The sequence below is a fragment of the Brassica rapa genome, chromosome A02, assembly GCF_000309985.2.
Source record: "Brassica rapa cultivar Chiifu-401-42 chromosome A02, CAAS_Brap_v3.01, whole genome shotgun sequence".
NCBI lineage: Eukaryota > Viridiplantae > Streptophyta > Magnoliopsida > Brassicales > Brassicaceae > Brassica > Brassica rapa.
The window spans coordinates 23,352,766-23,424,098 of NC_024796.2; the positions used below are offsets into that span (position 1 = coordinate 23,352,766).

At 31.0% G+C, this 71,333-nt stretch overlaps 7 protein-coding genes and 1 long non-coding RNA gene across 11 annotated transcripts; 6 read left to right on the forward strand and 2 right to left on the reverse strand.

Annotated features, from left to right (window-relative positions):
- The first annotated feature begins 7,336 nt into the window (after positions 1-7,336).
- Positions 7,337-21,265, forward strand: LOC103853780 (UPF0481 protein At3g47200). 2 transcript variants are annotated; one of them, XM_009130689.2, is made up of 4 exons: positions 7,337-8,831; positions 13,425-13,948; positions 14,402-14,674; positions 14,756-21,265. In XM_009130689.2, exons 1-4 carry the CDS (start codon positions 8,248-8,250, stop codon positions 14,830-14,832), a joined length of 1,458 nt encoding a protein of 485 aa, XP_009128937.1. In that variant the 5' UTR covers positions 7,337-8,247; the 3' UTR covers positions 14,833-21,265. The 2 variants fall into 2 exon arrangements, with proteins under 2 accessions (XP_009128937.1, XP_009128936.1); XM_009130688.2 differs by having other exon boundaries at positions 14,402-21,265.
- A 952-nt stretch (positions 21,266-22,217) lies between these two features.
- Positions 22,218-24,664, reverse strand: LOC103853782 (calcineurin B-like protein 9). The gene is made up of 9 exons (XM_009130690.3): positions 24,509-24,664; positions 24,070-24,279; positions 23,728-23,810; positions 23,328-23,387; positions 23,139-23,247; positions 23,009-23,061; positions 22,787-22,867; positions 22,591-22,703; positions 22,218-22,504 (listed from the first exon to the last, which is right to left on the reverse strand). The coding sequence occupies exons 2-9, from the start codon at positions 24,146-24,148 to the stop codon at positions 22,441-22,443; spliced, it is 642 nt and encodes a 213-aa protein (XP_009128938.1). The 5' UTR covers positions 24,149-24,279; positions 24,509-24,664; the 3' UTR covers positions 22,218-22,440.
- Positions 24,665-24,946: 282 nt separating this feature from the next.
- Positions 24,947-30,116, forward strand: LOC103853783. 2 transcript variants are annotated; one of them, XR_004455605.1, is made up of 3 exons: positions 24,947-26,001; positions 26,859-29,669; positions 29,768-30,116. It is a non-coding gene; the product is annotated as an uncharacterized LOC103853783 (long non-coding RNA). The 2 variants fall into 2 exon arrangements; XR_630359.2 differs by having other exon boundaries at positions 25,414-29,669.
- Positions 30,117-36,526: 6,410 nt separating this feature from the next.
- LOC103853784 (sulfite oxidase) lies at positions 36,527-38,829 on the forward strand. The gene is made up of 10 exons (XM_009130693.3): positions 36,527-36,760; positions 36,850-36,965; positions 37,051-37,232; positions 37,312-37,430; positions 37,517-37,612; positions 37,691-37,801; positions 37,885-37,986; positions 38,092-38,139; positions 38,211-38,429; positions 38,506-38,829. The coding sequence occupies exons 1-10, from the start codon at positions 36,686-36,688 to the stop codon at positions 38,620-38,622; spliced, it is 1,185 nt and encodes a 394-aa protein (XP_009128941.1). The 5' UTR covers positions 36,527-36,685; the 3' UTR covers positions 38,623-38,829.
- Positions 38,830-43,382: 4,553 nt separating this feature from the next.
- Positions 43,383-44,677, reverse strand: LOC103847919 (light-harvesting complex-like protein 3 isotype 2, chloroplastic). The gene is made up of 3 exons (XM_009124933.3): positions 44,189-44,677; positions 43,969-44,106; positions 43,383-43,875 (listed from the first exon to the last, which is right to left on the reverse strand). Exons 1-3 carry the CDS (start codon positions 44,565-44,567, stop codon positions 43,616-43,618), a joined length of 777 nt encoding a protein of 258 aa, XP_009123181.1. The 5' UTR covers positions 44,568-44,677; the 3' UTR covers positions 43,383-43,615.
- A 4,234-nt stretch (positions 44,678-48,911) lies between these two features.
- LOC103853785 (bax inhibitor 1) lies at positions 48,912-50,637 on the forward strand. Its single transcript, XM_009130694.3, has 6 exons — positions 48,912-49,147; positions 49,451-49,594; positions 49,668-49,759; positions 49,846-50,032; positions 50,116-50,271; positions 50,347-50,637. Exons 1-6 carry the CDS (start codon positions 49,034-49,036, stop codon positions 50,395-50,397), a joined length of 744 nt encoding a protein of 247 aa, XP_009128942.1. The 5' UTR covers positions 48,912-49,033; the 3' UTR covers positions 50,398-50,637.
- Positions 50,638-61,352: 10,715 nt separating this feature from the next.
- LOC103853786 (GATA transcription factor 27) lies at positions 61,353-66,883 on the forward strand. 2 transcript variants are annotated; one of them, XM_033284220.1, is made up of 7 exons: positions 61,353-64,676; positions 64,825-65,503; positions 65,565-65,622; positions 65,691-65,785; positions 65,872-66,070; positions 66,142-66,262; positions 66,356-66,883. In XM_033284220.1, the coding sequence occupies exons 1-7, from the start codon at positions 64,637-64,639 to the stop codon at positions 66,583-66,585; spliced, it is 1,422 nt and encodes a 473-aa protein (XP_033140111.1). In that variant the 5' UTR covers positions 61,353-64,636; the 3' UTR covers positions 66,586-66,883. The 2 variants fall into 2 exon arrangements, with proteins under 2 accessions (XP_033140111.1, XP_009128943.1); XM_009130695.3 differs by having other exon boundaries at positions 61,419-64,676; positions 65,872-66,064; positions 66,356-66,872.
- Positions 66,884-67,150: 267 nt separating this feature from the next.
- LOC103853787 (YDG domain-containing protein At5g47150) lies at positions 67,151-68,857 on the forward strand. Its single transcript, XM_009130696.3, has 2 exons — positions 67,151-67,515; positions 67,667-68,857. Exon 2 carries the CDS (start codon positions 67,672-67,674, stop codon positions 68,773-68,775), a length of 1,104 nt encoding a protein of 367 aa, XP_009128944.1. The 5' UTR covers positions 67,151-67,515; positions 67,667-67,671; the 3' UTR covers positions 68,776-68,857.
- The last annotated feature ends 2,476 nt before the right edge of the window (positions 68,858-71,333 follow it).

Sequence of the window (71,333 nt, forward strand, 5' to 3'; positions counted from 1 at the left end):
CTTTCTCAGCGCGTCGATGGCCACTTTGTCGCTTATCCCGCTGACCCTGGACATTATCAGTTTGAACCGACTGATAAACTCGCGGAGGGGTTCGTCTTCCCTCTGGGAGAGACTCCAGAGATCAACATCGGAGGTTTCCCTGTCTATGAATACAGAGTACTGTTTGAGGAATTCCGATGCGAGCTGTCGAAAACTCCCGATGGTGTTGCGACGAAGGCGTGCGAACCATTCGAGCGCTGCTCCTTCAAGATTTTCGACGAACAGGCGGCAATAGCCGGCATCCTTTTCGCCGTCCTTCAGTCTTGCTCTTCCCATCGCGATGTGGAAAGCCTGAAGGTGCGCTTTCGGATCGGCCGTACCATCGTACTTCGGTACTTTGATCTTTCCCGGATCGGACACCCTCATGTCCGAAACGCGACTGGTAAAGGGGGTCTTTCGAGCTCCTTCCAGCAGTCGATCGATCTCGGGGGCAGCACTAGTAGCATGATGGATTTGAAACTTTACGGCTCTCACTTCTGCCGCAGTCTTGGTGATGTAGTCGCGAATATCGCGGATATCCGATGTCTCGTCAGTGGATTTCCGAGCCTGTCGGCGCTTACTGCGAGTGAGCTCGGTTGGTTTTTCGAACGGGGAGCCTTCCCGAGCGGATCGGCTTCTGGTCCTTCTTGGATGTCTGTCGACATCCTCGTCGGTGTCGTTGGAGACATCGCTAGGATCCAGGTCAATGTGTTCGGCTTCGTTATCCTCCGAGTCCTTTGCAGGGAGCGGAAGACTTTCAGAGTTCCCCTTCTCGATGGGAGACTTCTCGCTGGGGTTTTGACCGAAAGGTCGTTCCCGCGCGACTCCTGCTCTATCGAGTGGGGTGGCGAAATCGAGCCTCTTCCCGCGGATTTTGGTGGTTCCGCGGGGACGGATAGCTTGGGTCCTTGCCGTTAAGGTTTCAACCTGTTTGGTCAAGGTATTCACGAGCTTATCCTGTTCTTCCGACCTTTTTTTCATAGGTGGCGAACATCTTTTTAAACTCCTCGAGAGTCGCGGCGTTGGCTTGCGCGTTGGCCGCAGATACGTCCGCTACCGGAGTGTGGAGATCGGTGCCGCTGCCTCCGTTAAGGGGAGTTTGCACGTTATCCGCGTCGTTGGTTGACATGTCTGACTGTGTGTGGCTTTTGCGAGTTAGATTGATCCGTAAGGCCCCCTCCTTCTAGCGCCAAACTGTGGGAACCGAAATTCGCACTGTCGATTTCCGTTTAAATAAGGAAACTAAGAAAACCCTAGTTTCCCAGAGGACCCGGATATCTGTTAATTACCACACGTCAAGCAATCAGAACACGAGAATAACAACGATAAAAATAAGAAATCGAAAAGGGAGCAAAGTAGATCTTATTCCGAATCTGCGTATGAGCGTTACAACAAGGTATAAGCCTGGGCTCGAGAGCTGTCGGCGAGATTCCTAGTTCTAGCAACCCTAAGACGGCTAAACCTAATTGAGTCGCAGCTCGAAATAACAAAAACGGAAAGTTGCCTAAATCGCTCTAAGTGCTAAGTTTGCTCTGAAAAAGTTCTCTCCTCTGCTCCTCGCCTAGGACTCCTTATATACTAGCTCCAAGGTCGGTTTACGCTTTTACTCTTCTGCCCTTAAGCCGTCATAGCATAAAAATGGAGATATTCCATTTTTCCCGATCTTCACAATTATCTTCAAAACTTCCGTATTTATCCGCGGAAACTTGACATTTATCCTTCCTCGTGGGCCAAGCGCGAACCATGCTGTGGTTCACGGGCTTTTGGTTAAGAAAAATCGTAGGATGGGCCTCGAGTCGTGTTTTAGGTCCCTTTGGGCCGTCTTCCGACTCGACACGTTTACTACGAGTTTTCCGCGGTTTCTAATCCGCGAAGTTTGATCGATGAATTAGAATAGCGGGAAACATGGACTGAGCTTGCTACGGTCTTCGGGAGATAGCATTCGAAGGTTTGACGAGAATGCAAGGACTGGTGTCGTATCGACGTTCGGAAAGGTTCAATCGCTACACAGCGACCGAACTTTGGCTCGAGCCCGGTCGCTACGTAGCGACCGACGATCGCTCGGTCGCTACGTAGCGACCGAGCTTTGGCTGAGCTCGGTCGCTACGTAGCGACCGAGCGGTACGATCGCTCGGTCGCTACGTAGCGACCGAGCTTTGGCTCGAGCTCGGTCGCTACGTAGCGACCGAGCGGGACGATCGCTCGGTCGCTACGTAGCGACCGAGCTTTGGCTCGAGCTCGGTCGCTACGTAGCGACCGAGCGGGACGATCGCTCGGTCGCTACGTAGCGACCGAGCTTGGCTGAGCTCGGTCGCTACGTAGCGACCGAGCGGGACGATCGCTCGGTCGCTACGTAGCGACCGAGCTTGGCTGAGCTCGGTCGCTACGTAGCGACCGAGCGGGACGATCGCTCGGTCGCTACGTAGCTACCGAGCTTGGCTGAGCTCGGTCGCTACGTAGCGACCGAGCGGGACGATCGCTCGGTTGCTACGTAGCGACCGAGCGGGACGATCGCTCGGTCGCTACGTAGCGACCGAGCTTTGGCTCGAGCTCGGTCGCTACGTAGCGACCGAGTGGGACGATCGCTCGGTCGCTACGTAGCGACCGAGCTTTGGCTCGAGCTCGGTCGCTACGTAGCGACCGAGCGGGACGATCGCTCGGTCGCTACGTAGCGACCGAGCTTGGCTGAGCTCGGTCGCTATGTAGCGACCGAGCGGGACGATCACTCGGTCGCTACGTAGCGACCGAGCTTTGGCCCGAGCTCGGTCGCTACGTAGCGACCGAGCGGGACGATCGTTCGGTTTGAATCCCAAAGAATACTTCTTCGTAAAAATAACCTCGTATAGGTTATTTTTACGAAAATTACATCCCTTCTTTTACTAACTCTTTCGGAAATACGATCTCTGAGGATTTTCGGGTGGTAATTCCGTCGTAACCGTTTTTGACCCCAACAAGGAGCGTGGATGGAACCAATGCCTTATGCAAGGCATGAGCATGTTGGAGGTTCAAGGACATGTGACAAAGGCATTATATGTTTAAAACATGTTCGTAGAGTTTTTTCACTCAAGCAGGGGGAGACTAAAGAATTGATTAATGGGGAGTTGAAACAATGTGTGTGTTGTTGTATGTGGAATGTGAATCTAGTAAGCTTGAGTTGTAAAACTAAGTGAAAAGGGGGAGATTGTTAGGACCATATTTGAGGTTGAACACAAACATAAGTGATGTGACATTAATCTTTGGTTGGAGGTGATTATGATTTGGAAGAGATAACGATGAATTTGGAGATTTAAACTTACCAATATTTAACGAAGAATTGTTGGATACTATAGAGAGGGTCGAGGTAGAGATTTATTGCAGACGTTGTGAAAGAGGGCTGTCAAATACAAGGTTGTGCTGTGTTGAACTGATTCTTTTTGTTCGACTAGTTTATATGCTCTTTGTTTCTCCAACATTGAGTTTGCCTTGATTCTATGTAACTTTCTCTGCTGCTTCCCAACCTTTTCGCACTGGCTCCGGTGACTGGCTCTCCTCTCCGGCTCTGGAGAGGCTCTCCTCCCTAGTTTGTTTTTTTGTTATTCATTCTCGAATCTTGTCGTTTTGGAGTAGTTTCATCGACATCCATTTGTTAGTAGTTGAGCCATGTGTTATCTTTGTTGTCTCTGGTTTCTTACCACTGTCACCGTCTTTGCTTCTCTTTTCGTATGGTGGTGTGATGGGTTCGCCTTCTTTCGGTGCGGCTTTCTCATGTCGTTGTCGTACATGGATCCAAGGCGTCTCTAAGGAGTTGGTTTTGTTGGTTTTTTATTTGTATGGTTTGATTAATGGTTTTGGTCTCTTCGTAGCAGTGATGTTGATGTGTTTTTCTTTTAGCAACAGATATGCTTATGACTAGCTCATTTGCACCGGCTCTACGTTATGTTTTGATTTTTGTCCTTCTGATAAGTTATCGCTACATGTTGCTCTTTCTTAAGGCAGTTTGGTTATCTATAGTTATTAGTGTTGCAGTGGTTTAGTCTTTCTTTTTCTTTCGAGGAGTTGGATCTAGCTTCAGTTTAGGATTTTTTGAATTCCATTGTCTGCCTGTGTTTTTGCAGTGGTGATAGTGGATCTGAACCATCAGTGCCAACTATCTATCTGATTTTAATTTGCATTTCAAACTTGTTCAACAATAAAGCTGATTTGGAAAATTTGATAAAGTTAACAGAAGAAGAACTATCTAAACAATAAGACTCATTATTATGTTTTTACTAAAGATATTAGAAGTCTGTCTGTCATTATGGAACGGAAACACCTATTTTACCTTATTATGAACAAGATCCGTTTGGTATCGTTAATATGCCATTGATGATGTTTATCCTTGATAGTTTTCAGCGTGGAAATACCATTAGTTTTTTTATCGTTTTGTCATTATTTTATGATGTAGTATGTTATAAATCAGTTTCAATAAAATCCATATACGTTATTTGAGAAGTGATTTGGCACATGTCCTCTCTACAATCATTTTCACAAAAGAAATGTGAAATGACTGCTAGAATTGATGACATGGATTTTGGCTAAATATGACATGGACAATCATATTTAATGTTGATTTATATTTTTCATAAAAGTTTTAGAATATGGTAATAATTCATGCATTACATTTAATGTTGATTTATTTTTTGCTAAACTTTTTAAAATCCCCTATATATTAAAGGAGAAGCATTACAACATATTTTTGTAGCCACATGTCATCACCACAATCATTCTTAGAATCCTTAGAAAAATATGTTGGTCCATATAAATATATAATAAGCTTCTTATTAAACTAACCATAAATTAATCATAAATGTTCTTCATTGTTTCCTTAAATAAAAATCACGGAATTACCTATGACAATTAATGATTTTCAATAATAAAGATTTGATAAAAATTAGTCTATTCTCTATCATTTTTTAAAATTTAACTTATTAAAATAAATTAAACAACCACATTAACTATATAATAAAAATTTAGATTTTTTCCAATATGTTATATTTTGAAATTTTAAAAACGAATATAAATGACTAAAGTTGTTAAAAGTCTCACATTGAAATTTTTGTGAGACTTGGTTTAAAATTTATGTTATAATAAGATACAAATGATTACATAAGTAGAAAATCTCATTTAATAAATATTATATATATATATGTATATTAATATTTTAAAAAAAATTATATACCATATAAAATAGATAAGTATTTTAATTTCGAATTTTCTTTGAATTTGTTTGATAAAGATTTTGAACAATTATTAACAACTTAATATTTAGATTTTAAACTTTGCATTCAATGTTTTTAAAATTATCAATTACTAAAACTATTAAACATCCCACAAATTTTTTATTGTTATCATTGATTTAAAAAAATTGTTATAAAGAAATAAAAATGATCAAAAATAATATGAGTATAAAATATTTTTTAACAGAAGTTAATATTAAAAATGTACTATATATCTATGTTAATATCATTTAAACTTAATTTTATACCTTATAAAATAGAAAAAGTGATGTCTGAATTAATAAAATTTATTTAAGTATTTGTACCAATTTAATTATATATATAATAGTTACTAAATATTTAATTATTCAATATATATTTATTATTTCATAATATTTAAAAAAATATAATACTTAAAATAATTTATATATAATATACATCCCGCGCAAGGCGCGGATCTTAACTTAGTATTGTAATAAATCATACATCATCATTAAAATAAACCAGAGTTTAGAGTTTGACATGCACGTTCGTGCAGATTTTTTTCATTTGATAAATATATATTTTTATATTATCATAAAGTTTTTAAATATATGATTTACATTTAGTTTGGATGATTATACAATTTTTGAATTTTTCTTTCTAAATTGATTCAATATTTTATAAATATATATATATATATATTTGATTTTTTGGTAAAATGTTTTATATTTTTTCAACAGATTTTGTTATAATTAAAATAAAAATTAAATTTAAAAAAAATTTATTTATAATTAATATTTTAATTAATTATAAAACTTTCAAATTTTCTAGTAACTTATTTTGTAAAATAATCTAAAGGTTAGTTATATACTAATATAATCTTATATTTTATATATAATTATTTATAGATAATATATTACTGTGACTTTCAAAATAAATAAAATGATAATATATACTTGTAGATATAAATGTTTAAGATTGGTTAGTAATTTTAATTTTTGTATAAAATATTACATAGTTTACAAATTTTAATCCATTTTGATGATGAATGATAATTTATTTAAATGAAATCATTTAAAAAAATATGTTAATCTACCAATTTAATATAATTTCATATATAATTTATAGAACACATCTATTTTAATATAATATAGATTATAATTATATAATTTATTAAATAGCATAGAATTTTTATTTCCTTTTGTTTTATGATAATCTTTTAATTCTCTTTGTTTATCATAAGATTACATTACTAATTACAAAATTATAATTCAATGTTTTATTAAAAAATATTAAAAAAATTTAGTGGGATTTTGTTAGATGTTTTCTCAACAAATTTTATTCTAAATAAAAATAAAATTAAAATTTCTAATTAAATTGATTTATTATTAATATTTATTGATTATTAAGATTTAATGTAAATAATCAAATATTTCATATAAAGTAGTTAATGAAATAGTCCTATTATGACTTGTCAATAGCAGATAAAATATAGGACTCTAAATTAATAGAATAGATATATTCAAATATGGTAATGCAAATTTTGAAATTTTATTTAATTCATAGCTTTGATATGGGCTATGGAGTGCATGAAGACCCTTGATTTTTCAGACGTAGTTTTTGCAACAAACTGTTCTCAACTGGTGAAAATGGTGTCCTCACCTGACGAATGGCCAGCTTTTGCTACAGACTTGGAGGAGTTTCGAGGCAGTAAGAGTTTCTTTCCTTCATTCAAGATTCAACATATACTAAGAGCAACTAATCTAGTAGTGGACAAGCTTGCACGAGGTACTCGAAGTTCCCCTTCAGCTGTGTTCTATGTTGATTCCACCCCACCGGCTTGGCTTTCCGAGTCGGTAGGACCTTTATCTTAGTTTCGTTATTATTGTTGTCAAAAAAAAAATTAATTCTAATTTTTATAATTATACAATTTTTATTCTACAATTTTCTTAAAAATATATAAAATTTTAATCGTAATATCATTAGTTTCTTTTATATATCTTCAATTTCTATAACTATTTTTTTACTTTTAATTTTTTGTAATTATATAATTTTTATATCAATTTTTTATTTATTTTAAATAAGTTAATTTAATATATGTAACAAAAACTGAATTTAATTTAAAATATAAAATTTATTTTAATTTTAATGTTATATTTAATTAAACTGAATTTTCTTATCTGTAAGAAAATAAGAAAATCTACAATATTAATAAAAATAAATTTTTAAATTTTTATAAAAATTATAGTGTAGGAAAACACCTAGTAAAATATTAAAAAAAGTCAGCCAAAATAAATCTTATAAAGTGTTTTTTTTTTTGAACTGATCTTATAAAGTGTTGAATGCACCCTTTCTCATCTATAAAAGAATACACGATATTTTTAGTACATTGGATAATAGTTATATACAAAAGTGGAGATTTTGTCAATCTCACTTGTTGGTGGTATCTTTTCTTTATAAAGATTATTACTACAATCATCTTTTGTTTTTAGTGGAAAATTGGTAATATATTAGTCTTTTTTATACGACTATAGTATTAGAGTGTCTCTTTGAGGGCAGTTTGGATGTATCTGTCTCACTTGTTGAAATATATTACATGCGTTTGCGACACAGACATGTGTACGTATTTCGTATTACGTACCCCTTTAATAGTAGTTGTCTAGAGTTGGTTGACAACAAAAAACAAAAAAAGAGCTAGTATTATGATATTATCCAACTAGTGAGACTGCAACATCCAAACTACCATTTAAAAAAAAGAAAGACAACACTCTTATACAAAGACTAATAACCAAAAAGATTACAACATTAAATCAGTTAGTCAGTTACATCGTTGCTTTGGCAGTTGACAACTGTTCTCTCTCTCTCTCTCTCTCTCTCTCTCTCTCTCTCTCTCTCTCTCTCTCTCTCTCTCTCTCTCTCTCTCTCTCTCTCTCTCTCTCTCTCTCTCTCTCTCTCTCTCTCTCTCTCTCTCTCTCTCTCTCTCTCTCTCTCTCCCCTTCAACCAAGAGAAATAATGGTTAATGTTTCTAATGGTCATGAGTCAACTTCCAGCAACAAAAGGTACAGACGGTCGCAGAGAGTCATAAACGTCCCTTGTTTCCCTGTATTTACCGGACGGGGTCAAAACCAAAACTTGGAAAATCACGAGGAAGCTTATTTGGAGCCCGGTGAAATCGAAGAGAACCGAGAAGAATGGGTGATCGCGATCAAAGACAAGATGAAGCAAACACTTAGAGAGGACGCTACAACAAGCTGGGATAAGCTCTGTATCTACAGAGTTCCACATTACCTACAAGAAAACGACAAGAAGTCCTACTTCCCTCAAACGGTCTCGCTTGGACCATACCATCATGGAAAAATACATCTCATGCCCATGGAGCATCACAAATGGCGTGCGGTGAATAAGGTCATGAAACGTAACAAGCAACAGATTGAAATGTACATTGACGCCATGAAACAGCTCGAGGAGAAGTCTCGTGCTTGTTACCAAGGTGCCATTTATATGAGTAGTAATAAGTTCACACAAATGCTTGTTCTCGATGGCTGTTTTGTTCTTGAGCTCTTCAGGGGAACCGTTGACGGATTCCCGGAAATCGGGTACGTGTTGTTACCTAAATTTTCTGGTTTATAGGCTATTTAGAGCATCAATAGTCTCTCATAACTCATAAGTCTATTTAGAGCAACAATAATCTTTAAGCAAAAAAAAAACAATAGTCTCATAAGAATTTCTTACAAAAAATAATAATAAACAGAAATATAAAATACTCCATAAAACCACTGAATTATATTTTTATTTTTAAACTAGTATCCAAAAGAGAAAAATTCAAAATAGCATTAAATAAAGATAAATACTCTTAAATAACCATAATAGTTTTTTCACAAATATAGTTCTAAGGATCAAAATGATCAAATGTTTCATTAAAGAGGTAAATATACATTTATACCCCTAGGCTTATAGACTTTATGGTTTAAAGTTAAGACATGACATTTTGGGTTGAAGTTTAAAATTTTTATAAATAAAAAATTAAAATTAAAGTTTTAAAAATAGTTTCAAAAATTATTTTCAAATTTCAAAAAAAAAAAGGATGAAAACATATAATTCAAAATTATAAAAAAAAAATTTTTTATAATTTAAAGCAAGGGATATAATAGTCTTTTGGCTCTTTAATGAAACTTATTTTGGTGATTTTTCTTCTTAATGGCTTTTTTTGTGAAAAAACATAAAAATGGTCTATTTGAGAGAATAGCCCTTACATAAATTAAAAATATTATATTTTATATCTAGGGGATGAAGTTAGAGTAATTTATTTAGTTTACACTTAAATTAATGTACTATCTTGAATATTTGTGCTATTTTAGGGATTTACCTTAACAAGTAAAAGAAATATAAATAATAAGTTCAGAATTACTTTTCAGTTGAAAAACTTTTAAAATAGTTAGAGAAGAACTAACTGTCAATTTTTATTGGTACCATTCTTGTAAAATATTGAGTTTTAGTCACATAATATTTAATGTTGAAAACAAGCACTTTGAACATACTGATAACTATGACTTTTACTGTGTGTAATGTGAAATAATAATTTTTTTAATATAATATTATTTTTGTCAAAATAAAATTTTATTTTACGATAGGAAAGTATTATTTTATATTTTGACTTTATCGGTATGGAAAAATAAAAACATATTTTTTCTGTGGTTATTATTTTTTATTTCGTTTAACAGTTTCATTTTGATTTTATTTAAATTTCAGTAGAGTAAAGATTACATTTTATAGAAATAAAGCATGAATTTATATTATATTACATTTAAAGATTATTTATTTTTAATATATCTCTTATTACCTAGTTTAATATATCTATTAATAAATTTAAATAATATAATATTCATGCATTATGCACATAAATAATAATTTTAAATACAATATATTTAATTTTATTTTAAAAAGTACTTTACATTTTTACTTTATTATTTTTATATTTTAACTTCATTGGTTTAGAAAAATAAAACCATAAATGTAATATTTTGTAATCTTATTTCTTTCGATTTGGCTTAACTATTCCCCTTCTATTTTATTTAAATTTAATAGAGCTTTGAATACATTTTTATAAAACTAAATTAAAATTTATATTATATTATATTGAATGGTTATTTATTTAATGTGTCTATATTTAAAAATATAAAATCTAATAAAATTTGAATTTCTAGTTGTTTTAGTTAAAATATGTTAAACTGGTAAAAATCAAAATTTTAATTAATATAATGAGCCAATAAATGTAAATAAAATTTTAATCATTTAACTGTGAGGAAAACAATTATAAGGAATTCTAACTTTACATTAAATTTGATAACACTTTTACAGTGTAGCTTTCAATGATAACCATTTTCATAAAAGCTTTAAATTTACTATGAAAAAATAAAAATAACTCTTCTAAATTATTTCTAAATGTTTAAGAATTATTTATAGAAGTTTATAACTCAACCCCACCCCTGAATACTAAACCTAAACATCAAACACTAAACATTAAACACAAATATTATATTTTTTGATTGAGTGTATTTTCGAAAATCGTATCCAACTTAATGTTATTCAAATAATATTGCAAAAATTTATTTGATTAGTGTTGCTTTAATTTTGTTTTTGTTGATGTACACTTACAGCTAATTTTAATAATATATATACAAAATATGATATATAAATTGATGTAAAAATATATCGTAATTATATTTAGTTTATCTTATTTTAATATGATATATATATATATATATATATATATTAATTTAATGATATATTAGTTTATAATTTTAATATTTATATAGTTTTGCCAAAATAAATATTTATACAAAAAGTGATATCCCCATATATATTAATTGAGAAATCACTTAAGTGACTTGTGCTGACGTGTGGCTCATATGAGAGATTTCCAATTTTTTTTTTTTTTGTCATCCACTTAACAGATTCATATTGACTCTGTCAACCAAACTGAGAGATTTCCAATTAATTGTTATAATTTAGTTTGTTGGTGGTTTTTAATTTTTTATTTATTTACTTAAAGGTTTTAAAAGGAAACTAACCCTAGAATTACCTAATCTAATATATGTTTTCAAACATAAAATTAAACATCTTAAATATAGATAAATTAATACAATTTATTTATCGAAATAATTAAATATCATAGATTACATTATATAAATTGTTAATATACATTTAAATACATATGATACTACAGAAACAATTATAAAAAACAGTTTTTAATCCCCTATATATTAATTGAGAAGTCACTTAAGTGATTTCTGCTGGTGTGTCGCTCATAGGAGATTTCCGATTAATTGTTATAATTTGATTGGTTAATGGTTTTTAATTTTTATTTATTTAATTAAATTTTTTTAAAGAAAACTAACCCTAAAATAACCTAATCTAAAACATGTTTCCAAACATACAATTAAACATCATAAATAGAGATGAATTAATACAATTTATTTATAGAAACATTTAAGTATCATAGATTACATTATATAAATTGATAATATACATTTAAATACATATGATACTACAAAAACAATTATAAAAATGGTTTTAATATATTTATATTAGAAGTGAATACAATAATTCATAGATCCAGAAAACGAATTAATGTAAACCTAATAATATTAATTAAACTCACTCATTCACTCTATATATATATACATATATATATATATATATATATATATATATATATATATATATATATATATATATATATATTCTATATATTCTAAAAAAATTCAGATGAATGCAAAACAGTCAAATATATAATTTTAAAAAACTCTCATCATTTTCTAATTACAGTGTGATATCATAGATAAGTTATCACTTTTAGGAATGATTAAAATATTTATATATTTTAAAACATAAAAATTATACGGCAAGTCATTTAAAATTATATTAATTAAGAAATGTTGTTTAATTCACCTATTAATATAAACAGATGAATTACAATTATTATATGGTAAGTCACTAAAAATTATATTAGAAGGTAATTCAATAAAAATTCTTAAATAGTAAGTAATTTAAAATTAAATTAATCAAAGTATTTTTCACATGCTTTTCCTAGAGTTAATACTCTATTAATATAATTCATATAGCTTTGATTATAATAAAATTAGCATGCTTGTTTTGAATAGTAAAAAAATAAAGGAAACATAAATAAAAAAACATGAGGGAAGAATAATAAAATATGTTTGTTGTGTTCTTGATTCTTTTATATTCTTATGTATTTGTCCAGATGCATGTATTTTTGTGTTACTATAAATGTGAATTAATTAGTTTTATGTATTTTTAAAACATTGTGATAAATTAAGTAAGAAAGATCAATAAAAATGACATGTTCTACAAATGTTAATGTTAAAGATAGAAAATATAAGATAAATTGCAAGTAGGATAAATTATTTAAAATAATGAGATTTATATTTTGTGGTATAATAAACTTTTAAAATTTACAATAATATAAGCGTTTACAAAAAATCTTCATGATAAAAGCCTTTGATCATTGTATTGGTTCTACACAAAAAAAAAACTCTCTTTTTTATTTCTTGAAAGTTAGAGTATTCCCGGTTTCTCACGTGTTAAAATAAAAAATAAAATAATTCTACAACTAATTATCTGAATTAATTATAATATTGCTTTTCTGTAAGAGAAATATTTGTAATGACTAATATTTGCGTTGAACTATTTTAAATCTCACAGATCTTCTAAAAATATATACTGAAATTTTTGATTATCTAACTATTTGAAATTAAAATTTAAAATTTTAATTATTATTCAAAAATTATAACAATGTAAATATAATATATATTTTTTATATAATATAATTACCCGCAAAATTGCGGACAAACACCTAGTATGAGTTAATAGTCATTACCATATTAAAAAAAAACTTGCCAAAATTATAAATTCTTACAAGAAAAATTTGTACATGTCATAATTAGGTATATGCCTTCTCGTCATTTTTCAAACGCCATGGTATCATTTTTTGTTGAAATTGAATAATACTGATGACATATATGAAAATTACTACACAAAAAATGTCTAAGGGATGATGAAATTATATGTTTTTCTTTTGATGATTTTATATGTTGTTAAACCTGATAGTCTCAGAGCCAGTTATTTAAACAACTGACTCTGTTTTTTTATTTCTTTTTGCCGAGTAGATATGAACTTAATGACCCGGTTTTTGCTATGCGAGGATTGATGCATTCTATTCAACGTGACATGATAATGTTGGAAAATCAACTTCCTTTGTTCGTTCTTAACCGGTTATTAGGGCTACAGTCGGATACACAGAACCAAACCGGTATAGTGGCTGAAGTAGCTGTTCGATTCTTCAAACCACTAATGCCGACGAGCAAGGCAGTGACTGAAAGGGACCAGTTAAAACTCATGAACTGGCGGAGAAAATTGGTTGACAATGGCGAGCTCCATTGTTTGGATGTTTTTCATGGAAGTATCTTCCGGACCTTCCAGTCTAGTACTCGGACACCGTATCAGACAACTAGACGGTATATGTCGTTTCGGAATATGAGCATGGTGGACAAACGACAACAACAACTGATACATTGTGTGACAGAACTGAGGGAAGCTGGTGTTAAATTCAGGAGGAAAAAGACCAACGAGCTTTGGGATATTGGATTCAAAAACGGTTATCTAGAGATACCCAAACTACTAATCCATGATGGTGAGTTAACCTCTCTTTTCTATTTTAACTTTTTATTCCTTCCCCACTAATGTTTTACTACATTTTCTTTTCTTTATTTATCAATATTAGTTTTAAGATTTTACATCTTGACACCCACTTTTCATTTATACGGATAGGCGAATATATTCGTTAAAAATTCAGATTTGATACCTACTCTAGAAAAATAGTATTTCAAAACAGTTTTATTCCACATACTTTTTTTGTAACAGTTTTATTCCACAAACAAATTTGACATTTTAAAACTCAAGATTAATTGACTGCCTTTGTATCCATTATATATTTGTCAGATACAACTCCATTTTCGATGTGAGACATATTCTACCATCTCATAATCTTTTTCTGTTTTCTAGCTTCAGTATAATATACTTAACTATAGAACACCAACCTCTTTAAAGTTACAAAACACACCATGGTATCTCGTGTTTCTTGTAGGTACCAAGTCTCTCTTCTCAAATCTTATAGCTTTTGAGCAATGTCATATCCAGTCGAGCCACAACATAACATCTTACATAATCTTCATGGATAATCTAATAAACTCTTCTGAAGATGTTAGCTACTTGCACCACTGTGGTATCATTGAGCATTGGCTAGGGAGTGATTCCGAAGTTGCAGATTTGTTCAACCGGTTATGTAAAGAAGTGGTTTTTGATCCACAAGATAGTTACCTATCTCAACTTTCCAGTGAAGTTAACCGTTATTATAGTCGTAAGTGGAATTCTCTAAAGGCTACCTTACGACACAAATACTTCAATAACCCTTGGGCATATTTCTCCTTTTTTGCTGCAGTTACTCTGCTAGTTTTCACATTTTCTCAGAGTTTTTATGCTATTTATGCATATTATAAACCACCACCAAAGAGCTAGCTACGGGCGTATTTCTCACATTTTCCTAAGAGTATTCTCAGACACCAGTATATATATATTCTGTTCGAACCTCCAAAGTGCAACGAAGGCGTGTGTGGATAGCATATTATAAATTGTTGTTACAGAACTCTGGCTCCTTAATTCGTATGTCGCTCGAGGTTATCCTCGCTGGCTATAGGATTAGGATCTCTTTGACAAGGAAAATGATTATCATATGTAATAAATAATATGTAGTGTTTGAATATTCAGTATCACACTATGGAAAAGAAAAGAAAATACATTTTTAACGTCTAATTAATTATTCTATTACAATACATAAACGATTCTACAGCCGGCAATTCTACCACCATATGATAATGCACGTCTGACTGCATCATTCCGAGCTACCCTGTGAGATCCATGTTCGATGATTTTGAAAACCTCTTATAATCTCTTTTCTCCATAATCTGCATAATTTGTGTTTTCTGGGGTTTGAACCCCATATCTCCTGGTGTACAAGCATTAATAAACCCTTAGTCAAACCATTGAACTAAAGGGGATTCCACAAAAAAAATATGTTTCATTGATCTTTTTCATTCAATTTTAGTATTACTAGTTCAGAGAATTTGTAAAATACGACTCAAAACTTGATTTTGATCTCAAAAGTATACCCAAACTTGAATCAAATGCAAAAATAACCCAAATGCCTAGTGAAATTACAATCAGCCCCTTATAACTAAACAAAAAACAATAATTTATTTTTATGAATATAATCTCGTAAAGTTTTATGAGGTCTTGTAAGTCTTCAGAGGTTCTATAAGTCTTCTGGAAAACTTTCAGAAAGTCTTCTCATATAGTAGATCTTAAAATAATTTATATATTTTATAAAAATATTTTGATGCAGAAAAATTGAAATCATGTAATTATATACATTTATAAATTATATAAATTAAGATCTAGTAAAATTGAATTGTCTTCAACATAGACGAGTGAATGTAGTGTGTTACATGATATTCTTTGGTTAAGAGTTTGGTAACATATGTTGTAGTATTGCATGTATTCTTAGGGTTAGATTTTGGAAGCTTAACTTTTTTTTGAAAAATTAAATTTAGACTTATATGTGTTTAGTTTTGTGTATATTAAACACTTTTAAAGTTGATTTTAAGTTTTATGAGGTGTTTGTTTCTAGTTAGTTGGTTATTTTGAGTTTAGGGTTTAAGTGACTTAAGTCTTCCAACAAATAGTAAACTAGAAGACTTCCGCAGAAGTCTTATGGGTGAATAATAAATTTAGGGTCTAGAATACTTTCAAGTAATTTTTTTTTAGGAATTCTTCTATTAGAAGACTTACTTGAAAGTCTTCAGAATCAAAAATATGTAATCTTATTGGAATTTTTGTTTCAATATATAAAGAAAATTTAAATATTTTTTCTCTTCCTCTCAAATGGCTGCAACAAAAATGTAATGTTTCTCATTCTAAAAATCTTCAATCTCTCTCTAATCTCCTTGAACTTAAAAAAAAAACTTTATAACAATTTATCATTTTTATCTCATGTCTTTCTCACTGATTTATTTTGTTTTTACGGGTTTTTCATTACATGGTTCTCATCTTCTGCTTATTTAAAGGTATAGCTCTTACCTTTTGAAATTTTTTTTTGTTGTTTTAAGTTATTATCTTATTTTTGAAAATTTTCAATATTTGAAGTCATTTGAATACTTTTTGATATGCAGGTTTTTCATATCTGAGACAGACTTGGGATACTTTACAAGGAAGTCTTCTCGGAAGTTTCCTAACATTTAATGCACTAGAAGACTTCTAATTCAGATGGACTCTTCTCCCATGTCAAGTGGAGTCCAAGTTTGTCTTTGTGGAGGAATGGTCTAAAATAGTTTTGTTTATTGTCTGCCTTGTGATTTATAGGTTTACTCTTTTAGTTGTAAATTTTTTTAATAAACTTGAAGAGATATAAATGAATTTATTTTGGTATTTATGTTCATGTCTACAATATTATCTTGCCAAAAGTACATTATTGAAGTTATTCATACAACTTCAATAGCAAAACACAATAACACAAAAATTAGTCAAATTTGCTACAATTAAGGAAGAGACTCTTCAAGCAAACATAGTCAAATTCACAAAACATCAAGCATTATTTAAGTTCAAACATATAACAGTTTCACTAGAAGTCTTCTGGGAAGTCTTGTCGGAAGACTTCTCGGAAGACTAAAATTTCAAGTGGGAGACTTAAATTTTAAGTGAAAATTGAAATTTCAACTTTCATAAAAGTTAAAAAGTATATCTTATGATCTAAGAAGACACATTAAATCATATGACTTGATATTCTTGAAGTTACTTAAAACTTTTGAAAGTTAAAAAAAACATATCTTAAAGTTACTTAACAAGTTTACAAAAACTAATGTAGAAGACTTACGTGTAGAAGACTTCCACGAAAGTCTTCTCTTATTAGCTAGAAACTTTAATAAACATGAATGTTATTAACCTCATAATTATCACCAAATAAGTTATCAGTTTCACTCAGTCGGCTCAATATTGACAAATATACATGAATTAACAAGAAAATGTTAAAAAGTCTTTATAGTTTTAGAGAAAATGAAAGTTTATTAAACATTGACATAGAAAACTTCCATAGAAGTGATCCATTTAGGTTCTTTTTGAAAATGAAAATTTATAAAGGAAGATTTCAAGGGAAGTCTACTCTACAGCAGACTTCTTTGAAGTCTTCCTTTGTAAATATTGGCTTACTTTTGTTTTTTAAAAAAATCTCGAAAATACCAGAGAAGATTTCCATGTAAGTCTACTTCTAAGATAAACATGTTAGATTTTCAATTGACCGAAATTTGTCATAAGTTTGACTTTTTCTAGAAGACGTACATGGAAGTCTTCTAGCAAAAATAAAATATTAAGTTTTATTTTTCAGGTGTAAAACTTCCATGTAAGTCTTCTCAGGTTACTTTTGCAATTGAAAAATAAAACTTTAACATTTAATTTTTACTAGAAGAATTCTATGTAATTCTTCTGCCGGAAGACTTACACAAAAGTCTTCTGTTATAACCAAAAGTTTGACCAGAATCTCGGAATAAAACTCTGGAAGACTTTTGTGTAAGTCTTATCTCGGAAAATTTACATGGAAGTCTTATAAATAAAATTAAATATTTAAGTGTTATTTTTTAATTGCAAAACTAACCTAAAACGACTTACACTGACAGTGATATGACTTCCACCAACAGTTCGGAAGACTTCTTCGGAAGTCTTCTAGAAAGAGTCAAATTTCTAACACAATTCGGTTAATTGCAAAACTAACATGCTTATCCGAGAAGATTTACATGCAAGTCTTATCTGGTATTTTCGAGATTTTTTGTTAACAAGGAAAATTTGGAAGACTTATAGGGAAGTCTTCTCTAAAAAACAGACATAAAGTCAATTGCAAAACTAACATTTGCATTGACCAAAAGACTTCTGTATAAGTCTTCTAGTTGTAGAAAACTTACACGAAAGTCTTATAATGAACAGATTTGGAAAAAAAATCAAAAATCATTGTTAGATCCAATGAGGTTCATGTTTAGCTTTTCCAAGCACACATCACTTCTTAATGAAAGTTACTCACTCGTATTTGACCAAGAATCATGAACTTTGGTAACTCTAGTAAGCTTATAAATTTTTGAAATAAAAGTTGGAATTTTAGGATGAAATAAAAGAGGAAGTGAAAGGAAATGGTTTGTGTGTGTAAGAAATAATAGTATGAAGATGTAGATGTTGATTTTAAGTGCATTTAGAGCTTGAAATTGTTTGTTCATGGTGAATGATGTATTGATGACAATGACAATGTTGTAAAAAAAAGTAAGATGAAGATGACTGAGTCAAACAAACATTTTCGGAATTTTTTTTAAAAAAGTAACGGTATTTTTGTGAATAATCTAAAATTTTGGGGTGAATATGGGAAATGAAAATTCTAAAATATCAGGAATGTTTTGTGTTTGACTTTGAGTTATGAGTCATTTTTGCAATAAAAACCCTTCTAGTTTTCATTTTTTCGTTACATTTTCTAATGTATTCTATTCAAAATAAAACTATTACTTCGTACCATTTAGAATTTCAGATTTTTATAATAGTTAATCTACTAAAAACATTTTTACAAAGTTGATTTGGTCGATATATAGTTGTTTGGAAGCCTGTCCAACTAATAAATACTACTATTAAATAACTGGAAGAAATAGCAAAAAATAGTGATGAAAATTCCACCGCTATGCATAATGGCAACTGTCTGATTGTATTATTAAATGTTTTATAGAAGTCTTTTGAGAACTCTTCTAAAGTCTGAATCAGATCTGAAAATACATGCATATTCAAAAATATTAAATAGCATAAAAAAGGAAAAAAATTCAAAATACTTTTTTATGCTTAAATAATAAATAAAATAGTCACATTAGGTCGAATATACAACTTTTAAAATTTAACATATAAAATACACCAAAATACATATTAAAAATTTATAGATCACCTTTAAAAGAAAAAAAGATGAGAACCTTGTAATGAAAATTCTGCAAAAACAAGATAAATTAGTTAGAAAACTAAGAAATTAATATAAAATTTGGTGTTTTCATGTTCAAATAGATTAGAAAGAAATTGTAGAGTTTTAAAGTGAAAAATATTAAATTTTGTTGGAGTCATCTGAGAGGAAAAAAAAGAATGTATAAATTTTTTATATATATATGAAGACAAAAATTCCAATTAGATTAAATATTATCGATGAGAGAAGACTTCCCAAGAAAAATTTTAGACCTTGAAATCAAATAACTAACTAAATAGCAAAAAAGAAAACACTTCATTAAACCTAAAATCAACTTTTAAACTGTTTAATACACAAAACTAAACTCATATATGTCAAATTTAATCGTTTTTCTTTAAGTTAAGATTTCAACATCTAACCCTATAAATACCAACAATACTATAGCATATATGTTACCAAACTCTACACCAATGACTATCATGAATCAGTCTACATTCATTCATCTGTGTTGAAAATAATCTAATTTTAGTAAAAGTAAATTTACATCGTTTAGAAATATTTAGATTTACATGATTTAGATATTTTCCCTATCAAATACATTTTATAAATTACATTTAAGATCTAATACACGAGAACACTTCTGGAATACTTCACTTTAGATGGAAAACCTAAATTTTACTAAAATTCAGACATAAAACCTAAATTCTAGCACAATTTAGGCATGACCATTTCAAAAGATTTTTTGGGAAGTCTTCCAAACCCTAAACTAATCAAATAATTAACTAAATAGAAAAAAAATTCATTAAACTTAATATCTACTTAAAAAGTGTTTAATATACACAAAACTAAATATATGCATGTCATTTTTTAAAATTATGATACCAAAATCTAACCCTAAATACAAACAATACTATAACATATGTTACCAAACCTAAACCAAAAACTATCATAACTTAATCTACATTCACTCATCTGTGTTGAAAACAATTCAATTAAATTAAATATAATTTACATCATTTTGAAATGTTTGTAATTACGTGATTTGAATTTTTTTACCTCAAATATTTTTTATAAAAATAATAAATTATTTTAAAGATCTAACGTACGAGAAGGCTTACAAAAAAGTCTTCTCAGAGATCTCCAGTGTAAGGTTACAGTGGTAAAACTAAATACATATTTTTTGTTCGGTCACAAAAGAGATGTGTAATTTCACTAGTCATTTGGGTTAATTTTGCATTTGATTGAATTTGGGGTACACTTTTGTATTTAAAATCAAGTTTTGAATCATTTTTGGCAAATTTCCCTAAATTGTACTGATGTAACTTTATAAAATATTTTTATTTACTATGAAATAAAGCTCTTTACAACTATTTTTTACTGTAAGATTTTTTTTTTAAAACAGAAAAATTAATTTAAATCCATTAAAACCAAATCTAGATCTAAATATCTTGATTTTAAATCTGGATATCCAAACATAGATCCGTATTTTTACAATGTATTAAATTTTTAATTATATTAATAATTATATTTGATATAGAAATATTTTTACATAAAATTAACCTTCTATGACTATATTTTAATTTTTATAATATTATATATATATATAAATCTTGTATAATATTTAATTTATGCATTACTTTTAGAATTTTAATATTTTAAATATATATATATATATAGATTTTTTTTTTAACTATCCCCTATACTATATTTGTGAAGTGAATTTGCCACATGTCCTTTTTACAATCAATTTCACAAAACAAATATGAGATGACTACTGAAATTGATGACATGTCTTATAACTTAATATGACATGGATAATTGCATTTAATGTTAATTTATATTTTTGGTAAACTTTTTAAAATATGGTAATAACTCATATATTACATTTAATGTCAATTTATATTTTTGATTTTTTTTTTAGAATATGGAAATAACTCATAAATCATCATTAAAATAAATATATTCAAATATAGCATTATAAATTTCGAAATATAATTTAATTATATATTTTTAAACTATACAATTCTATTACTAAAATTTTCAAAAATGTATATAATTTTTTTAGAAAACTCTAGACTATATTTGCGAAGTGAATTTGCCACATGTCTTTTCTACAATCAATTTCACAAAACAAATATGACATAGCTACTGAAATTGATGACATGTCTTATAACTTAATATGACATGGACAATTGCATTTAATGTTAATTATATTTTTGGTAAAGTTTTTAAAATAGGGTAATAACTCATATATTATATTTAATGTCAATTTATATTTTTGGAATTTTTTTAGAATATGGAAATAACTCAAAAATCATCACTAAAATAAATATATTCAAATAGGACATTATAAATTTTTAAATTTAATTTAATTATATATTTTTAAACTATACAATTTTATTACTAAAATTTTCAAAAATGTATATAATTTTTTTAGAAAATTATAGAAATTTAATCGTAAAATCATTTTTTTTATATATCTACGAAATTTATAAATATTATTTAATTTTGATTTTTGGTAATTATGCAACTTTTACAAATTTATTTAATTAAAATAAATAGATCAAAAATCTATCTAAGATTATAATTTCAAATATATACATGCATATTCTTAAATATAATTTTTATGTTTAACTAAATCAAATTTATATTAAAATATTAATACGAAAAGAAAATTTACAATATTAATAAAATTTTATTTTAAAATATAATTTATATTTATCTGTTAAAATTTTTTTTGAGATTTTTTTACTACACCTAGTGTTTACGGATATAAACCCAAATACTATGTCTAAATTTCTGAGATATCCGGACCCATCTACCCCTACCCCTAGTAGTCCCCTCCTACAATACTAGGCTTAAGTAAATAAATCCGGAAAACCAAATCTTTAATCAGTTATGAGATTTTGTACTAGTTTCTTTGCGTAGACTAACAACTTAATATATTAAAAACTTACCAAGAGGAATCCATTTCATTGAAATTGAACCCAATAAACGAAAAAAAAAAAATCAAGAAAGTAGTACTACATAGCACTGTTACAGTCGGTCGTGTTCTTGGTCCAGCCTACAACTTGGTCTCTCTATAAACCCAACTTGTTTCGTCAAGTCGCAATCTCATCCACCTCCGAGTTAAAGACAAAACTTGGAAACGTGGTCGTTATGTCTCTGCAATAGAAATTTTAATTCCTCAAACTTTAAAAAAGGCACCAAAACTAATCAAACAGAAAGGTTCATAGTAAGGTAAAACATACCTCAGATATGGAAGAGTCATGATTTTAAGCAAAGATGGGTTTTTGATTACGAAATCACTCCACTCTGTCTTACCAATCTTTCCATCTCGGTCCACATCTGCATCCTCAAATGTCTGTTCACGCAAAAGCAAAAGGCTTGAGTTTTATAAAAGACTCTTTGCTTTGGTATAAGTAGAAGTTGTAATAAACAACAAACCTGATCGAGTATCACTTCTATGGTATCATCAGCTAGTTTCATTTCAGATTCGCAGAGAAGGGCAATCAACATTTGCTTCACCTGCCACAATCAAAAACACGATCATGAACGACCGCAAGGGTTTATTCACTAAATGATGCAAAATCAAGAACCTTCATTCATGATCAGTAGTGAAATGATCTTCGAACACGTTCCAAAACGAAACATCTTAGAAATGTATACCTCTTGGCGTTCAATGAAGCCCGTGCAGTCCATGTCGTATAGCCTAAAGGTAACTGAGATAAAATAGAGACCAACGTGAATAAAAATCACGGGCAAGGCTCCATAGGAACAGCAATAGGTGAGGACTTACAGTCTGTTTTCTCCTCTAGAGAAGCATTAGGATGGAAAACATTGAGTGATCTCACAAAGTCTCCAAAGTCAATAACACCTTTTCGTTTAACATCAAACAAATCAAATATCTGCAAACGAGGGCATTAAGATCAGTCTTTAAGATTAACTAGAAAGTCCTAAAGGTCTGAGAAAGCTTAAGAACTTCTACCCTATTGGCAAACAAATTTTCCTTCTTTCTGTTCTTGAACAAAGCAAGTTGAAACTCTTCCTGCATTACAAGTTGGTCGAGAAATAAGTAACAAAAACCACAAGTGGGCCACCAAAACTTCAACTTTCAACTTTCAAAACCAAACAAAAGAAAAAGAATTATAATTCAAGTCAACTATCAACATTCAATACACAGACTTGTTGAGCAATAAGGAGCCCACAGATAAGCATGGGGGATCCAATTATCGCCTAATAATAAATTGGTTAAAGTCAACAAAGTTGACATATATATTACGGATATTAGTGCATTTAATATTACGTCACTATTCTATACATCAAACTTTCAAGATCCTGCCACGAGGTGCAAACGAATCAATCAACAGCTATCAATTAACAGTTACCTTGTTGATCAAGCCATCGTCAACAACTGAGCTGCTTATGCTCTTGAATAACTCGTACAATGCTTCAACCTCACTCACGCTAACTGAAAAGACAAAAAAAAAAAAAACAATAAGCCAAAGCCGCGAGATTAAACATAAAAATCAAGTAAGTTGCAGATGAAACATACTATTGAATAAGATATAGCTTTTCAAATTGTTTGGAGTACAATAAATAGCCAGGAAAAAAACAGAAAAAATGAGATAAATATAAGGCAAATGGATAAAAGAGTTATCTTTAATAAGCTCATGCTTGAGGGGACATTTAAGCTAAGATAAAGAAACGTGTAGTACAAGTAAACTTACAAGCTGTCTCAGAGGCAAGCTTCACAGGGTTCTCATGACCAGGAAACTCTCTGGCAGCCGTGGAATGTAAACAGCCCATTTACAGATGACAAGTAAAAACGAACAAGAAGAAGCTTATTCGATTAATAGAATCAGCTAATTCAACGAGTTCTGAGACAGTAAAGCTTGGTTGCTAACGTTACTGCCCATCATCATAATCATCTTTAGAATCTACACAACACACAGAACCCCAAAACATTTGAATTACACGACGAACGCTGTAATTGAACAAGTACAAACCCTTGACAAAAGTTTCTCAAGATTAACACGATTCGAAAATTAAATGGAAAATCAAACACGTGATGTATGCACGGCTCCAGAATCTCTCTGAACGCAGAGATTGAAATTGGAATAAACGAAAAAAAGATGGAAAAAAACGAAAATCGGATTTTGTACTTACCACCGAGAGAACGGCTCGGTGAGAGAGAGGTGATGGGATTTACGAGAACGCGAGAGAGAGAGACGACGAAGATCTGTGACGGTGGCAGATGAATGATCTGACGGCTGAGATTAACTGTATATATATTACTGGGCTTTTTTTTCTGGTTCGTCAGAGGCCGATTGAGAAGTTGCGAGGGTTTTATAAGATGACCGTCGTACGTGTGGATGCTTGAACGCGTGCGAAACACCACCCTTGTAATTTTTTTTCCTTAAACCAAAGTACCAAACCCTTGAATTTTTTTTTATTTTTTTACAGTGTTGAAAAATGAACCATTGACATTTATTTACTTTGGATGGTTTTTTTTGTCAGCACTTTGGAAGTTTTATAAAAAATCTTTATTTTGTTTCCTTTTACAAGTTTTCTTAAATGTTGTAATGATGTTGACTTTTTTTCTGTGGAATTACAGTAAATTTGTAAACTAGTAGTGATGAAAAAGAAAATCATAAATATTATACACTAATAACTTTTGAATATTTTTCGATGAATCTTGAATCTCAGCCGGCAGATCATTCATCGAAAAATATTCTAAAGTTATTTGTGTATAATATTTATGATTTTCATTTGGTTCTCTCGTTTTCAGAATCTATGCTGATGCCCGTTATAATTCAAGATCTCGTTATAGATATTGAAACGGGACTTGCTAATATATATATATATATATATATAGATACGAGTCGTGGGTCATATACCTTTTGGGATAAACGAAGGCTCTGATCGGTAACATTGCTTAATCACATACGCATACCATACAAAAATTCAATAGTATTAAATAATTTTCTAATTGATATGGAAATAGTGTAATTAAAAATCCAATAGTATCAAGGGGATACGACTGGTGTCAGGTATGCGAAAATGAAACATATCCACATGTTGGGTTCATATAGAATGTTAGATCTACTTATGAATTATGGTCTGCGTCTTATTAAAAACTAGTGTTCCACCCGTACTGCGTACGGGGAAAATGATTAGCTTATCATATTAATCAGTGTGTTTTGTAGCAAATGTATTGCCAGGTTCATACTAGAGATGGCAAAGGGGAGGCTTGCTCGCGGACCAGACCCGAAAAGGCCTATTGCGGGATGGGATTGGGCACAGATTTTATGGCCCGTTTGTTGGCGGGCCTCGCGGGCATGACCGCGACGTTATTGGGCCGAAGCGGGTTGGGCCTAAGCGGGATGCGGGATAATTGGGTGGCCCGGTTGACTTTTCTGGTTTCGTTTCTTCGGTGATATCAACAATGGCGGTTTCTCGTCTCTGCTTCTCATCTTCTCTGATCGGTGACCAGAACTCATTCACTTCGGTCGTGTCTCTTCTGGTTCTCTTTCGATCTCTTCATCTCTTATATTCACAGAAACTTCTTCACCACTTCTCTTCTTCTTCAACATTTCGACCACAGCACAGCTTCTTCTTGGCTTTTGAGTTTCCGTCAACGAGTCTTCATCTTCGCAAAGGTATATACTCTGTTCCTCTCTGTTGCATTTGCTGTAAGTTTTCACACTGTTGTACCTCCAATAATCCGATCACTGAATCATACCAATCATTAAAGATATTAAGCAAACACAAATAAAAAATATGATGAATAAGTGAATAACAATGTCTCTCGGGAAAGAAGTCTTGCATTGCAAAATCAGGTTTGTGATTAAAGAAAGAGAGAAGATGTGTTTATGTATCAAGATGCAATTACAAAGAAAAATCTCGTACAAATATAAGTAACAGAATTGGGTAGTTATTTTTAGATTGTTGATAATTGGTGATCGTGGTATTGAAAGAAAACGGTCGGCAAAGTGGCAAGAAGAAATATTTTTGATCGGTAACATTGCTTAATCACATACGCATACCATACAAAAATTCAATAGTATTAATTAATTTTCTAATTGATATGGAAATAGTGTAATTAAAAATCCAATAGTATCAAGGGGATCGATTGGTGTCAGGTATGCGAAAATGAAACATATCCACATGTTGGGTTCATATAGAATGTTAGATCTACTTATGAACTATGGTCTGCGTCTTATTAAAAATGTCGAGAGTATTATTACACAATTCTCAGCGATGGTCTAACAACATTGCCAAATACAGAATAGTCTTTTAGATAACCCTTGGTTGATGCTATTTTGTTACATAGATTGTATATATATTCTCTTATAGGATCGTCCAAGAAATATACGGGTCGGGTCGTGCATGGAATATATATATAAAAGATAAACATCAGCTTGATAGTGACATTGAGATACTGCCTAATGAAGAAAGTGAATGCTTTGGTTGGTTTACATAGATTTCAATTTCGTCTCTGTTTCATTTTTTGTAGGTAAAAGAGGAGTATTGATGGCGTAACGGAACGGCTGCATCAGAATTGGAATCACAGAGAAGTTGCAAAATGATCACAATGCAGAATTTTGTTTCGGAAGTTTTTACACTTAGGAAATCACTTGAAGCAGAAAGCGGTTGAATACTAATCCCAATCGAAAAACTTAAAGACATGTTGAACAAAATCATTTTTGTTACTGAAATATAAGAAATTGTCGGAAATACAACCTTCATCGTACCATTTTTCATGTTTACACTAACCAATATTACTCAACTTCTAAAAAGAGAAAAATACATTTATAACACTAGAGTCTTTGGCATGTGAAATTTAAGATTCTAATAAATATATAAATAAATACTTAAAATATAAAAAATTAGTTCTAAAAATAATTTTCATTTTTCAAAAAGCAATTATGAAAAAAATACAAAAAAATTCAAAAAAAATTATAAGAAAGCTAGAATTTGATAAAGTAGAATTTAAAAATATATTTATTTATTTTTAAAAAAATATTTATTTAAATAATAATTTATTATATATATATATATTGAACGAAAATATAAGAATCTTTTGTCTCTTAATGAAGAATGTATTTTTGAAAATGTCTCTTTATTGATAGTAAACCTAAATAATGGTATTAAAAAAATGGTAAACATGAAAATTCTCTTTGAAATATTTAAACTAGCTATAACCATTGGGAGACAAGTTAAAAGATGGATCACTCATTTTAATTTTCAATTTTTTCTTTAAAAAAAAACTAAACTTTATTTAAACACAATTTAACAGATAATTTAATTTTGATTTTCATATAATCATTCTTATATTAACTTGTGTTATTAAATACTATAAATAAAAAGTACATATTAATTATAATTATCAATTTAATAAAACTAAAATATTATAATATATATTTCAAATCATGATTTCGTGTTGTGGGTTATATCAACATATAATTTTGAATACATCTTTTAAAGGTTGTATTGATTTTTTTTTCGTGAATCCTAAACGATAGAATATATATACATTCCAAAATAAGCTTGGTTGTTGCAATGAATAATAATATTTTTATTAACATTTATGTATACATGATGTACACAATGAATAACTAGTTGGACATGTGGGAGAATTACAGAATATTTCCATATTTGAGTTTTGTAGATGGCACCGAAGTACGTATCTTTCCATGTTTGAATTTTGTAGCAATATCCAACTAGTTGGACATGTGGGAAAATTACAGAATCAGCCACAAGCAATGCATGACCACAGGGTTCCCCGTAGGTTCCCCGTCGGTATCATCTAGGTTGAGATCTGGTACATCATCAGCCTCATAAGAGAGGTAACCAAAGAGCGGGGGTATATCAAATTTTTATCACTAATCTTAGATAGTGGCCTAGTCTCCCGTGTGTGTGGGGTAGCAAGAGAAGGTTGGTGAGTAAAATCGTGCATTGGTGCCGGGGTTTACGGGGGTGGTGCGGTTCTTAGTGTACGCGTGGACGCTGATATTGGGTGTACACGTGAATAGGGTGTGGAGGGATCTTCTCTTGATGTACGTGTGTATGCCGATCCGGTTTGTACCTGTGGACTTTCCTCTTGGTGCACACCAAGGAAATATAGGTCTTTCTTCCAATATGTATCATCTTCGCCGGATAAGCGAACAGTATGGTCGAAGGCATTGCTGGTGGTGCACTGGTAGGTTTCGGGGGCTGTTTTAGGTACATGAATCCACACCATAACCTCAGCTCCATCAAACCCACCGAATGTTTCCTCGTCTTCTTATCTATTACAAAATTCCAGATAGAATCGACGGAGGTCCACTCTCCGGGAATAACAAGGCAGTGATCTGCCATGGGGGATCTGCAAGAAAAAAAACAGGTAGCAAATTAGATTATTGGATAAGCATGTCTGGTTATTGGATAAATAGGTTTGTTAGGAGGGGGTTAGACAACAAACTTTTTTTAGCAGCTTAATTTCGACGTGAGCAGAACCGTGAAAAAAAAAGCAGTGAAACCGTGAAAAAAGAAAGAAAAAAAGATGAAGACTGTGACTTTATGCAAACTAGTTAATCTGGCCGTCCATGTAAAAAGACAAAATAAGATCCAATGGTTGAGATATGAGACATATATAAATCTTGTCACAAATCTTAGAATTAATTTGGACCGTTGAGATGGTATATAGATGAGTGGTGGAGGTTTGTTCCCGCTAAAACAATAGTTTAGTTAGTCAGCAAGTTAGTTGCAAGATAACTAGTTTGTTAAAAAAAAAAATAACTAGTTTGTTTAGGTGAAAATGAAGCTGTTAGGATAAATTGACTTGATAGAAAAAAACTGTCTTATTATAAAAAAACTTAAAACTGAATAAAACTGTCTTTCGGTGTAATTCTTTATTAAATCATTATAAAGAGTATTGGACATACAAGCATAATTTTGTGACTGAATACAACATAAATGCGTTTAATTTTAATGTTAATATATAATAATGATAAAGGGATTTTGTATATTTAAATATTTTAGATGCATGCATATATTATATATATGGCATATATCTTAGTTTTTTGACTTTTTCATAAGATATGTACATAACGAGAAACATATATCAACTTAACCAATATGCATCTGAAGTTTATGCACGCATATATTATATCATCATATATGATATATATATTTCCTAAAAATATCAGCTTGATAATATATATAACTATGTGATACACATCCTAAACACATACACACACACACAGATATATATATTGAAAACTCCAATCATCATATAAAATGACTAAGTCCGTTTTTTGTGCTGTCCTTATCATATTTATTCTAGGTTTGTTTGATGTTTAACCATCTTTAAAGTAATCTATTGTTTCTGCTGCAAAAAAGAAAATCGGTACTTATATGTTCTTAAATGACATTTTTTTACAGGATTTATGGCGAATGAGATTCAAGGACAGTTAGGAAAGCTGTGTAAAGAGCCTTTACCACAAACAGATTGTGGTGCCGGCTCATGTGGTGCTCTGTGCCGTCAATTAAAGCATGGAACTGGCCACTGCCTTCGGGGATCCGAAGGAAAATATGTGTGCTTCTGTTATTTTAAATGTCCTTCTTGAATTTTTGTTTCACTCTGTAAAATGGTATCTCACTTTAATGATAAAATGAAAAAGAATGCCTGCTTCTGTTTTTTAAATCCTCTTCTTGAATTTTTTTTTAATTCTCTAAAATGGTATCTCACTTTCTTCTTTTTTTTTTGTCATCATGGTATCTCATTTTAAAGTTAAAAAAATATGAGAAAGAGAAAAAAGTATAATAAAAAGTATCTCATTCGAGAAATTACAAATGTTTTTGTTAAATTTTTTAATGCTGTAGGTTTTATTATAAATTAATTAAATTTAGTTTATATTATAAAATATTAATATTTGAGGGATAAAAATTATAATTGAAAAAAACAAGAGATGTGCTCTAAAATGTATTTTACCATGATTTAATAATTAATCAGTTACAAGGTGTTCCGCCCGCGCATGCAAAAATAAAAAAATTATAATTATATATTAATGCATTCATTCTCCTATATATTAATTGAGAAGTCACTTAAATGGATTTTGTTTATGTGTCATTCATAGGTGAACTTTTAAATTAATTCTCTTAATTTGATTGGTTGTTGGTATTTAATTTAAATTTTTAAAAGAAAACTAGTCCTAGAACTACCTATTCTAATCTATATTACCAAAAAAGATAATTAAACATTTTAAATATAGATGAATTAACATAATTTGTTTATAATAAAAACTAAATGCCATATATTACATTATAGAAATATGGAATATACATATAAATACATATGATATTATATTAACGATTTTAAGCATATTTCTATTAATAGTGGATACAATAAATCATAGATTACAGAGAAATAATTAACCTAAAACTGTGCGGGACAGAACCAATCTCTTGGAGTAGAACTGCGGGCAAACCGATTTGTACAAAGTGTGGTCTCATGTATCATCAAAGGTTCTTTCTCATGTGGCAATGCTTCTTTAGTCAAGGTTTTGCTTCCATATTCTAGCCAGACATGTTCTATTAGCATTTGAAGTTATTGGTTTCTTTCTTCTCGTTGTTGTTTTAGATTTCATTTCATTCTGCGACTAGTTACCTCTGTATTTCTGTCAAAAATTTAAAACTTTAACATCTACACCGGAAAAAAAAATCTTTTCCTTCTCAGCCAAGAATCAGAGACTTGTATACAGAGAGAGAACATAGTTCTTAGAGTTTTCACTTAAGAAATAACTCAGTGAAGCCACTTGTGAGTTTACCGGAAAGGTTAAGATCCGTGAAGGTCGATTCAGTATTTTCTTATAAAGGAAAGATTCTCACCACTGGTGATTCTGATTCTCCACTTCTCATCACCATTAAGAAACTCAATCGAAAGGATGAAGGATTACAGGTAATTATCTCTCTCTGTTTTTGCTAGACACTCAAGCTGAGAGATTGGTTGTTGTGTTTAAATGAAAGTCTGAAGATTTTCTACAAATTTTGATATTTTCTCTTCTGTGTATTCTAATAGTGTGTCAAAATCTGATACAATTCATCATAGAAGATTGTCACTAAGGTTAACTAATCAATTCACTTTACGTAATTATCATTTACACTAATCATTTTTACCATCACTTTAATAAAGATTTTCTAAAGATATACTTTATTGGGATATCATACCATCATATATGGTGTGTATTGATTTCATAATACATAACGTACTATACATAATTGTTATCTATACTATACTAAAAGGGGAATATAAGCCATGGAGAGGGTGTCCACATAGGATAGAAAAATCAACCAATCAGAGAACCCGAAATTGCCATGTCATATCATTTTTTTCGTAAAAAATAAAAAAAACAATGCGAAGGTGAAGATCGAACCCGGATTAGTATGATATATATATATGACAGTTACCACTAAGCCATTGAAACTTTCTTGGACACATATACAAGAACCACTAAGTATATAATCACAAATTCTTATGTACATTTACAATAATATGAATTCAACTTTCAAGACTCCGATACTTTATTTTGTAAAAAAAAAATAAGTAAGTGACTAAGCTAATATATTCTTAGAAAGTGTGAGAACGTTGACAAATATGAAAAAGCATAGATTTTTGTTTTCGTGACAAAGTTAAGAATTTTGTAAACGTAAGTTTAACATATAAATTTTCGTGACAAATATGAAAAAACATAGATTTTTGTAAAATTTTGACAAAACAACTCATAACATACTTCTCTAATGTCTTAATAAAATATTATTTAAGGGTGCAATAATTAAATATATTAATTCAATAAATTTTGTAATTTATAGACAAAACAATAACACAACAAATTTTGAAACATTTGTTTAACCTATCGATTTTTTTTCATGAGAATCCAACTAAACAAGATAAAAAAATAATTAGATTTACAAATATTTAATTACCATTTTATTCAATTTTGATTAATTTCAAATTATAATAATGTATCTTTTTGAAGTTACAAATATGAAAAAACATAGATTTTTGTACAATTTGACAAAACAACTCAAAACATATTTTTCTAATGTCTTAATAAAATATTATTTAAGAATGCAATAATTAAATATATTAATTCAATAAATTTTATAATTTATAGACAAAACAATACCACAACAAATTTTGAAACATTTGTTTAACCAATCGATTTTTTTTTCATGAGAATCCAACTAAACAATTAGATTTACAAATATTTAATTACCATTTTCTTCAATTTTGATTCATTTTAAATTGTAATAATGTATCTTTTTGAAGTTACAAAAAAATAATGTTCTTTCTTTATTACACTAGAATTATATATAGATTCTATATACACAAAATAAATATAATATAACAACATAAATTTACTTTCCCCGATTCATATGAAAACTTTTTCAGTTATCCACCAAAGCAAATTAATTAAATCAATGAAATTGTTAAAATACAGCAAATTAATATATAATTTTATTTTAAATTAAATTATTTAAAAAGTGTATTTTTGTTAAAACAAAATAATAAATAAGTAAAACTGATTTGATGGTAATTTTTATGATATATATATATATATATATATATCAATTCTGTGAAAGAAATAGAAGCTTAATATGGAAAAAAATCTTAAATACAAAAACCTCTAAAAATTAACAAAAAAACTAATAAATTAAACTATGATATCACTTAAAAGCTTCTTAGACCATATTAATAAAATATTTAAGCGATAATTAGACAAATTTGATTTTTTTTCCAGCAAAAAGTTTATTATTAATTAGCATCAGTTATTTCAAGATGTTTAAGAAATGGTGGACAAAAAAATAGGATGGACATTAATGATATATGAACTATGAATAGTATTTTGTGAAGCAGACTTAGATAACATATATGCACATACATTTTCAGTCCTTTTTGATGCCTAAATTCAATTTCTTCAGAGTAATTATTCCACAAATAGATCGTCTGAGATATTGTTTTGATATGTAGATTTGTTTTTTCAATGTTAAGAAGATTGATAACTGTAAAAATGTCTCATTCGTATATGATATGTCTATAACCGAGTCCCCAACATGAGACAAGTTTGTTTAAAAAGTAAATAATTTTATTTTTCTTATATTATATAATAAATATATATTATTTACTGATAATAAAAATATAGTTATTCATCTATCACAAATATCTATGCAAATATGTGAATCAAGTACAACAATCAAACAATATAAAGATTTCCACAAAGAAAATTTAAAAAATATATTTATGTTATGTAGTCATATTTTATATTTTTTAAATAATATAATACAATATTATACATTATTTTTTAGAATTGAGAAATACATATAATATCTTATCCGCGCGTAGCGCGGTTAAAAAATCTAGTTTACATTAACAACTGTTATTTAATAAAGATTTTCTAAAGATATACTTTATTGGGATATCATACCATCATATATGGTATGTATTGATTTCATAATACATAACGTACTATACATAATTGTTATTTACATTAACAATTTTTACCCTTACTTTTAATGAGAAGTAAAAGACATTTATAACCCTAAGGTTAACTAATCTAGACCTTGAGTTTATAGTTTAGAGAGTGAGATAGAGTTTTTGAATGTGAAATTTAGGATTATAATAAATATATAAATAAATATTTAAAACAGTAAAAAAATAAAAAAAATAGTTTAAAACATAATTTTCGATTTTCAAAAAGAAATAAAATAAAAATAATAATAAAAATTTTGAATTTGAAAAAATATAATTTGAAAACATTAATAAAACTAAAATATTATAATATATATTTCAAATCATGATTTTGTGTTGTGGGTTATATCAACATATAATTTTGAATACATCTTTTAAAGGTTGTATTGATTTTTTTTTTTGTGAATATATATACATTCCAAAATAAGATTGAGTTTCTAGTCAATTATTTCTTATTGAAAAACTGAACACCTGTAATCTAACAAAACTCTATAATAACACTTCTAATAAATTATTTATGACCTAAGTTTTAATATTTAAATTTTAAAAATCTATGTATAATGCAGATATAACTTTTTCAAAGCTCAAAAAGTTAGTTCACATAAAAACTCTATTGAAATAAATAGTATACATAAATTTAAAGGGAATTTGCCAAATATGATCCATAACTTGATTTTAAACACAAAGATATACCCCAAGTTGAATCAAATGCAAAACTAACCCAAAAATCTAGTAAAATTACAAGTAGCCTTTTATGACAAAAAAACAGAATATACTTTTACGAATATAACCCTGAAAGTCTTAGGGGAAATTACATGTATACCACTTTTATGCTACCACTTTTCATTTTTACCACTACTACAAGGACATTTTCAAAAATACATTTTTCATTAAGTGGCAAAAGACTATTATATCCTTTTTATTTATATATATAATAAATCATTATTTAAAAAAAATATAAAATAAAATAAAAATAATTTTTTTTTTATGTTTTCAAATTATACTTTTCCAAATTCGAACTTTTTTTTTTAATTTTTTTTTCAAATTTCTTTTTGAAATCGAAAATTACGTTTGAAACTATTTTAAATTTATATATTTATTAGAATTCTAAATTTCATATTCCAAAAACACTACCCCACCACTCAACTCTAAACCCCCCTGTTCGAAAACGCGGCCGCCTAAGCAGCCGTCTGGGCGCTCGGCGACGAAGGCCCGCTTCGACTTTAGCCAAATTGTTGTAACTAATCGGAAACACAATTAATCGCTTTTCTAAGCGATTAATCGGACATAAACCGATTTATTCAACTAAATTTTGGACTTTGGTGACAAATTATTGGGCCATGGAAGAGGCCCAGTTGTCTGGAAGGATTTGAGACTTTCTCCTTGTATTTATAGAAGACTCATAGAAGACTCAAGACTCCTCTTAAAGTAAAATTAGTCGATGTGGGACAAGTGTAGTTGGTTTCTAAATTTTTTTTTCTTGTCTCGTGCAATTAAAAACATCAGACAAGTTGAAACTCAGAAGAATCGAACCCTGGACCTCTTACCGCAAGACATGACTCCCGTACCACTGGCCTACATTGTTCCTTTGTCTAATATTTACATGTACTAATATATATACATACATTTATAATAAAATAATAATAAACACTAATCTCCGCATATATCCCGATTAATCTTCGATTTTTCGGTAACTCGCTAGGCCTGGAGTCACCGCCCGACTAGCGTCTAGCGTAGTTTCGAACAGGGCTAAACCCTAACACTACATTGACTTATGCAGTTAATGATAAACAAGGCGTCAAAACGGGCTCCACCACCCCATTACGAACCCAAAAAAGGTAATCTATTCTGTAGTATAATACTGAACTCTTACCCAGTATATAATTATCATCTTCACATAAATTTCTAGCAGACACTGTTTGATTCAGAGGACTGAACAGAACAACTCAAGTCAGCAACATACGCTGAAACTGATAAATTACGGTTTCCTAAGAAATGGGTTAATGGGCCTTATGTCAAACCGACCATTTCAAATTTTAAGAATACATTACCAGTTTGAAGTGAAACACCCAATAACAGTGGACCCTAAGAGCAGCATTAACGCAGACATAAAAAAATTCTTAGGTAAAAAGGTGTGTGTGGGCTCCACCAATTTTTTAAAAACCGGTGACAGAAGGCGTGAGTTGAAGACCGCTTGCGATGAGTTTTTTACATTTGCAGGTCCCACCAACACATGACAGTCTATGATTGATACGATCTTAATTTTAAAAAAAAAATCAGAAAAAAAAAAAATTTAGAAACCCAAAACTGGGTTCACCTGATAATCATGCTCTAAGAAACATGATTATATATTTTATTATTTATACTGCTCTGTGGGCAGACAGCTTAAGGTTTAGCAACTAAATCAAACTTCACAAAACAAACACACGTAAAGTGGATGTCTTTTACATTTCCTCGCGTTATTCAACGACACAACTTCTACCTCCCTACTAACGCCCCCACCTCCAACCCACTACACCAAGTCAAGTTTATGCACAACATTACTAACATAGTTATGGTTTTCACCTTCACAGATTGTGCAACAGCTAACATAGTTCCAGCCAGCCCCTGGTAAAAAGAAAAGAGAAAGTCAAGGAAACAAAATCATGGAGGGATTGACCTTGGCCCAATCGAAATTTGGGCCGAGTATATGGGCTGATACATTTCTTTTTCTGACCACAGAAGTCCTCCTTCTCTCTGACCACAAAGCAAAGGAAGCGTCTTGGTGGTGGACTGGAAAGGAAGCGTCTTCGTGTTGGTTTTCTGCAAAAAAAAAAAAAAAAAAAGAAGATATGCCTGGGATTCGCGGACCTTCAGATTACTCGCAAGAACCATCTCGTGACCCTTGTCTCAAAATCAACGCAAAGGCAAGCCCCTCCTTTCTTCTTTGCTTTGCTTCGTTTCTGATCCATCGATCTGCTATTGATTCCATTTTGGGGTTATGTGGTGATGACAGGAGCCGTTCAATGCTGAGCCACCTCGCTCCGCCTTAGTTCAATCTTACGTCACTCCCGTCCATCTTTTCTACAAGCGAAATCACGGCCCCATTCCCATTATCGATCACATCGACAAGTAACACATCTCTTTCTCCATCTTTCAGTTTCGTTTGCAACTTTGCCTTTTGTCTGAATCTGAGATCTTTGTTTCCACTTACCAGCTACTCCGTGTCTGTCACCGGACTGATCGATAACCCAACAAAGCTCTTCATCAAAGACATCAAGTCCCTGCCCAAGTACAATGTCACTGCCACTCTACAGTGTGCGGGTAACAGAAGAACTGCTATGAGCAAAGTCAGGAATGTTAGAGGGGTTGGTTGGGATGTTTCTGCCATTGGCAACGGTTCTTTCTTCCTTTCTCCAAAAATTTATCTTTTTTTTTTATAATACAAAGACTGTTTAATAATAGTGTTTCCTTTCAGCTGTGTGGGGTGGGGCCAAATTGGCCGATGTTCTTGAGCTTTTGGGCGTTCCGAAGCTCACTGGCTCCACCAGGTTAGGTGGCAGACATGTTGAGTTTGTCAGTGTTGATCGCTGCAAGGTATTTATATATATATTATACACCTTCCCTTTCATCTGTAGTTTATGCGTTTGGTTTTGATTTGATTTGATTCGTGCTCTATCTAGGAGGAGAATGGTGGGCCTTACAAGGCGTCAATCCCTCTTAACCAAGCAACAAACCCTGAAGCCGATGTTCTACTCGCTTACGAGATGAATGGAGAGGTTTTTTTATCTCTCTTTCTCTTTGTTCATTGCTCAGTTGTTTGTTGATTAAATGTTTTTTTTCTCCTTGGTTTGAAGATCCTGAACAGGGATCACGGGTATCCGTTAAGGCTGGTTGTCCCGGGTGTGATTGGTGCTCGTTCCGTCAAATGGCTTGATTCCATCAATGTAATCGCTGAAGAATGCCAGGTCTGTGCTCTCAGCATGCATGCTTTACTGTTTTTTCCAAATCAGAAACTGCTCTGGAGGATCACAATGTTGTTGTGTTGTAGGGCTTTTTCATGCAAAAAGATTACAAAATGTTCCCACCTTCTGTCAATTGGGACAATATTGACTGGTCCTCAAGGAGGCCCCAAATGGATTTCCCTGTTCAGGTAGAACAATATTGTTGAATTTGGTCTGATTGTAGAATTTTAAACCGAACATTATTTCTTTGGACCACCACCACCAAATATGTTTCCTGTTTATGGTGTGAACAGAGTGCAATCTGCTCTTTGGAGGACGTGCAAATGGTGAAGCCTGGAAAGGTGAGAACTCTGATGTCATTTCCCAACCAATGCAGTAGCAAATTGAGTTGTAATATTTGGGTTTTTTGCAGGTAAGCATCAAAGGATATGCGGTTTCTGGAGGTGGGCGAGGGATCGAGCGAGTGGATATATCAATGGATGGAGGCAAAAGCTGGGTGGAAGCTTCTAGAACACAGGAACCAGAAAAGGATTACATCTCTGAGCACAGCTCTAGTGACAAATGGGCGTGGGTGTTGTTTGAAGCCACTATTGATGTCTCCCAGAGTACCACCGAGGTCATCGCCAAAGCGGTAAAAAAGCTTCTCTCTCAGATAACAATAAAGTGAATTATTCTCTCGTATAATAATTATGGGAATTATGGGGTAGGTGGATTCGGCGGCCAATGTTCAGCCGGAAAATGTGGAGTCAGTGTGGAACTTAAGAGGGGTGCTCAATACATCGTGGCACCGTGTCCTGCTCCGTCTTGGCCACTCTAACTTGTAGATCATCAAGTTACCCACCGCTTTGTCTGCCCTCTCCTTTTACCTCTTTTTCGGTTTCAAAAACTATGTGTGTGCCTGTGGATATGTGAACAAAAGTTTGGGTTTTAGTTTAATAAGTGAGAAAACTCACCTGTGAATGTGATAACTCCGAGCTTTTGGTTGGTAAATTATAAGTTATACCTTTTACATCCAACCACGGTTTACATTATTGTTATTGTTATAATAAACTAGGGGATTTGTTACGCCCGGATTTATTCGAATAATGTTGTATTTAATATCTATATTACAACATATTATTTCTATGTTATAAAAATATATATAGTAAATTGAATTAGAAATGAGTAAAACTTACAATTTGTTTTTTACTATCTAAAATATGAATGGGATGGTGAACAATGTAAAACGTAATCTTAGTTATGATCCAAAATAATTTTCTTACATATTTAACATATTAAGAAAATATATTATTAATCTCCACATCCCATATTTCTTTGTTTTATGTATAATTTATATCATATTTATGTTTTATTTATATGTATAATATTTTATAATATATTTATTTACGATTATAATCTATTTTTACAATTATAATAAGTAACACTAATTTAAATAATCATTTCTTTAAATAGAACTATTTTTAAAAATGTTGTATGTGTTAAATACACTGAAAATGTTATGAAAATATTATTATTACTATATTTTTTGTCAGCAATTATTATTACTATATCATTAGTTTAGTTATAGACAAAAAACAAATATCTCAAAATCTAGCTATAGTAAAGCATTACTCTGGATTAAAATTCAGTGTAAAATAATAATTAAAATATTCTCAATAGATAGTCACAATTCATTTAAATTTTATTATTATATATTAGTTGGTTTTAAAATTACTATTTAAAAAAATACAATGAGGTTATTATGTTATGCTGTTATTTATTTTTTTGACATCATTACGCTGTTATTAAAAATGAATTTTTATATACCATTTAGGGGAATTTTGAATATATTTTCAGTCCAAAACATTATTTTCTTATTAATGATTCTATTTAGTTTTTTTTTAACGCCGAACGGCCATGTAGTTTTCTTTACTATATCGGTTTACTTTATTTAAATTAATGATTCTATTTAGTTTCATTTACTGTATCGGTTATATATAATGGAAACCATGATGATACCTGCACTACACTCTTTCTAAATAAGAATGTAAACTAGAGCTTGACCCGCGCACCCGCGCATGTGTTAGTTTTTTTTATAAATAAATATTTATTTGTATAAGTGATAATATATATTTTAAAAGTTACCCGTTTAATTTATTTTTAATATGACATTTCTAAACACAATAATTCTATAGTTTATATTGAGTAGTTTTATTTTATCATGTAAACCCTTAGTTATATCATCTATTTATTTAGAATATGACCTGTAAAGTCACACAAATGTATTTTTATTTTTTATGGATCAAAATTTTATGATTATATATAATAAAATTGTTGTATAAACTATTTTTATGGATCACAATTTTATGATTATGTATAATAAAAATTTTGTATACTATTTACTATGTATATGTGGAATTAGTAAAATAATTACCGTATAATGTATGTAATTATGAAATGTATATATGGAATTAATTATTTTCAAACACACATATGTATAATAAAAAAAAGAAAAGACAATTAATATTAAAATTTAGGTTTATTAATTATTGTTACCATGATTTTTTAGTTAGAATTTGATTTTGGAAATACATTAATTGAAGAGAAAAGACAAAAATCCTAAAAGATAGGTTAATTAATAACTTCAGTGGCATGCTATTGTAAATATAGTGGAAAACTAAGGGATAATCTAATTTTGTACTCCTCTTTTAATAGATTATAGATGAACATTTAGTAATATTCTTGCAATTAGAAAATGAGAATATTATGTGAGATAAATAGAATTTGTAAGATCCAACTTGTAACAGCATGGAAATCAATAGAAGATGGTCTTAATCGGGATGAAAGAAATGTCATCAAAAGGTTGATATTAGTGAAAGCATTATCTAACGACTGCATAAAAAAATTACAATTGAATGATGAATAACAGATCTTATTCCTTAGTCTCTCCGCCGTCTGCAACCTCTTTCTTCAAATCTTTGGTTTGATATCCTTCTTTGCTTTGCTAACTCTTGAGATTGAGGCCAGACCTTAATTTGCTGCGGGTGTGGAGCGGTTTCTACCCTTGCGTACTTATCATATTCTAATGACTCGCAAACCCGTGTGAGAAAACTCGATCCCGCAATGTGACATGAATGAACATCTTGGACTCTTGTCGGATCCGATTCGTTTCAAGTTTGGGGGCGACTAAGAGTATCGAGTTCTGATACTTTTTCTTCATTGTCTTTAGATTTTTATTCTCTTTAAGCCTGGAACACTTCTTAATCCTGTGTGGCAGCAACGATAATCTTTCTTCTGTTCATCTAACAGCAGAAGAAAATAATAAGATTATGCAAAGAGTTTGAAAACCTCTCAAGGGTATAAAAACCAAAGACACCAGAAAGAGGTTCTTCATAAAGGCATGATTCAGATTATTTATCACCGCAGTTAGGGACAATGTTCTTATTTGATCCTAAAATGCTGTAAATCAATAACAAAAGGATATGGGTTTCTAACTTTCTATTGTAAAATGTGTTGAGAAAGAAAGCTCTATATTTGTTTCCAAACCTGTACGCTCAACAAAGTCATCTATGAGGACAGGGCAAGCACTTGAGGTGAAACACAAACAATAAGATGAATGAAAACACAAACACATATATAAACACATTTGTTTTGGTGTGAAATCTAAGGAATACCTTTAGAGTCATATCCTTCTAGATTCCCATGCAGACAACGTATAAAAGCCAAAATTTGTTGCTTTACCTACAGCTGGACAAAAATAAATGGAGCTTTGGCATTATTTCTATTGTTGTAATGGAACATATTCTTGGGGGAGGATAACCAAAATAATTATTAAAAAGAACAAAAGATCTTACTGATATTCTTGTGTCCATTCTCACCGCACATAACGAAAACAAAATTGTAAAAACGGGTAAACTCGAAGAATTTCATTGGTCATCTAGCTAGTGCCTCTCAGTCTAATATAAGAGGAAATATCAAAGGTTAGATCGCAGTACATCTGGTGAAGAAAAAAAAATTAAGGAACTAATTGTGTAGGAGAAAAACTTGCCATTAAGTCCAGCCATGACATCAGCTTGAACTATTCATCAAAATTGAGCTTCTGCCATAGAATGAAAGGGGAAATAAGCTAAAGGATTAGAAAATCTGTTCATTTTACCCAAACAGTCTCCCCTGAAAAAGTTGCAATAGAAGACATGCGGAAACCCGTTAACATAACATCGTAGAGAGAGAGAGAGTGGAGAAGTATCCGTCATGATATTATTACCTGAGATTGAGAGGCTCGGTCATGATGCAAAATATTTGAATGGGGTGGTTGCTTTGATTTTCTTCTTTACCGGCTCAAACCAATCTTGGAGTTGAGTTCCAAAAATCAAGTTTTCCTAAAGTCTCTTGTTGCTTTTCTTTAAGCACTTGACCGGGTCAGGTTGCAAACTGATAGTTGGGTATAATAAACTTCACAAATAAATTTACCCACAGATCACAAACTTCACTACGTCACATTTTAAATCCATAAGCAAAGACAGAAACATATATACGGAGACTGAGAAAACGTTACGTGCAACCAAAGAACAAACACAATAGCATGGTTTCATATTAAAACTTAGTACCTGAGTTAGTGAAGTTTGTGATGATTCAACCGTCAATAACTAATGGAATTTCCATCGAGAAGATATATCATGTTCTTCGTGGACAGCTTCAAAACACTCCCTCGAAAAAATAGTATGAGAAGATATATATATATATATCATGATTCCAATATGCTTAAATATATCATCATCAAAGTGTCATCAATTTAATACAGAGAGACGATGACAATATCATACCTATTTCGTGGGTAGGCTCTTGCCAAATGTAGGATCCAAAACTCTATGGTTTTGTTATCTGCCAAATCTCTGCTAATGAAGATGTACAATAAATGATACGTCAGATCCAAGAATCAAATACAAATACAGACGAAACCCTTTAGTTGACAACATTCAACCTGTTTTCGTCCTCTTTCGTATTCTCAGATTCATAGTCTGATCTTCTTTCTCTGATTTCGTTTAGGGCTTCGTTTGCTCTCTGGAAAGTTTAGGGTGATAAAATAAATTAACTATGATAAAAAAGAGGGTGTAAGAAAATCTCCGAGACTTGCCAGAGTTTTGAACCGATTTCATCGCCATGGATTGATATCGTTGAATAGAGGCTGTTGATTATGGTTGAATGTGAACTTCAATGAATGAGTTTATATAAAAGGAGAACAAAGGGAGGTGAAAGGATAGGTTCCTCATCAAGATTGGAGAAAATATCGTAATTAAATGAGTGTGAGTGGACAGTGATAAATACAGAGAAACTGTGAATTGCAGAAATCAGAAACGATGATCATGAAGGGGAAGAGCAAGAGACGACTTAGATGCAGTGTTTGTAAGAGGCTTGGTCTGGTTAAAATGGGCCCATAGCTTTCTAATATAAGACACTCACGTGAATTGGCCCACAAAAATTCTGTTTCGAGTAACAACGGAATGACATGGCAATGTGCATGAAATCATATGTGTGCACTTAATGTATTCTCCTTGATTCACTGTCCACTCTCCTCCAAGTATAATATATGTTGAGATTCTCAGCATTCATGAAAAAAATTGTAAGGATCTTCATAGGAAGAGATCTGGTTTACAAAGTCAAGGATCTTCCTTAGTTTCTCTACACTTTCTTTGTGACTTTTTTCATAGAGATTTTATAAAGCCACGAAGATTACAATCTCACGATCAGTAATACAATAAATAAATAAATGATCTTGAGACTTTTCCACTGATCACAAACATCACATAACAAGAAGAAACAAAAGCAAGAAACTTTTTTTCACTTCTGTGAAGAAACCGTAGATGAAGATGATTCCGGCTCTTTCCACGTCGCTTGCCATTGCTTGTCATACAACGTTGTCTCTTCAAACAGACCCTTCAGTTTGTCTAAATCTTCATTCTTGCGGATGAAAAGAACTCCAGCTACCGCCACAAACAAGAGTGTCTTGCAGAAGAAGTTTCCCATTTGATCAACAAGTCCTACTCCGGTAAGGCTATCAACAAAGTAAGACATGAAGAACCCTATCATCGCAGCACGACCTATAAGACAATACCCACCAATCAAGAAAAAAAACAAACTTGAGATCATGTTTAGTTGCAAAGTTACACAAGATCATTATTGAGTTATTATACCATTGAGGAGTTCAGCTTCTGGTAGGTGATACCGCTTCATCCAAGCCCACCATGGAATAATGGAGGTATCGAAGAGAACAGGCTCGTCGTTAGTAGTTGTTTCCGGGTTGTCTTCAAGCCACTTTCTCCTCTTTGCCTCTACACATTATACAACAACCCTATAACGTATTACAAAACCAAAGCAAGGAGCTTTTGTAGTAAGTAACAGAGCACACTTAACCAGAAACGATTACAGAATCCCAATCGGTTTTGCCTTCTTTCTCGAACTGTTTCAGATCCCACGTTCCATTAACCCACTTCGCATCTTGAAACTTGATCTCCGTCGTGGTGGTGGTTGTCAAATCAGTCTCGTCGGAGGAGCTTTCCGTCGGAGATTTAACCGGAACTTCCTCTTTAGCGGGCGACGCAGGCTTTGGAATCTCCACGGTGGTTGCAGAGACTGTAGCAGACGTGCCGTTGTCGGAGGAGGAGGCTTGAGTGAGGGAGACGAGAGAGAAGCGTTTGGTGGATAGGAGAGAGAGTGAGATCTTGGAGGTGAGATTAGAGTTTTGAAGCGGAGAAGAGATCGGCGGGGAGAATAACGCCATTGATAGGGACATTTGCTGCTTGCTCACACACTCTGTATCTCTCTCTCTCTCTCTCTCTCCTCTGTTTTCAGTTAGTTTTTTCAGTTAGTTTGAATGTGTGGTTTGGAATGAGCTTCGAAGGAAGTGAAAGTGATGTTATCGTTAATCGCTTCGAATGTATGTCGTTTTCGTTTTTTTTTTGTTTGCTTACTGAAACTACGTGACGTTTTGTGTTCTGATGAAACGAGATTATCAAAGGACTTCATTCATTTATATATAAACTAGGATAAGACCCGCGCCTTGCGCGGGATTAAGTTATTATTTTTATTATATTTTGGAGAATGAAACAATAGTTTGGCTTCATTTGGATTACGGGTGTTCAATCCGGATATCGGATTGGTTTCGGTTCGGTTCGGTTTTTTCGATATTTGGTTAGTAAAATATAACTACTATTCTAAATCCATATGTACTTTGATTTTAGTCTTTCACATACTTTTGAAAGATTTCAACTGGACGACTAAATTGATCAGCCAATCTTGTTGCTTTAAATCATTAGTGTTTATATATATATATATATATTATTTAGTTTGAATATTTATTAAATAAAAATTCATATGCGTTATATTTTATGATCATTTGTAACTTATTATAACAAAAAAATAATTTATTGATCACAAAATTTTCAGAGTGGGAATATTCAAATTTCTAATAATATATAGACGTTTTGAAAAATTCAAATATAACATATAAGAAAAAATATAAATGTTTTTATTATATATTTAATGTGATTTTTTAATATCTTTCAATAATATAAAATTAAAAAAAAGAACTAAGATACCAAAATTGTTATCAAATATTTATTATTCATAATAATTAATTTTCATATATACGTTAATCATATTAGGTAATTTCGTAGATTCTAATTAAGGAAAGTGCAAAAAAAATTTTGGTAGATTATTTATCAATTCGATAGTTAGTTTAATAAAAAATATAATGTAAGTCAAGATGGACCAACCTATTTTTCTAAGAATAGTATATTTTATATAGTCATTTATTAAATGAGAATTTATAATCATACAGTTCTATGATCATTCATATCATTTTATAACTGAATATTTAAATCATCGATAACAAAATTTTCAATGTGAAATCTTTAATAAGTTTATAATTTATAAATGTTTTTGAAAATTCATTGAAAGTTTTAATATTAAAATATTTATGTAATCTTATGGTATATAGTATAATCTATATATATATAAATATATATGTTTTATTATTAAATGATATTTTTTACTCATATGGTTTTAAAATAATGTGTATCTTCTTATAATATTAAATAAAAGTTCATATTAATACAATTTTATGATCATTTGTAACTTATTATGACAAAAAAAAATCTATTGATCACAAAATTTTCAGAGTGGGGATCTTCAAATTTCTAATAATTTATAGACGTTTTGAAAAATTCAAAATATAACATATAAGAAAAATTATAAATGTTTTTATTATATATTTAATGTGATTTTTAAATATATTTTAATAATATAAAATTAAAAAAAGAACTAAGATACAAAAATTGTTATCAAATATTTATTATTCATTATAATTAATTTTCACATATACGTTAATCATATTAGGTAATTTCGTAGCTTTTATTTAAGAAAGTGCAAAACATTTTTTGGTACGTTATTTATCAATTCGATAGTTAGTTTAATAAAAAGTGTAATATAAGTTAAGATAGACCAACCTATTTTTCTAGGAATAGTATATTTTGTATAGTTATTTATTAAATAAGAATTTATAATCATACGGTTCTATGATCGTTCATATCGTTTTATAACAAAATATTTAAATCATCGATAACAAAATTTTCAATCTGAAATCTTTAATAAGTTTATAATTTATAAATGTTCTTGAAAATTCATTGAAAGTTTTAATATTAAAATATTTATGTAATCTTATGGTATATAGTGTTTAATATATATATATATATATATTTATTTTATTATTAAATGATATTTTTTACTCATATGGTTTTAAAATCATGTGTATCTTCTTATAATAAAAATGTTAAACCATTGATCATTAATTTTTAACATAATAATTTTAATAGTTTTAGTCATTTATTATCGTTTTTAAAAATTCAAAATATAACATATACGAAAAAATCTAAATTTTCTTTTTATAGCTAATTTGATTGTTTAATTTATTTTAATAATATAAAATTAAACAAAAAATGATGGAGGAGATATACATTGTTATCAAATCTTTATTATTAAACTCATTAATTGTCATATATATATTAGTCATTTATGGTAATTCCGTAGGTTTTATTTAAGGAAAGAAAATATCATATCATATCATTATATCATATAGTTTGACCAACTTATATATATCTAACAACATATAAAAATCGAATGTGGACCTACTTATTTTTCAATTGAATGTAATTGACTACCTAATTGAGTGACACCTATGCATTGGGGCCTCTTTTAATTAATACAAAATTGAGGTTACATCTTTTCAAATGTTTCTCAATTAATATATAAGGGACTAGAAGCCCATTTCAATTTTTCTTTAAATTTAGCCTTCCGCCCAAAGAAAACCAGATACCATACTTTAATTACTTACCAAAACTCAAAATTTATATGGATCTTTTTTTGTTAATAACTTAAAGGTTTTAAAAATTTTAAAGAATGACGTCAAAAAATTCATTACATTTTTTACACTGTTATTTTAAATATTAATTTGATATTATATCATAAAATATTAAAAATATTATATTTATAATTTGTATAACAGACAATTCCATCATTTTTGCATCTAATTTCACATGCATTATTATACTGAATCTTTTTTATGAAAAATTATATCTGGATATCTTTTCTGCACCACTAAGCTGTATAAATAATATTTTTCTGAAGCTTTGTTTATAGGCCTATTTAGCTGAATATATAAATTTCTCGTGGTATTGCAGATCTATGTATTATTTTTAAATATTTGCATAACCATGTAACAATTGTGCTGTGCTGTCAATATTCTTCTCGAGCTGAGACGAAAACGTTTACCTGTTACCGGGGTTGAAGAATAAAATGTATTTTGATTGCAAGTGGAGAGGAAGAGCAATATATGTAGAAAACCGGTTATAATTTGACATAGTTGATGTACATACATATTGAAGGAGCAATAATTTACGAGAGATGAGATGTATAATTTTTTAAAATGGTTGGCGCCATTGTGATAAAAGGGAGATATTTTGAGACCTAGCGAAGATATTTTCTACTCGGTGTGATAAAAGGAGTTATGATTATATCTAAGAAAGTGCTTTCAAGAAAGGGGAGTTTTTGTGATGTTAGTAATCGTATGTTGTAAGATAAACTTTATCTACTATCCAACCTAAGATATAACGTTTAATATTTTCGGCGTATGGGTTGATGTAAAAAACTTAATATTGTGAAATATTAATTAAGAAGAAGAAAGTGTGATATTATTATTGGGATCCTATATTAGACATATATGTTGCATGAAGTTCATATTGGAATCAGTAACCGGTTATAAATTCTATAAAACCGAAACATCATACCTATAACCGGTTATAAATTCTATAAATTTTAGACACAACTAGAGAATGAGTTTAACTTTTTTAGAACGAGACGATCTTTTAACATATAAAATGTATCTAAGCGCTTTGGATTTTTGCAGGAAAGAAAAATAGTAGTTGAATATTCTTGATTCTTTGTATTATTATCACACTCTCTCTCTCTCTATTTCTCTCCTCAGTTCTTTGCATTTGTGGTAATAAACAATGTGTTCAGCTCACGTGTAACGTGTAACAGGTCGTATATTAGGGGCACGCTCGGTATTACCACAATTTATACAGTACTGTTACCTGTTAGCTAATTTATATCCTTTTTTTGTTATCTAGTGCAAAAACCCTTGTTTATAGGCTACGAATGGTAACCCACTTCCCGTCCCGCACCGCAGTTAACAGTAACAAAAATTTCTATATATACCATATATCTATACGTTTTTATAACTGTTAAAACTGCACTGCAGTTAAACCGTTTGTCCCGTACCGCTCAAACCGCAGTTACCATTCGGAGCCATAATTATTCTAAATAAAGAAATTTTCTTCTCGAGAAAATATCAGCCAACACAAACAGAAAATGATTCGTAAGCTTGAAAACTCTTGACCTGGCGAAAACTGATTGCCGAAATTCCACGTGGCTAGTTTTTATTGGCTTATTGGCTCTGATTTGTTTCGCGGCAAAGATTCAGTACAATACGACGACCTCCTCCATGATGTTTCAAGAAGTTTCCGGAACTATGCGTGTTTGAATCCCCCCGAAAAGGTAATTAACACGTAAGAAGCGAGGGCATTATCGTCAAATATTCTCCAATCTTAGATTCCTCCTATAAATACCGAAGGCTTCTTCTTCAGCGACAGTTTCATTATCTCGTGAATTTTTCCCCTCTCAAAGCAAAAGAAAACAAAAGGCATGGATTCATTCTCGTCCTTCTTCGATTCTCAACCAGGAAGCAGAAGCTGGAGCTATGATTCTCTCAAAAACCTCCGTCAGATCTCTCCCGCCGTCCAGAATCATCTCAAGAGGGTAACTTCCTTCTTCCTCGAACAAACCGCCGGTTCTTGATTAGAGACGCTAGTTATTCGATTCACAGAGATTCATTCCGTTTTCACGGTGTTGATCGTTGTAGTAGACTCGATCGCATCTCAGTTTTGTTTTAATCGTTGCGATTGTACTTCCTACAAATTTCTAGGGTTTCTAATTTCGTCGTGTTAGTCTCTGTGGAGAACACGATTTGTGAGATTGAACTAGTTCTTTGTAATTATACTGATATGCGTTGAGGAGTGTTCTTATTAATTGGGGATGTTATGCTTCTTGTGGAGTTTGTAGGTTTATCTAACTCTGTGTTGTGCTCTCGTTGCGTCTGCGTTTGGAGCTTACCTCCACGTGCTCTGGAACATCGGTGGTATTCTCACTACCATTGGATGCTTTGGAAGCATGATTTGGCTGCTCTCCTCTCCTCCTTATGAGCAAGTACGTGAGCTTTCTTTCGTAAGGTCGCGTGCTTTCTTGTTGTATCCTGACGTTGTTGTTTCTCTTGGTGCAGCAAAAGAGGCTTTCACTTCTGTTCCTGTCTGCTGTTCTCGAAGGTGCTTCAGTTGGTCCCTTGATCAAACTGGCAGTTGATTTTGACCCAAGGTGACTTACCGTTGTTATTTATCGTTCTATTCTTTGTTAGACCACTCTCAGAGCTGACAGTTATTATCTTTCTTTTGTTACTTCAGCATCCTCATCACTGCGTTTGTCGGAACTGCGATAGCCTTTATCTGTTTCTCAGGGGCAGCGATGTTGGCAAGACGCAGAGAGTACCTCTACCTCGGAGGACTGCTTTCGTCTGGCTTGTCAATGCTAATGTGGCTTCAGTTTGCCTCTTCCATCTTTGGTGGCTCTGCATCCATCTTTAAGTTTGAGGTACCAATAAGCGTCTCCTTCTACTCTTTTTGTAGTTATTTCTCTTCCAGATTCCTCATATTGATATGGATATGGTGGTGCAGCTCTACTTTGGACTCTTGATCTTTGTGGGATACATGGTGGTGGACACTCAAGATATTATAGAGAAGGCCCACCTCGGTGACATGGATTACGTGAAACATTCGTTGACTCTTTTCACCGATTTTGTAGCTGTGTTTGTTCGTGTTCTCATCATTATGGTAAGTTTATTTCCTACGTGATATTGATTTATCTGTTAAAAGATATCCTTGTTGATGAGGCTTTCTGTTATACAGCTGAAGAACTCGGCAGATAAAGAAGATAAAAAGAAGAGGAGGAGGAACTGAGACTAAAAAGTGAGAAAGAAAGCTAATAGAGTGGGTGTTATGTGTGTTTCAAAAAATAAAAAAGAGTGGGTGTTATAAGTACATACATGAAAGCGTTGGTGTTTTTTACTTGTTTGGAACAGTTTTGGTAACAACACATGTTACTTATTTGTGTATTCCTCTTAGTGACTCCAGATTGTGAATGGATCAGTATCTTGAAACTCTGTTGAAAATTATCAGTTGGGAGCTACGTTTTTGCTAGTTTGATAACGCTTCTGGTAGGCCAGAGAAAAGCAAATATTGGACCTCTTTATCTTGTGGTTCCGCTTGTGGCTCGACTCAAAGAATGTTGCTATGTAGGAACGTGTGGTCTCGCAAGGAAAGTGAAGCTATCAACGTCAAGCGGAAAATAATGAGTGTCGTTTTCGTTAGGGTCGTTCTTTCGGCTCAAGTATAATCCAAGATCAACCGAAATTGCAATTCAACCTAAAATAAAATAAGATCAAGTTTGTTATATTTTTGCTCTTTTTAAAAAATATTTCTAAGTTAGACGTGACAATCATATTTATAATTTTTAGGGGTTGATTGGAATGAGAGGTAAATATTGTAGATTTACTCAATATATCTGTATAAAAATTTACTGTAGAATTTTGGTGTAGGTTTGATGATATTTAGTTGTTTACTTTCAAATTTTCTAAAAATCTAAGTGTAAGTGTTTTAGGTATTTTGCTTTTTAAAGTAAAAATGTAATTTTTGAAGATCTTTTTAAAACATGATTGAAAGAGATTTGTGGTTTATATAAAATTTTGGCTGAGCACTTTCCAAGAGTTTGTTTTTGGATTCTTAATTTTATGTTTGATTATCAAATCACTATAATAAATTGTTTAAATGGATTAGACTATTCAACTAATTTGTTAATCTAGTCATAAATCCTTCGATTTATGTTTCGAGACTCAGATTGGGCTTCATCTTGATCTGCTTGTCACCTAGTTCCATCTCCTTGGCATAAGAATCGGAGGCGTTAGAGTTCGGATACTAGGTCTGGGCATTCGGGTCGCCGGGTCGGGTTCGGATCGGGTTCTTTTGGGTCCGGATCTAAGAGTTTAGGACCCGATAGGGTAATTTCAAATTCTCGGTTCCGGATCGGTTCGGATCATGCCGGGCCGGGTCGGGTCGGGTCTTAGATAGTTAAACCCATTCGGGTAATTAGAATTTATCGATTCGGATTCGGTTCGGTTTCGGGTCGGATTCGGTTCGGGTTCAATCTAAAAAAGACCTAAAAATACAAAACAATATCTGAAAATATTTATATATCCGAAAATATTCAAAATTTTATTCAAAATTTATATTTTTATTATATTAAAATGTGTATATATACTAAACTATACGAGATACAATAACAATTCGTTCTCCTAGTGGTTGACCTCCATGTTCTCTAGACAAATAACCCGTCTTCGATTTCCCCTTGATGCATTTTATTTAATTTACATTATTAATTCGGGTACCCATCGGGTTTCGGGTTTGGGTCGGGTCGGCTCCAAGACCCGCGGATCCTCTGCAACAAGATCCGATAGGGTAATTTGATCGGATCGGTTCCTATCCAAACCGGGTTTTTTTGGGTCGGTTTCGGGTCGGGTCCGGGTAAAATGCCCAGGCCTATCGGAAACTATGACCCCGCGATGGCAGAGGAACTAATCGAGGAAGCATTCAGTCCATGGGCTTCCTTCAGATTACGTGTAGATCATTTTTATGGTTTAATTGATTATCTTAGTGATGTCTTATTTTACTACCGGTTTAGATCTAGTCTTTTGTAACTATGCGGTCCAATTGATGTGGTAAAAAATATAATGATGTCTCGATTGGGTAGTGTAGGATCTATCTAAATATTTGTAGGTGATCTAGATTTTGCTATTTGTATACATGGTTTAAATTTCTGTAAAATTAAAATGTTGTATTCACATTTGGTTAATAAAAATTAGGGCTGGGCAAATAAACCGAACCCGAAAATCCGAACCGAACCCGATCCGATGAAAATGAATCCGAACCGATCCGAACCCGACAAAAATATCGAATGGATCCTGTTTTTGGTATTTTGGGTTATGGATATTATCCGAACCGAACCTGGACCTAAATGGATATCCGATAGAACCCGAAACATTTAAAATCACAAAAAGAACTTCTACCAAATATGATCTTAATTATTAATATGTATCCAAAATACTTTAAGATATTATTGAACTTCTAAAATAATTATATGTTATATGAAGGTTGATGGTGGAATGTGGCGGTTGATGCCTGAAGTTTTTAGATTTTGGTTTTGTTTTTATTGAATAATGTTTCTCATGAAAATTTCATGAGAACTTATTTTTTTTTTATGATTTCATTTATCTTGTTTTCTTTCTATCACTAACTATGTTTATCTTTCGCTTGATTTTGAATGATCACGTTTGATGTTTTTTCTTATTTTTGAATCGATTTTACTTATGTTTTGGCTATTAAAATATGTACAAATCATGTATTTTAAATCCGAAGAACCGATTTCATTTATGTTTTAGTTACAAAATAGGTACAAATCAGGTATTTTTAAACCGAAGAACCGATTGGAACCCGAACCCGAAAGTACAATGGGTTATACCGGTTCTTTGAAGATTTACTAACCCCGATTCGAACCCGATAGAACCCGAACCGGTCACGAACCGAACTTTGATATAACCCGAATGGGGTTGATTTTGATAAACCCGAAAAACCGAAACCCGAATGGATAAAACCGAAACCCGATTGAAACCCCGAATGCCAATGCCTAATAAAAATTGTTGTTGAGCCAAAAAATAAAAGAAAAGAGACAACTCACGATTGATAATAAGTGATAGTGTGATACGCAAAGCGCTCTGGTGGAGAGTTGGAAGTAAGTGAAATGCTAAAAAATATCTGTAATGTGTTTTCATTCTTGGAAAACCTTCGTTTCAATAAAAAAGAACAAACATAACATTCCAGTTAAAACTTTTTGTTTAATTGTTGTTATTTTGTGCTGTAGTGGTTGTGTTTTATTAGCATGAATGTGAATTGTTAGCAGACCATCATTTGACATACTTTGTTTTTATTTAAGCACCACTCGTGCTGTCGTGCATAACCTTCGTGTATTTTAATTAACCTGATTTCATGCATTAGTTTCATCGCCTGATCTCCACAGTCCGACTGAATGATCATCAATACTATTAAAAGGGAAGGAATCCTAAAAAATATATCTGTAAAAATTGTTTGAACCATTTCATTAACTAACAATATTAGATTTTTTAACCGCGCTACGCGCGGATAAGATATTATATGTATTTTTCAATTCTAAAAAATAATGTATAATATTGTATTATATTATTTAAAGAATATATAAATAAGACTACATAACATAAATATTTTTTTTTAATTTTTCTTTGTGGAAATCATTATGTTGTTTGATTGTTGTACTTGATTCACATATTTGCATAGATATTTGTGATAGATGAATAACTATATTTTTTATTATCAGTAAATAATATATATTTATTATATAATATAAGAAAAATGAAATTATTTACTTTTTAACAAACTTGTCTCATGTTGAGGACTCGGTTATAGACATATCATATTCGAATGAAACATTTTTACACTTATCAATCTTCTTAACAATCAAGAAACAAATCTGAATATCAAAACAATATCTCATACGATCTCTTTGTGGAATAACTGCTCTGAAAAAATTGAATTTGTGCATCAAAAATGACTGGAAATGGATGTGCATATGTGTTATCTAAGTCAGCTTTACAAAAAACTATTTATAGTTCATATATCATTTATGTCAATCCTATTTTTTTGTCCATCATTTCTTAAACATCTTGAAATAAGTAATGCTAATTAATAATAAACTTTTGGCTCACAAAATAAAAATCAAATTTGTCTAATTATCTCTTAACTTGTCTAACTGATATATGTATTTCTCAATTCTAAAAAAATAATATAGAATATTGTATTACATTATTTAAAGAATATAAAATATGACTACATAACATAAATATATTTTTTAAATTTTCTTTGTGGAAATCATTATGTTGTTTGATTGTTGTACTTGATTCACATATTTGCATAGATATTTGTGATAGATGAATAACTATATTTTTATTATCAGTAAATAATATATATTGATTATATAATATAATAAAAATAAAATTATTTACTTTTTAAACAAACTTGTCTCATGTTGGGGACTCGGTTATAGACATATCATATTCGAAAGATACATTTTTACAATTATCAATCTTATTAACATTGAAAAACAAATCTACATATCAAAACAATATCTCATACGATCTATTTGTGGAAAAACTACTCTGAAGAAATTGAATTTATGCATCAAAAAGAACTGGAAATAGATGTGCAGATATGTTATCTAAATCAGCTTCACAAAGTACTATTCATAGTTCATATATCATTAATGTCCATCCTATTTTTTTTCCACCATTTCTTAAACATCTTGAAATAACTAATACTAATTAATAATAAACTTTTTGCTGGAAAAAAAATCAAATTTGTCTAATTATCGCTTAAATATTTTATTAATATGGTCTAAGAAGCTTTCAAGTGATATCATAGTTTAATTTATTAGTTTTTTTTGTTAATTTTTAGAGTTTTTTGTATTTAAGATTTTTTTCCATATTAAGCTTCTATTTCTTTCACAAAATTGATATATATATATATATATATATATATGTCATAAAAATTACCATCAAATCATTTTTACTTATTTATTATTTTGTTTTAACGAAAATACACTTTTTAAATAATTTAATTTAAAATAAAATTATAAATTAATTTGCTGTATTCTAACAATTTAATTGATTTAATTAATTTGCTTTGGTGGATAACTTAAAAAGTTTTCATATGAATCAGGGAAAGCAAGCTTATGTTGTTATATTATATTTATTTTGTGTATATAGAATCTATATATAATGCTAGTGTAATAAAGAAAGAACATTATTTTTTTGTAACTTCAAAAAGATACATTATTACAATTTGAAATGAATCAAAACTGAATAAAATGGTAACTAAATATTTGTAAATCTAATTGTTTAGTTGGATTCTCATGAAAAAAATCGATTGGTTAAACAAATGTTTCAAAATTTGTTGTGGCATTGTTTTGTCTATAAATTATAAAATTTATTGAATTAATATATTTAATTATTGCATCCTTAAATAATATTTTATTAAGACATTAGGGAAATATGTATTGAGTTGTTTTGTCAAAATTGTACGAAAATCTATGCTTTTTCATATTTGTAACTTCAAAAAGATACATTATGACAATTTGAAATTAATAAAAATTGAATAAAATGGTAATTAAATATTTGTAAATCTAATTGTTTTTTTATCTTGTTTAGTTGGATTCTCATGAAAAAAATTTGATAGGTTAAACAAATGTTTCAAAATTTGTTGTGTTATTGTTTTGTCTATAAATTACAAAATTTATTGAATTAATATATTTAATTATTGCACCCTTAAATAATATTTTATTAAGACATTAGGGAAGTATGTTTTGAGTTGTTTTGTCAAAATTGTACAAAAAATTATGCTTTTTCATATTTGTGACGAAAATTTATATGTTAAACTTACTTTTACAAAATTCTTAACTTTGTCACGAAAACAAAAATGTATGATTTTTCATATTTGTCAACGTTCTCACACTTTCAAAGAATATATTAGCTTAGTCACTTACTTTTTTTTTTTTACAAAACAAAGTATCGGAGTCTTGAAAGTTGAATTCATATTATTCTAAAAGTACATAAGAGTGTGATTACATACTTAGTGGTTCTTGTATATGTGTCCAAGAAAGTTTCAATGGCTTAGTGGTAACTGTCCTATATATATATCATACTAACTCGGGTTCGATCCTCACTTTCGCATTGTTTTTTCATTTTTTACGAAAAATAAATGAGATGACATGACAATTTCGGACTTTCTGATTGGTTGATTTATCTATCCTACGTGGACACCCTCTCTATGGCTTATATCCCCCTTTTAGTATAGTTAAACTTACTTTCATATTTGTGACGAAAATTTATATGTTAAACTTACTTTTACAAAATTCTTAACTTTGTCACGAAAACAAAAATGTATGATTTTTCATATTTGTCAACGTTCTCACACTTTCAAAGAATATATTAGCTTAGTCACTTACTTTTTTTTTTTACAAAACAAAATATCGGAGTCTTGAAAGTTGAATTCATATTATTCTAAAAGTACATAAGAGTGTGATTACATACTTAGTGGTTCTTGTATATGTGTCCAAGAAAGTTTCAATGGCTTAGTGGTAACTGTCCTATATATATATCATACTAACTCGGGTTCGATCCTCACTTTCGCATTGTTTTTTCATTTTTTACGAAAAATAAATGAGATGACATGGCAATTTCGGACTTTCTGATTGGTTGATTTTTCTATCCTACGTGGACACCCTCTCTATGGCTTATATCCCCCTTTTAGTATAGTATATATTTTTGGTCTTACCATAATATTTAACTAATAACAATACATAACCAAATATTTCTCTAATCATAATTTATATATTGATATTGTAGACATTTATTGTTACCTATATATTTGGAAATGTTAGCATCAGTTATGGAGTTAATTTTATATCCACCTATATATTTGGAAAATATATATCTTTTTCAACCCAAATATATATTTTCTCTGGGGTTGATTTTTATTCAATCAATATATTGATATCATTGAACGATATATTTTTGATGAGAAGTAAGCTCGACAAAATGTAAGTAAGTCGTGTGTGTTAGATATATTAATAGGTAGATGTATTAATTTAATAAAATGAGCCGTTAAATATTAGTATGCTTAGGTGGTGGTCGAGTTGTTAATATATAGGTGGGTGTGTGTTAACTAGAGTAGAACCTTTATAAATTAATAGTGTTGAAATTTTGAAATTTTATTAAATTGTAGAGATAGTAATTACAAAAAATTTCTTATTTAGATTTCTTATTTTAAGATAAGAAAAATATTTGATTTTAGTGTATAGACATTAATTGTTATTTCTGAAATTTGAAATTTATATTAATTTTATTATATTATTTGGTGTATATACTATATATTGCATAGAGCTTAAATGTGGTTTTAGATATAATATTACTAAATTTTATCAAAAATATATGAAATGTTAAGAGAATATAAAGATACTTACATTGTGAATATAAAAAATAATATAATAATAGGTTATTAATTATATAAAATATGTATACATATAAATTATTAATTTATAATTTTTATGGAACCATATATTTACATATAATTTTCTACAAAAATTATTATCTTATTATTTTATCGATTTGTGTCAAATTTTGAACCGGTCCAAGTTGGAACCGGCAAAATTTATTAATTTATAGAGATTATTAGTTTATCGAATATTAATTTATAGATGTTCTACTGTATAAGGCTGAAGTACTAAAAATTGTTAAAGGTAAAAAAATTTCTGAAAATATGATGGCACAAAAATAATATGTCATCATTTTTTTTTTGATTAACATAATATGTCATATTATATTGTAAGGATAATTATTAAAACGATTATGTTAGACTAAATTATTATATGACTGAAGAATAACTTATAGTTAATGAAGTGGTGCAACAAATTTTGCAAGTAGATTTTTGAGATGATTTGCTTTTAATAGTATAGACTATAGAAAGATATAAGTTGTGATGTATGTCACAACTTTTGTAATTTAATAAATTCATTGTTATCAACTTATTACAGAATTTAAACATGTAACAATATTTTATATACTTTGTTTTATTTTTGTGTACTTTGATAGTTAATATACATATAAATAAATGTGACCAGAACTGTTTCTATATATATTTACCCCAGTTTATAAATATTTCTATACTACTAAGGGTATGATTGGTTTTCCAACTACCACCCGCAAACGCAGCTTTTGCGGTTAGTAGCGGTTGTCGGCGTTTTGCAACAATCGCTCAAACCGCTCCAAACCGCTCCAAACCGCTCCAAACCGCTCTGAACCTCATAAATTCAAAAGCTGGTTCCAGCTAGCGTTTGCGGTTGCGGGCGGTTGCGGGAGGATAAATTTTTTTTTTTTTAAAACAATATAAATACAAAAATAAAAATATTCAATAAAAAAATAAATTGGAATTATAAAAATGCTAAAATATATCTATTATATTTTAATTAATATTATAAAACTTTAAAATAAAAATATTTTCTATATTTTAAAAAAAATTAAACTATAACTTTCTAAATATAACTTTTATATTTATAATAATATTATTATTTTTGATATTTTTATAATTGTATAAAATGTAAATATTGTTAATTTATTATTTAACCGGTGCTGCATTTGGTAGTTAACCAGTCATAAGTATCCCGCAAACGCACCAATTTCTAAACGCAGAACCAGTCGTACAAATCTCTTAAAACCGCTAAAAACCGTAACCACCCGCATCCGCAAACTCCCGCAACCGCAACCGCAACCGCTGCGGTTGAACCAGTCAGGCCCTAAATATACAGTTCAAATTTTAAAATGCGATTGAACCAGTCAGGCCCTAAATATACAAATTTCATTTTAAAATTTGAACACATTCCTCGAATCCGTATAAATCAATAGTGTTAATTTAAACCATATATATATATATAATTTAGTCTAACATAGATATAATAATTTTATGTCAATTGAATCAAACAATAAACCGCGTTTTGAAAACGTCCGATCCGAATCGCGGTTCTATGCCAATATTTATGTGAATCCACATTATCTTATAAAAATTTATTTAAAATAATAATAATTTAATTCCAAAATTAAACCCGCGCTTTCTAAGCACGGGTTTTTATTACATTATTCCATCAGAATTTTCGTAAATTAATTAGTACGTAGTTTTTTTTATGAAAACTGGCCTATAATTAGGACGCAGTTGGTCACGATTTTCTCTACCGTCTCGTTCCTTTTTACTCTATATAACATCAATTCGATTAACATTTTATATATTGCCATTACAAAATTATTTGACGTTTTATACTTGCAAAATAATTCTATTGTTTCATTATATTTATATCTCTCTTGGGAATATAAAGTACTACTAGATTTTGATCCGCGCTTAGAAAGCGCGGATTTATTTTTAAAATTAAATAAATTATTCTTATACAATTTTTATATAAGATAATGTATAGATTTGAGTACATTTACCCGCGAGGACTGAACCGTACCAAACTGAAAGAAAGAAAACTAAAATTAAGCTGAATTTCATAAATAACCGAGCATAACATATATTTTTGAAACCGAAAAACAGAAACCAAACTGATAACCAAATGAGTACTTAGATTTTTAAAATACAAATTATATACCTACAAATATTAATTATATTTAATTTCTAAATAACCAAATATCATATAAATACTATTTATAAACCAAATTATGCAAAAAAAAGTAATGACTCAACTATTTTTTATTCAAATAATTAATAGTTAATTATTTATCCTATATATTTTTTCCAAACAACCTAAACGACCCGATTTAAAGCACAAGATATTTTACATTTGTGAAAATTCAATAAAATGTATCATATGCATTGTTAGAATTTGTAAAGTAAATAAACATGTTCTAATTTATACCAGTTTTTTTTCTAATTTCATTTAAATCTCCAACTCGTTTAGACCCATTTGATTTTTTATGATAAGATTAATCATTAGTTCATATATAATAATGTAACATCAAATCCTAATGATTGATTACATGTAATTAAATAAATTAATGTTTCAAAGTTGAATAGTTAACATTAAGGCTTTTAATTTTTAATTCACGTAAAATGAAAAAACATTGTTACAAACCAGAGGATTCTCCATTACAACCTATATTAAACATAAGTAAACCATTGAGAATTTTATACTGATAATTAAATAATATATGGTTATGATCACGTCATGTGTAAACATGTTTTAATAATCTGTCTATATTCATAGAGATTTATTGTTAGAGTAATTATATAATAGATTATGGGTGAATAATAACTGAGTTCATTTAAATTATAAAAAAATATGTAATGTATTTTTATAGTTAGAGAAATATAAGGTAAGACCAAAAAATAGTTAAGTCTAATGAAATGGTCTAACAACCTTGTTTAAGTAGATTTTTTTAAGAATTTTTCCCTTTTAATAGTAAAGATTTGATGTGCAATACCAACAAAATCTCCCATCAATAAAATATGTTTTCAAGTTCCATAAATAAATTTATGCATTTACTTGTTATAACTGATTCAATATATTAGAATGTAAATGTAGTATCACCCGTAAGGATGAATTTCCGTATTTGACAATTGTTGATCTACTATCTTTAACACCAAGCTTCAAAGAATTATTAATATAGATACAGTGAAGCAATAAATATTTATTTTGTGAGTCTGTTTCATGTAGGTATTTTTTGCTGAATGAAAATTTTGTATCAGCAGAAAGAGAACGAAAGAATATACGTGTTGAAAAACGTACTTATAAAATTTGGTTATATATAATAGAAATAATTAATAATGAGTAGGTAAATTTGGTTATATATAATAGAAATAATTAATAATGTAGATGTATAGTTAGAGAAATATATGGCAAACCCTTAATAGTTAGAGATAATTAGAGAAATATAAGGTGAGACCAAAAAAATAGCTAAGTCTAATGAAATGGTCCAACAACTTTTCATAGGTAGATTATTTGATTGAGACTCAACATTATTTTTGGAGTTACGTAACAATAATCACTGTTTTCTACAATTTGCTTTTTCCTTGAAATGAAAAACGAAACTTTTGTTACCTAATATTTTTTTCTCTTGAGAAATTTGTGATGGCGCGTGAAGGTGTCATCAATTAACCTCAACATTATTTTTGGAGTTACGTAACAATAATCACTGTTTTCTACAATTTGCTTTTTCCTTGAAATGAAAAACGAAACTTTTGTTACCTAATATTTTTTTCTCTTGAGAAATTTGTGATGGCGCGTGAAGGTGTCATCAATTAACCTAATAAACTGATACTTCATACTCATACATCTCATCGTAACATGTTATAAGTTCATTTTAGCAAAAAAAAAAAAAAAAAAAAACATGTTATAAGTTCACCAAACCTCAACATTATGTGGATCTCGATCATGGATGACTGCATGTTCAATTTTTAAAAGTTTATATGTATATAGCTAACTTAGTGGGAATAGTATAACACGCGTAGACACGCAGTAATGTACCCAAATTAGTTCACTAATCACATTCACGAAACTAAAGAAGTGGGACCCATCACTTAAAAATACTTTAACCTAATCAAACGGTGAAGAAAAGAGTTTTGTCCATGATCGTCGTCCTCATTACGGCCGGTGACTCCAATAAACCATTTTTGTTTGATATTCAAAAATCTATTAATAAAACTGTAGATATAATTCACCAAACGTCATGCCATCACATACTTTCAAATAAGTTAAAACCTAATCTTATAGCCAAGTCTTATCTTTATATTAAAAAGACAATTATTTACATCAATATCTACACTTTTATTTTACCAAAAAATATCTACACTTTTATTTTTACTAAAAAAAATATCTACACTTTTTAATTTAAAAGTGAAAAGAACAAACCTTGTTGATTTCATCTTTCCTTTCCAACTCTTTCTTTATTGGTTTAACACTTGGAGATGACATTTTATTAAGAAAAAAGTTGGTTTGTGACAAAAGATCAACTAAAATATATTACATAATGTAAATCAGAGAAATGAGACTAAGTTGTAGTTTAATTGACAATTAACAGAATTATCTTTCAATATAATAATGTTGTAGACATTGTACTATTTGTTTTACATCAATTGTACTATAAACATTCATAGAATAGGGTATTTTAATAATAGGAAACTGTAATCTCAGTAATTGGTATTTTTATTCAGTGTAATATTACACGGTTCCATAATCTTATCAATATTTTATTATATTTTTCTGATGACTAATATAACTGTCGTCATTAATAAATATTAATTATCTTCGTTGGAATCAAAGGAAAAAACAAATAAGAAGAAAAGTCTATAGTCAGCAAGCAGGAACCATGAGGCATAACAAGCAATGATATTCCTCCAGCCCCATCGTCACTTTCTTACCATTGGAGGTTTCTCTATGAATAATTGAGTTTAGATCAATTATTTTAATTTGTTTACAAAAGAAATGCCTCAATATATAATCCGTTCACAGTGTTTGGTGCGTTTCAAACGCAAAAACACGTTCGAAAATTTGTATGTAATTCATAAATTTTATTGTTTAATACTTTATCAGTTAAAATATTCTCTAGAAAGTATTGAGATGTGCTCACTTATTTTTAATTATTATAAAAAGTCACATGTAAATAGCCTTTGGTTAGTATTTACCACAACTACAAAATAGATAAAAGTAGTTATTTGTATTTAAATTTAACATGTAAACATGTATAGTATATTTGAACAAAATCTTCCTACTTAACCATTTACACACTGTTAATCAAATGGAAATGTCCTTTTGAATATTTTTAACAAAAAGAGCTAAGCGATTTAAAATCTCTAAGTTAAGTATACATTAAAGTTCCACAAAGATACTTGTTAAAAGTTTTCTTTCTTCCCTAAATTTGCTTCAAATGTGATATTCAGCATATCTAAATTTAGCTTTGGGGCAGTTTCTGCTTCGTCACTTTGTATATCCGCACTATTTTTTTCCGGCGCTTAAGGGATAGAGACAGGCTATTCAATTTGTTTCCACTGATTTAGCGAAGGTGTTATCTATTGAGTGGTGGAGCATCAAACCTCTTTGAACCGAGGTTCGGCGTGTTGACCCATTGTAAGGTTGTGTCTTTGCGCTCAATGGAGGCAACAAATTAGCTTTGTTCATTCGTTACCATCTCATCTGGTGGCTGTCTGTCTACGAATTGGTTGATTTTTTTTGCGTTTGTGGTTTGGAATTGCGGGTGTCTATATCGTCTCTGGCAGACAAATCCATCTCTTTGGCGGTTAATCTCCATTTGCATGTCCTCCTTGCATTCTAGTTCAAGTTTTGTTTGTGTCATTCACGTTTGGCTTCTGAGTTGTGTCGATTCTTTTCATCTCTTAACCTTCGTTCCTGTGTGATTGTGAGGCGCTAAAAAGACCAGACATGGTTCTCCTGTTCTGGACTAGGGCGTCGTTTTGCAACCAGATCGAATATGTTCGACGAGGAGACCTGGGTGTGGATTAGTCCTTCCAGGACCACGATGTCTGTTTGGATGTTTTGGCAAACTGATTTTTCTTTTCAGGATTTAATAAAGTTAGATCTAGAGGTTGTCGTCTTCGTAATCCACCTTTGTTCCAGAGTGACAATCGTCTTTGCTCTCGACGGATGGAGACAGTCGGTCATTGTTCCATGCATCGTGGGTTCTCCTTCAAGTTTGTTTCACTCTCCATCTTTGACCTCCAATGCTTAAAGCGCTGATGTCAATTTTGGTTGCAAGTTTGAAGAGATCTTTATGATCTAGCTATATCGGTTATGTCATGTGAGTTACCAACAACCGAGGTGAGCACCACGTTTCAATGATTAACATCAATGGTAGAGAACAAAAAGTGATACTCTAAGAATTATGGAACAGTTTAGTGGTTGAGCGAAACTAGACTTACGAAATTTGAATTAATTTTGTTTGTTCGATTTAAGTTTATGGTCAACATTTGAATTCCCGATCAGAAGTAAATGTTAAAAAAGTATACATTAATATTTTTTTTAATAGATATGAAAATGTAAGTAAATAGAAGAGGACGCTGAAACATTAACTTTCATTATACAAAAAAAAAATAGCCATAGCCTCCTCACCACTTTCTCTTTCTCTAGCCTCACCACTTTCTCTCTCTCTTTCCCATTTTCACAGCCATTTGTTAGATTCCTCTCTCCCTCTCTCTCTCTTCTTTTTCTATTGGGTTGTTTATTAGAGACTGATTAGCTCAAAGGAACCCAAAAGAGAATTCTTCCCTTGTCTTCCATTTTTTTCTAAATTTTCTGGGCTCTTATTGTTTTCCCCTCCGGCCAATTTTCTAAGAAGAAGACTTTTGAGTTTCTGGGTTTTTCCTTCGCAGTGAAGCTTCTCAATACCCATAGAACCTATATACTGAAGCAAATTACTGAACCTCTAATACTTGGTGATATTATAAGCTATCTATCATCTCTATATTAATAACTTTTTGTAAAAAAAAAAAGATAAAAGAAGAGATGGGGAAGCAAGGGCCTTGCTATCACTGTGGAGTTACAAGTGAGTTCTTGTTGTTTCTCCAAATCAAGATTTGTTTTCTTGTGGGATAAAAGTCCATAACTTGAGAGCTGTTTACAGATTGTTTCATAATAGGAAAGAAAGAAGAACTGCTTTCAATTTGATTATGTGTAACATTTGTTGTGAACAGGCACACCTCTCTGGCGAAACGGGCCACCGGAGAAGCCGGTACTGTGCAATGCGTGTGGCTCCAGATGGAGAACGAAGGGATCACTAGTTAACTACACGCCACTTCATGCTCGTGCTGAAGGTGATGAGGTTGAGATTGAAGATCGAAGAGGTGGTCAAAAGATGATGATGATTAATGGAATGTCTATGAACAGAAAGAGGAAACCATACCAAGAAAGCTTCACGGTTAAGAGAACCAGCTTGGAGTTCAGTAACGGTTTCAAGAAGAGGGCTTTAGAGGAAGAAGCTAGCAACAATAGGTCGAGTTCAGGGTCTGTTGTATCGAACTCAGAGAGCTGTGATCAGTCCAACGCGTGGGAAACGAGTTTTGCTGCTTGTAAGAAGAGGACGTGTGTGGGGCGTCCGAAGGCTGCTGCTTCTTCTTCTGTTGAGAAGCTCACAAAGGATCTCTTTAGTATTCTACAGGAACAGCAGTCTTCTTGTTGTGTCTCTGGTACTTCGGAGGAAGAGTTGCTGTTTGAGAATGAGTCACCGATGGTGATAGGACATGGGAGTGTTCTTTTGAGAGATCCTCGTGAGGACTCTGAAGCTAGCTCGCTCTTGGTTGAGAGCAGCAAGTCCTCATCAATACATTCTCATAACTTTGGTGGAAAGGCTATAAAACAGGAGCAACTCAAGAGGTAAATAACTTGGAATAAATGTGATTTAAGCAAGTGTTAAATGATCTTTTTTTGGTTGCAGGACCAAATCACAAGTCTTGGGGAGACATAGTTTACCACTCTGTAACATAGATTTGAAGGTAAAATTCATTTGCAGCTCCCAAAAGTTTTTGTTTTCTTTGAATATTGATTTGAATGCTTTCTGCAGTATGTTTTCAACTTTGATGAGTTCAAAGAAAAATTCACAAAGGAAGAGCAACAAACACTGATGAAACTACTTCCTCAAGTTGATCTTCCTGATAGGTTAAATGCAACTTCAGTCTTTACAGATTTGTTTCATCAGCTACTTCTGAGTTCTTAAATTTTTTTGTTTTCTCTATTTTCGCCAGCCTCTTGAGCATGTTTGAGAGTTCTCAGTTCAAAGAAAACTTCTCCTTGTTTCAGCAACTCGTTGCAGATGGTGTCTTTGGTACATCAACTTCTTCCTCTGGATCAAAACTTGAAGAGTTTAAGACACTTGCAAAGCTTGCTTTATCCGATCCTGACAAATCCCATTTGTTGGAAAGCTATCAGATGCTCAAGGTTAACGTCATATACTCTTCTTGAAACAAAATAGTTTCTTGTCTTGCGGCTTTGGCTCACGTAAATATTTGCTTCAGGATAAAGAGATTGAAGACTCTGTTACTACAACATCAAGGGTCTCAAACCCGAATACATCAGATAATAATAGTTTAGTAACCATTAAAAAACCTTGTGAAAGCCTAAACCATAACTTCTCAGGTCAAAACAAAGATTCTTCAATAGTGCCAATCCACAACTTTCTGCAATAAAAATATGTCTGTTTCTGATTAGTTTGAGTTTTGCATTCTCCAGAGACAAGGGTTGTGATGAAGAGCCCCAAAGAAGTAATGAAGATTGGATCAAAACACATTGAAACCAAAGAGATTATAGAGAACAGTGTCTCTTCCTTAAACCATATGAGCTACGGTGGATCTATGGTGTGTGGTGGCTATGAAGATAATGATAACTCTGATCAGGATCTTCTTCTTGATGTGCCGTCAAATGGATCATTCCCTCAGGCAGAGCTTCTTCACATGATATGATATGAAAGAAGAAGGTTTCTCAAACTCAATTGGTATTTCTCAGAACAAAGACTTAAAAACTCTTTAAAGATCTCTCTCTGATCTGAGGAGAAAACTCTTTCACCCTTTTTGACTTTTTCTGAGAAAAAATGTGGCCAAATGAGTTTTTCTGCAATAGAAATTGCTATCATCTGCAGATACATAATATAAAAAAAGGAAGGATTTTTTATGTAAGGGCACTTTTTGGCGGTCATATACTGTCTTCTCCTTCTTACTACTAAACTTGGAGAACAAGGAAGTTTCGTTTCCTTATTGAAATCTTTTTCTTGTGCTCAAAAGATGAGATTCATAATAACATATTTAATAGTATTAAGATACCATATGCATAAATATTTCAGTAAGTAATTATTTTAATTATAAAACAATTTTAATAGATATTTATTATTTTATTACAAATTATTAAAATTTACAATTGACAATTTTGCTATATTCGATACCACATTGAACTTTATATTCTATTTACACACCAGAGATCTTTGGTAAGTTTTTTACTTTTTTTTATCAATGAATTAGTTTCCTTGAAATTTAAATTTTTTTCTTTTTGGTGTAAACGTATCAATAAACCTTGGTAATCTACATTTTTTACAAACTTGAAGAATACGGTTATTGATTTTAAATGCAGTTACTTTTTACGCAAAAGCAATCATACGAACCTTATGGTGAGAATTGTGGGACCCACAAAAACTAACGGTGTTAAAAGTATATTTTGAGAAATAAAAAGTTAAAAGGAGTCAAAGTCTCTCTCCACTAATTCTCTTCAACACTCTCTCTACCAGAAAATTTGTTTCTTTCCCGGCGACGAATAGTTTCGCCGGAGCCGGTGAGAAAACGCAGACGAGCTCGGAGAAGAAGAAGAAGATCGATCAGTCGTTTACTGTTCTTGACCCTCGGGTAATGCATTTCTTCTTACTCTCTCTGTGATCTCACACGCTGCTTCGGAGTAAATCCTCAAAAGTAGATATCTGTGGTTGATTTGTGTAGAAATTGAATTGTTGAATCTATAATGTTAGTAAAGGAATCGACTTTGTAATGTTTTTGACAGGAAGGATGAATGGTTCACGTAAGCGATCAATCGTCTACGCCATTCGAGATTACCCACTTGGCTGTGGAACTCACCCTCAGAGATCCATCAAGATCCCAAGAACTAGTGATGTCAAGCAAGAAGACCCTGCAGGGTTTAAAATCTCTGTTCGTGATTGCGATGTTGCAGCTCCCACACGTGAGAGAATCGGTCTCAAACAAGAACCAGCAGCGTTTAGATACTCTCTCCCTGATCGTGTTCTTGCGGCTCCAAGGTTTAAAGGAGCTTGCTCCAGACAAGAAGCAGCTTTTAGAAGCTCTGTTCATGATTACGCTGTTGCAGCTCCTACACCTAAGGGAACATGTCTCAAACAAGAGCCAGCCTTTAGAAACTCTCACCATGCTCCTGTTGTTGCAGCTCCAAGGTTTAAAGAAGCTTCTTCTAAACAAGAACCAGCGTTTAGAAGCTCTGATCAACACGGTCTCACTCCTCGTGAGCAAGTGCTTGAGGTCCTGCGTCTTTTCAAAGATGTGTTCAGACAGTTGGACCGAGATAAACAAGCGAGACTCCTAGGCGGAGACTTATTCGACGCTACAGCTAGAATAGACATCCGAACGCTAGATGTGTTGGAGAAAATGGGGAAACAAGTCAACACAGAGAAGAGAATCGGACTGGTTCCAGGAGTCAACGTTGGAGACGAGTTTCAGTACAAGACCGAACTCCGTCTTGTCGGCCTTCATTTCAAGACCATGTGCGGGATCGATTACATGAATGTCGGAGATGTTAAGCTTGCAACAAGCATCGTTTCCTCGGAAGGGTATGGTTACAGCGATAAGTTTGGTGCAGGTGTTGTGGTTTATACAGGTGAAGGAGGTAACGTGGTGAGCAAGGAAAAGAAAACTGAAGATCAGAGATTGGTTAAAGGGAACTTGGCTTTGGCTAATAGTATGAGGAAGAAGAGCTTAGTGAGAGTGATACGTGGTGAAGAGAGGCTGGATAAGAAAGGGAAGCGGTATGTGTATGATGGATTGTATTTGGTTGATAAGTACTGGTTAGAGAAGGAGGTTAGAGGTACTACTGTCTACAAGTTTAAGCTTTGTAAAGTCCCTGGTCAACCTCCTCTCTGTTGACTTGAGAAGAATTACTTTTAGATGTATGAAATAAATTTGATATTGTGCAATAAGATTTTGAGGGGACAAGGTCGATTTTACTGACTTAAAATGGAGTTATTTATATTTTATAAGTAAATAAATAAATCAATTGACTTACGCAAATGACAAAACCTAAATTACTATTAGAAAATAATAAAAGGTACAAATAAGAAATTGGATGAAAATTGTAACCATTATTTATAGAGAAAAAGACTAGAATAGCACTAAACCAAGTTTTTGTTTCCAAAGTAGCACTCAAGGCTCAAAGTCACAAAAATAGGTTTCATTAAAGAGGTAATGTACACTTATACCCCTAGGGTTAATTAATCCAAACTTAGGGTTTAGAGTTAAGGGGTGGGGTTTTGGAATTAGGGTTTAAAATTTTATAAATAATAAATAATAAAATAAAAAATAAAAATTTTAAAAACAGTTTCAAAAAGTATTTTTAAATTATAAAAAAAAAATTTAAAAAAATAAGTAAAAAAAAAATTTGAATTTTTTTTTTTAAAAAATTATAAAAATTTCGAATCTGAAAACATATAATCTGAAACTATAAAAAAAAAATTTCTTTTTTTTTATTTTTATTTTTTTATTTTTATTTATTTTAGTTTGTTTATTTAATTTTAAACCAAGGGTATTATAGATATTTTACCCTTTAATGAATGTCATTTTTGTGACTTTCTCCTTCTAGTGCTATTTTTGAGACATAAACTTCAAAAGGTGCTATTATTGACAATTGCCCATATTTATATCGAAGGCTTTTTAATTAAATATACTATATTCAGTTTATATGGATAATGCAGGGCAGTCCTATAAAATAGCACCCCACCCTAAATTTATGGGTCAACAAAATTTAGTATATATTATAAGAAAACCAGAAACACAAACTCTTAGGGGACTACATTTTTGGATCAAGATTTGAGTAAATCCAAGAAAAATTGAGATTTGAGTAAATCTTAAAAAGATTTGAGTAAAGATTCATGGGGTTTTGAAGAAATTTTGAGAGTTTTTGAAGAATTTTTTTTAATTTTAAATATTTCTAAATAATATTTTTAAAAAATTACTATAGTTTGACATTTATCGTTTTATGAAAAATATAAGAATTTTTAAAAATCGACTTTCAAAGAAGTTTTATTTTTTTCTATTTCAAATTGTTTTTTTTTAATGTGAAGTAAATTTTTTATTCTTTTAAGAAGTTTCAAATACCATCATTTGAAGTGGTATTTAGATCATTGTTTTCACTATAAAATATCATCCAAACTGAGCTCGAGAATTATCTTCTCATGGTTGGTTTATGTAACTCTCTAGCAAATACATCTCTCTTCATTCTTTGGCCGGGTTCGGTCTCTTTTATCTTCTTGTCTATGTAGACGATATTTTAATCACTAGAAACGGTGAGCCAACGATGCAGTAAATTCTTCATCAACTAGCAAATCATTTTTCCATTAAATTGAATTATTTTCTCGGCGTTAAAGATGTGTGTACCTTTGCTGGACTTCACTTGTCTCAAAGGAAATATATCATGGACCTGTTTCATAAACATGGGATGACTGATGCAAAACCCATGGGAACACCAATGGCATCCTCGCCTAAGCTCACTCTCTGCTCAGGCACGTAACTCTCGGACCCAACGACATATCGTCGACTTGTGGGAAGTCTACAATACCTTGCCTTCACCAGATTAGACGTATCATGTAGTGGATATGAGGACATATTCAAAATGGTTTGCTCAGAGTCGCAAATGTGAGCCACGAGACCAGCTTGCAGATGCTTTGACACAACCATTACCACGCACCAAGTTCATCAAGCGCAGAGACAAGACAAGAGTGTCCACTGCCCCCTCCGTCTTGCGGGGGTGTGGAAAGAATACATTAGTATCCCAAAGATATCTCTCTAATATCTTATGTATCATACACTTATGGAATGTACTCTTAATACCTAGACCTTGTTGGGAAGACTTTCGATACAATTTTCCATTCAGTTCTTCATATTTAACCAAATATTTTCTAACAGTCTTGTATATTACTGTCAGTTCCCCGTTAACTTGTCTCAGACCAAATGACCCAATGATGTTCTTGACACTGCACAGCTCTCCTTGATATCACTACGTCATAATATCATCACTCCGAGCTGAAACTCCTTCCTCTATTTACTTGTATGAAGAATACACCAACACGTTGATTTCTTGTGCACTGATATTCTTCTTCTTGTTCTCACTTTATTTCTTCTCCTCCCGCAAACATAACATGTGCCCATCTTGCACCGCTATTTAAACTCAAATAAGACACACCGTCTTACTTCCGTGTTAGAAAGACTATTGACACAAGACCCATAACATATTGCAAGTTAACTTTGAGAACCAATGCACTCTCCTACGCCTGAACTTCCTTTAGCCCATCACTACAGCTTCTTCGAATGTTCACGAAACACCACCATCTTTCTTCAAACCATAACCTGAAGCTGTAACATCATCTACACCTTGATCTAGACTCCTTCCCATTTAGATAGATCAGTTTTGAATACACTTTGTACTGCCA

What these genes read in the sequence shown, in the direction of transcription:
- LOC103853784 (XM_009130693.3), top strand. Translation starts at nt 36,686, where the DNA reads ATGCCTGGGATTCGCGGACCTTCAGATTACTCGCAAGAACCATCTCGT. An exon ending in TGTTTCTGCCATTGGCAACG is followed by an intron (nt 37,233 to 37,311) that starts GTTCTTTCTTCC and finishes GTTTCCTTTCAG; the next exon opens with CTGTGTGGGGTGGGGCCAAA. An exon ending in CTTACGAGATGAATGGAGAG is followed by an intron (nt 37,613 to 37,690) that starts GTTTTTTTATCT and finishes CTTGGTTTGAAG; the next exon opens with ATCCTGAACAGGGATCACGG.
- LOC103853780 (XM_009130688.2), top strand. Translation starts at nt 8,248, where the DNA reads ATGGTTAATGTTTCTAATGGTCATGAGTCAACTTCCAGCAACAAAAGG. An exon ending in GACGGATTCCCGGAAATCGG is followed by an intron (nt 8,832 to 13,424) that starts GTACGTGTTGTT and finishes TTTGCCGAGTAG; the next exon opens with ATATGAACTTAATGACCCGG. An exon ending in CAAACTACTAATCCATGATG is followed by an intron (nt 13,949 to 14,401) that starts GTGAGTTAACCT and finishes TGTTTCTTGTAG; the next exon opens with GTACCAAGTCTCTCTTCTCA.
- LOC103853787 (XM_009130696.3), top strand. Translation starts at nt 67,672, where the DNA reads ATGAATGGTTCACGTAAGCGATCAATCGTCTACGCCATTCGAGATTAC.
- LOC103853782 (XM_009130690.3), bottom strand. Translation starts at nt 24,148, where the DNA reads ATGGGCTGTTTACATTCCACGGCTGCCAGAGAGTTTCCTGGTCATGAG. An exon ending in AAAATTTGTTTGCCAATAGG is followed by an intron (nt 23,248 to 23,327) that starts GTAGAAGTTCTT and finishes CCTCGTTTGCAG; the next exon opens with ATATTTGATTTGTTTGATGT. An exon ending in TCTAGAGGAGAAAACAGACT is followed by an intron (nt 23,062 to 23,138) that starts GTAAGTCCTCAC and finishes ATTTTATCTCAG; the next exon opens with TTACCTTTAGGCTATACGAC.
- LOC103853785 (XM_009130694.3), top strand. Translation starts at nt 49,034, where the DNA reads ATGGATTCATTCTCGTCCTTCTTCGATTCTCAACCAGGAAGCAGAAGC. An exon ending in TCCAGAATCATCTCAAGAGG is followed by an intron (nt 49,148 to 49,450) that starts GTAACTTCCTTC and finishes TGGAGTTTGTAG; the next exon opens with GTTTATCTAACTCTGTGTTG. An exon ending in CCTCTCCTCCTTATGAGCAA is followed by an intron (nt 49,595 to 49,667) that starts GTACGTGAGCTT and finishes CTCTTGGTGCAG; the next exon opens with CAAAAGAGGCTTTCACTTCT.
- LOC103853786 (XM_033284220.1), top strand. Translation starts at nt 64,637, where the DNA reads ATGGGGAAGCAAGGGCCTTGCTATCACTGTGGAGTTACAA. An exon ending in AAACAGGAGCAACTCAAGAG is followed by an intron (nt 65,504 to 65,564) that starts GTAAATAACTTG and finishes TTTTGGTTGCAG; the next exon opens with GACCAAATCACAAGTCTTGG. An exon ending in ATCAGATGCTCAAGGTTAAC is followed by an intron (nt 66,071 to 66,141) that starts GTCATATACTCT and finishes TATTTGCTTCAG; the next exon opens with GATAAAGAGATTGAAGACTC.
- LOC103847919 (XM_009124933.3), bottom strand. Translation starts at nt 44,567, where the DNA reads ATGTCCCTATCAATGGCGTTATTCTCCCCGCCGATCTCTTCTCCGCTT. An exon ending in GGATTCTGTAATCGTTTCTG is followed by an intron (nt 44,107 to 44,188) that starts GTTAAGTGTGCT and finishes TATAATGTGTAG; the next exon opens with AGGCAAAGAGGAGAAAGTGG. An exon ending in AGAAGCTGAACTCCTCAATG is followed by an intron (nt 43,876 to 43,968) that starts GTATAATAACTC and finishes ATTGTCTTATAG; the next exon opens with GTCGTGCTGCGATGATAGGG.